Source organism: Musca vetustissima, unplaced genomic scaffold, assembly GCF_032173495.1.
Source record: "Musca vetustissima isolate MV318-11 ecotype Yass unplaced genomic scaffold, APGP_CSIRO_Mvet_v1 utg3409, whole genome shotgun sequence".
Taxonomy (NCBI): domain Eukaryota; kingdom Metazoa; phylum Arthropoda; class Insecta; order Diptera; family Muscidae; genus Musca; species Musca vetustissima.
In genome coordinates, this window is record NW_026875987.1 from 2,302 (window position 1) to 74,390 (window position 72,089).

General features: G+C 36.5%; 1 protein-coding gene across 1 annotated transcript; it reads left to right on the forward strand.

Annotated features, from left to right (window-relative positions):
- Positions 1-1,114: 1,114 nt before the first annotated feature.
- LOC133338531 (ceramide synthase 5-like) lies at positions 1,115-41,384 on the forward strand. The gene is made up of 7 exons (XM_061546699.1): positions 1,115-1,134; positions 1,213-1,333; positions 3,750-3,971; positions 6,250-6,471; positions 6,525-6,640; positions 41,050-41,194; positions 41,259-41,384. Exons 1-7 carry the CDS (start codon positions 1,115-1,117, stop codon positions 41,382-41,384), a joined length of 972 nt encoding a protein of 323 aa, XP_061402683.1.
- The last annotated feature ends 30,705 nt before the right edge of the window (positions 41,385-72,089 follow it).

Consider the following 72,089-nt stretch of genomic DNA (forward strand, 5'->3'; position numbering starts at 1 on the left):
CATATCTCCATTGCTGCAAGCATTAAATATAGGTCTTTTTTTTTGCAAGAATACACGTTCTTAGCGCTTGCTGCTGTCCGCTTATTGTTTTGGATTTGGGAGGCGGAAATAGAGTTTCCCCATTCCATAACACAAATCACTCTTATTCATCCTCAAATATTGCTCTCCCGCAGAATCGGTAGCGAACTTCGCGACAACACCGCCGTTCCTTTCAAATGAGGCGAGGATTCTCCACCTCCTCATCTGAAGGCCGTCATTCTGCTTTTCCAATAACCTTAGTGTGTTCTCCAGCCCGTTAAAAAGTGGTGGGATCCATACAGAGGTTACCATACCACTTGGTATCTCTTGGACCGCTACAGCTGCCAGTCTGCTACCTTCCCAAAGAGGGTCCAGGTTGTTAATTGCCTTCTTAAGAAAGTCCGCAGTCTCCTTAGTGTGACAACAACCTTGACCCCTTTGTATAAGGAGGTCTGGCCAAACCGTAGGCTCTGTCGATCAACCTCATCGGATAGGAAGAGGTCCTTCAAATGGCTGTCGACCAGCAACCATTTATCCTCTCTGATGATCCCGTCAGGGTCAGCTCGGTCCATAATTACTACTCGCAGATCTTTCGGAACCTCTTTTGGAGCAGCAGAGTCGCTGAGCGTCGTTGTAGGTTTATGGGCTACCTGCTTCGAGACAGCGTGTTTGGCTTCCACCATACAATCACCGCTCTTGGCAGGATTCTCCTTCGACGCAAACGAAGCAGAGCTTTGTACAGTCGACGACTGCGTGGGTCTCTTTGCAGCAGGACCTCATTCCCTTGACAGCCGCCAGCTCGCTTTTCATTAACGAAAATGTTCACACAAAATGTCATCACATTCTCGCTGTAGGGTAACATGTTTGAAGAAATTTTAGCAGGTAAATCTGTAACTTTACGGTGTTTTTTATTTTAGAGCTATCATTTTAAACACTGCATATGTTATTCAGTTCTGAAATTACTAAAAATGCGTGGAGTGAAAGTTTTTGATTTTGTAAGTAACCCAGATAGTGTGCACGTTTATGTAAATAATTAAAAAAAAAGAATTTTTTAATATTCTAACACACACTCAAAATATAAACATTACATTACACCATGGGTATTAAGTGTTTAATGTTTTATAAAGTTATAAGCTATTTCGACTGTACGATTTTTTTAGTATATTGCATTTTGTTTAATACAATTTATTGCAGATTCTGGGTATCACCAGTCGGCGTATCTCTCGGCATCAAAAGTACCAGACCAAAAAAGGCAGCAAATATTCCAGCACTGGAGAGTGCATATTCCAAATCAAGTCGACTAGATCATAAAAAGGTGAGTTTCTGTGTTATTTTAATGTGATTTAAATTTGTAATTATATATTATATATGTATATGAAATTAAAATACAGATCGATGATACCGGAAACCTTTTTTCTACAGTACGTAATTAAAAAATGGGAAACGAAATATAATAATATACAAATTGACAGATTGTATCTCATGTTATGAGCGTGAAGATAAATTGGGCTTCAGAATATATATAGTTTATGTCCGAAATAAATTTCGGATATTTTAAATTTTTTTACTTTATTTAAATTCTAAATTTTCTGGTAATTGATATGGTCCATCATTTTGGCCCACTGTCCCGAAATTTCAAAACCTGGGACTAAGCGAATACCCACGATTGAAAGGTCACTTCATGGGCTTTCAGAATATATATATATATATATATGTGGGAAATCAGTTTCAGATATTGACATTTTTTTGACTTTTTGTTAAATTGTAAATTTTTTTGTAGAACAGGTAAAAATTGTATCATTTCATCTTCAGACGATTTATGGTATTTCAGGTGGATGCTATAAATTGGAATAAAATAGAAATATTAAACAAAGTTTAATTTGGTTGTCTCAAACTGAATTAAGTGCAACACGAGTATGATAAATAACAACTAATTACAAATAGTAATATAACTAGTGTTATTTCAAGCTGATACATTTGAAAATATTTGTATACTGTATATGGGCAATATTGCCAATTTTTTAATATTCCTATTTACAAAATCAGCTTTTTTGTTTTTGTGGCACATCAATGATTTTTGGTACACATATAGAGAAAAATGTTCTGACTCCGAAACCGTTCGCGATCAAATTTTTGGTTGATGCGCGTAAAAGTTATCGAGGTTTTAATTTTGGGCATAAGAAAAAAATCTTAAAATTACGCCGTTTATTACATTTCTAAATCACAGCGACAATAAAACAATATATTGAGGAAAAATATTTGTTTTTGGATCGAAAAAATAATGTCATCATATTTATTTTTTTAATTTTTTATACAAGAAAATTCAGAAAAAAATTTTGGGGTTATTCTGCTATTTTACCCGAATTTCGCCGAAAAGTTGGCATATACATATATTAATAATCAATTTTTGTGTGTAAGTATACGCCTTGCGGATTATATCAAGACCCTTCCGATAAATCTTAGAATTCTATAAATAGGAATAAATCTTAAAATAAAATAATATTATGAAATATACATTTTAAATTGCGTGTAAATCGCGTAATTCTCAAAATCATTTGATGCGCATGCGGTTTCCAGGAAGTACTGAAGTTTATCTTCCAATCCATATATATTTTGCAAAATTTCATTTGACGGCTAAGATGTGCTACACGTTACATCGAAGTACCCAAAAAATCGTAAAACGCGAATAATTTCCGAAAACTCCATATGCCATTAACGCGCATCCGATTTCGGTGTGCACCCTAAAAAAATACATCGATCTATACCGATTTCAATGTGGTCCATTAAGAACCATGGATGTGCCAGCACAATCTATTTTTGAGATAAATTGCGTACATCTCTCTTTCGGCTGAAGGTTTTAAAGTTCTCTTTTCGAAAAAGATCAAAATCCGTATGAGGTCATTTATTGAACAGAAAACGCAAATAAATCTGCGATATTTTCAAAAACATTTTTTTGCCAAATTTCGTGTTTTTGGTAGGTCAGTTCCCGCCGTTCTAGTAGATGGATTTTCACGAAAAAGATTTTATATCATCCGAAACGTAGAAAACCTTATTGATCGCGGGTACCCATATCATTCAGTTGACAGATCTAAAAATTTGCCCCGAAAAATAGGTTTTTTTAGAAATTTGATCGCACAAAATTCGCACCTTCGGATGAGTATTACTCTGAAGCTGTGCATACTACATACACATAATACATATCAAATTACGCAGATTCGCGACTACAATAATCGTATAATCGATTTTTATAAATTCCTGTTGGCGTATTAAAGATAGAAGTAAAATTAAAAAAACACTCAAAATCGAGCTTCAAAATGTCAGCATCATTTAAAGGTAGATGCAGTTAAAATTTTGAAAAATGATACAAAGGGGGTGTAGTCCCCATTTTGTTGGCTTCTAGTTTTATTTTGACACTAAGGCCGTGCAATGAGTGGCTTAGTCACAAATCAATAGAGAACATAAAAAAACTGGTTTGCCTCAACCTGTTTTTACACATTTTTTACATTAAAGTAGACACAGCTTCCACCAAAATAAGGTTTGGAGGTCAATATCATGAACAGTTTGCAACGACAGATCAATTAACCCAAAACTATTCACTTTTTTTCATATACTTAAGTAGTTTCCGAGTTATAAAGGGGTGAACCTCCGCTTCAGCTATGTTAAAAAATTGGCAATATTGCCCATATATACTTTTTTGTGCTTATATTAATAATTTATTTTTATTTTTTCAGATTTTATCATTAGCAAAGCACATAGACATGACTGAGCGTCAGATCGAACGTTGGTGGCGTTTAAGACGAGCGCAAGACAAGCCATCTACATTGACAAAATTTTGTGAAAATACTTGGAGATGTATATATTATACATATAGCTTTATATTTGGAATCATAGTTTTATGGGATAAGCCCTGGTTTTGGGATGTTAAGAACTGTTGGTATGGATATCCACATCAGGTATGTTCTACGTAATTTTAATATATCGTCCAATTTTTACACACCAAAATATAACCGATGCTGCAAAGCGTTCAACAACTGAAATTTAACGAAATCCTTTTTTACGAACGTTCTCATCCTTACCGATCGTGGGGGCTTCCTTCCTTTTACTTAGTATGCGTGAATGCCAGCTACAGTATTATATATTTCATCAGCAGTGTTATGATTTATTTGTCATTAAATTACTCCCAGCAAGCATTTTCTATCCAAAACATATCCAAAAAGTTACTACCAGGCAACCTTAAATATTATCGCCTTAGTTACTTTCAACTTTCACTAAGAAGATACGTTTAAGATGTGACGAATGCGTGTTTCATTTCTTAAATAACCATATTACCCATATAGCCTGGTAGTGAGTTTTTGATATCCAAAGTAAAATACTTGTATGAATAATGAGTAATTGCAATAACAGTAATGAATAACCTATATTTTGCAAAAAATGTCAACATTTAACGCCAAACAAACATAATATTGATGTTAAGGTTAATACTAAGTAAAACTAAAAACATTATTTAGTTAAATTATAATAATAGTTAAATTTTCAACAATTTTATTGATTTACAGTCTTCGGTTGTTTTTTTGTGTATTCTATCCCGAGCGTGTAAAATATGTTGTTGACAAACTTTGTTTAGGCCCAACCACAACGTCTGGAGAAATTTAAGATGGTACATATCTGTAAAAATTAATGTTTTAATTTCAAATTAACACAAAAGTAAGTCAGCTTACTTTTGTCTTATTATACTATATTTAGTAAATCACTGAAAACTGGGTTTTTGCATAGTTCCACGCCATGTCATTTCAATTGCTATTTGATCACTTATAACAACTTATTATTACCAATTGTTCCCGAACTTCACATTCTATTAGAAGTTTGGGATCAAAATTTTTAAAATCGTCGAAAACATAAAATGGTAGCGATGACAACAATTGCAATTCTTTTTCTAAGGAAGTGGGCATTTTGACAGTCTTTTAACCCATAATGAGGATATGATCCCCCTAAAATACTATGAATGTATACTTCGTTTGGAGTTCCTTTTAATGTCCTGCAGTTTTTAGATACATTGATTCCTTCTTCTCTTAACATGACCAAGAGCTTATTATGCGTTACGATTTACAAAATTTTGGACTGCCCATTCCGATAATTTTTTCGAAAATGATTAATTTTTTTTTAAGTTGTGCATTCAGTTTTTCTTCGCCATCATATTCACTTTCACTATTTTCACATTAAAATCATCAAGTTCAAAAATATAAGTTCAAAAACATCATTGCCTTTTGATGTTCTAATTTGCTCAATACGCATTACCTTTTGTGGTGGATGTTGCATTCTGTTGACTTTGGGAAAAAGGTTGAAAATAATCCAGATGCCTCCCTCTTGCTTCTCAATTCAATTATATTTTTCCGCGCATATTTATATTATTTGATACAGCAATGAAAAAGGTTTCAGGGCGAAGATTTTTTATAATGAAAATGTAGTATTATCCACAAATTTTTATTCGATGACAAATATTTATAGAACGACAGTTAAATTATTTTCCATCTACTTTCATTTAACTAAGTAGTTACTACAGACGATCGAAATTGGATAACAATTCATTTGTTATTGTAAAATTACGAAGTATCACCCTTTTACAAAAAATAAGTGTCGAAGTAGATAATTATTTGAAGATGGAGTTAGAAACTCACTTCCAAATCCTTCGCAGGGAGCTATGTCAAATACCCTCACGAGCTTTTTTATTGGCGCCCAACGCTTGCTTCAACACCATTTTGTAAAATGTGTGACATTTATTTTTGCTATTTTTCCAAATCTGCAGATGTTTTTATTTTCAACGCAAGTTTTAGCGTTTTCGATTCGATTACCTACATTAAAAAGTAGACAAGTTTGTGATTATTAAAAATATTAAATAGTAATACATCCTCGGATTTCCATATTGCGTCTATTAGAGGTAGTAGATATTATTAATTGTTTTATAAAGGTTTTTACAAATTATTCAGTGGATGAATTTCTTACTAAAATATGTAATAATTTTAGTTGTTTTTGAATATAGATTTCACAACTGATTTTCTATTCCATCTCAAAACTCACCATGATGTGGATCATGGAAGAATATCACTCCGACGAATATTTCAAGGTGTTGCGAATGGAAAAACTAATTTAATAGCAATGGACCTTATTAATTTTATGTTATTTATATTCTATGCTTATATTGAATATACATTTAATTGATTTTAAATGTTTAAGTCTGTTTCAGGTGATATCTGGTGGTATTACATGATTTCAATGGCTTTCTATTGGTCCTTAACGGTGACTCAATTTTTCGACGTAAAGCGAAAAGACTTTTGGCAAATGTTCGTTCATCACATGGTAACATTACTTTTGATGTCCTTAAGCTGGATTTGCAATTTGCACCGAGTTGGATCTTTGGTTCTAGTTATTCATGACTGTGCTGACATTTTCCTAGAAGTATGGCTATATTTATTAATTATAAGATACGTATTAAATGATTTCTATTCTAGGCTGCTAAATTGACGAAGTATGCAAATTATCAAAAAATATGTGATATAATTTTTGCAATTTTTACCGTTGTGTGGATAGTGACACGACTGGGCTTCTACCCTCGCATAATTTACAGGTAACATATTTATAGGACATTGGCCGTTTTTATTATTATATTATATTATTTTTCTCTTATTAACAATAATATTTTTAGTATGTATTCTAATTATAATATATTTCCAAATTTTATGAAATTACTATAAATTATACATAACATGAACCTATGAAAATATATATGTGGTCCACATTGGCTCGTATGTGGTGTGTTAAGGTTGGGTTTGTGGAATTTATCAATCAGTATTGGTGTGTGGAATTAGGGTTCCTGATGGATTGTGATGGAGAAGTACGAAAGGGTTTGTGGAATATCGTCCTAGAAAATATACTAAACCGTATTATTTGGCATTTTTTGGTATTGGGTGAACGAATAAAGCTAGAATCTTGAAATTTGGTATGAGGTTTACTAGATATTCGTACTAAATGCTACCAAAATTCGTACTCTGAAAATAAGTACTAAAGATATTATATACTCTTTAGTACTTATTTTCAGAGACTTTTTAAAAGCAAACGAATACTTATAAATGGTACCAATATTAGTAAATATTGGTAGAACTTTAAATCTTGGTGTGCGGTTCTTTATAGGTCTTATGATTGAGTTATAAGTGAGACAGGTATAAATGTAAACTGGAGGTGCTAAAAAATCTTATCCTTGCAACGCATTAAATTATGTAAGGGAGTAACATGTCAATTTAAAAAGATTTGGCACATGTATGGAATTGTATGGACTTATAACATATTTAAGCCATTTGGATTATTAAATGAAAACGCAGTAAATTATATATGCTATATTTAAATTTAAACAGTTTTTGCAATACATGAAAACTTGACCTAGACTCAACTTTGTGTCATTTACAAATGTTCGGAACGTAGGGAGCTTGCTGTGCCATTTGCATAAAATTGGACGATTATTTATATGGGAGGAAATTCTTTCCAAAATTGTATGAAAATTCAAAAATTATATAAAATTTTGTACTATGGTTTTTTGGAATTTTGGTGTAAAGTTGAAACGATTAAAATTTCATATCGGATCACTGTTGACGTAGAAATTTTAAGTCGTTTTTGATAGGTTAGGTTAGGTTTGGGGATGTGCAGTCACATGTGTGACTACAACACTCTGAGACCGGTTAGGTCCGTTGTGATCATCCACAAGAAGAGATACAGCGAAGAGAAGAGACCAAAGACAGATCTGTGGGGGGAGAAGATTAGTAAATTAAAGGAGTGAAGAATGAATGAAGGTCGATGGCCCATGAGTCAGACAGAAAAAGCGTTACGTGCCAAGGTTGTATGCTCCTAACCACTTTATATTTCTAATTATGCTGTAGATTGGAGCAGGTTCGGTTGTTGAGAAGAAGCTGAGATTCGGTAGAAAATGAGAACCCATTAGTCTGTGTCGCTTGTAAGCCAGGGGTGAGCAATGACACAGGAGATGCTCAATTGTCTCCGTCTCCTCCTCGTCAACACAGAGTCTACAGTAATCAGTTGCATCAAGATCCCATTTACTAGTAAAAGCCCTGATGTTGCAGTGACCAGTGATGATTCCCGTCATCACTCTAATTTCAGCTTTGCTCAGGTTCAATAGTGAGTGCGTTCTTTTGGTAGACAGAGTCGGCCAAATTGATCTTGACACGTTGCACCTAGGTTCGTTGTGCCAAAGTTCGCAGGCTGTTTCGTCGAAGAAATATGGGTGGTTTGATTAAGTCATCAGTTTCTAGATCGGTGGATGAGATCCTCGTCTAGCTAATTCGTCCGCTCTTTCATTACCCAAGATGTCACAATGTCCTGGTACCCAACACAGCCGATAGCTCTGGTTAAGTTCTTCCAGAGCTGCTCTACACTTGAGGACGGTTTCGGATTTGATGTGACAAGATTTGATGGCTTTAAGAGCCGCTTGACTATCCACAAAGATAGTCACCGGTTCAACGACCTCAGCATCCAGATTTTTTATCAATTCCGCTGCCTTCCAGATCGCGAAGATTTCATTGGTGATATATAGTCGCTTAGTTTAGCGCGTTGGTCCAATGCTATACCTGGTTCATTAAGAACACTACTATGCCCAAAGGTACAGTTCCGCCATAGTTTTTATTCGTGCAGCCTTAGGGCGCTACGCGCAGTCTGACACTTAATGCTGAGGCCTAAAGGCTTGAAGTACAGCATTGCGTTCAGAGCTGCTTGTGGCGTACTCCCTCTGGCTCCTGTAACTAAAATCGCGGCGGCTCTTTGTACCTTGTCTAATTTACTAGATGTCGACTTGAGGCTCAGACAGTTCCACCAAACAATAGAGCCATAGGACAAGATGGGCTTCACCACAGTGTTATACAACCAGTGTATAGTCGATGGTTTTAGCCCCCAGCTTTCCCCAATGGAGTTCTTGCATGAATAGAGTGCAATCATTACTCTCTTCGCCCGCTCCTCAACGTTCCTTTTCCATCGTAGTTGACAGTCCAGGATTGTGCCGAGGTACTTTGCTTCGGGAGATAGGTGAAGTTGCACTCCATCCAATGTTGGTGGAATAAAAACGCCGAGCTTACGCTTCCTAGTAAACATTACTAGTTCCGTCTTCGTTGGATTTACACCAAGACCATTTGCCCTGGCCCAGCGTGACAGCGTCAGTAAGGCTCTTTGCATAAGCTCAGAGATTGTAGACGGAAATTTTCCGGAGATCAATATCACCACGTCGTCCGCGTAAGCTACAACTTTGATAAAAATTTGAATATTCCATGTTACTCTCAATATAGCCTACCACTTCGTGCAGTGCAGATTCCACAGACTTGCCCTTTATATATGCGTGTTGTGAGTTGCTGAGAGAGGTGGTGTCTATGCGACTCCTTATCTACAGGTCGATCAGTCTTTCGAGAGTCTTGGGGAGAAAGGATGATAGGCTAATGGGTCTATAGTCTTTTGGTGCAGAGTGACTTGGTTTCCCTGCTTTGGGAATATAAGTGACCTTTACCTCGTTCCATAGATCCGGAACACACGAGAGAGTCAAACACGCAGTATAAATCCTCTCAAGGATCGGATAAATACTTGGCGAGGCAAATTGAAGCATCGCCGGTAGAATACCATCCGGTCCTGGCGATTTATACGGCTTGAAAGTGTTGACCGCCCATATTATCTTATTTCTGTTAACCACCCTGCTAATGAGATCCAGATCCGGAGTGGCAAAAGGCCAAGTGTCATCACGATCACCGTCGATGGTACCCATGTCTTTGCAACCCGGAAAATGAGTCTCGGCTAGGAGATTTAGAGTCTCAGAACCTGAGTCCGTCCACGCTCCATCCGGCTTCTTAATACTACCGATGGACTTCGGGTCTTTGGATAGTAGTTTTCGAAACCTAGCAGCGTCGTTGACTCCTTCTATCGACTCACAAAAAATTACCCATGATTTTTTCTTCGCGCGTTTTATCTCTCTCTTGTATTTATTGAAACTAACTCTATAGGAGTTCCAATCAGTGTCGAGTTTAGACTTATGCGCCCTGTTATACAGTCGTCTGGTCGATTTCCTGATCTCACCAAGTTCCTTGTTCCACCACACTGGCCGAGATTTCTTCCCAGGATGTGTGAGCGGACAGGATTCCTTATGGCAACCTAAGAGAACCTCTGTTAGATTTTTCACGGCCCCGTTGAGTTCCACATTTTTCCTAAGTTTGTGTTAAGAGTCAGCTGGGAGTTCGTTAGCTCCGTGAATTTCTCCCAGTTTGTTCTGCTTGGATTCCGATAAGGCTGTTGTCTATCTCCGTCAAAAGAGTACTCGAAGAGAATTTTTAAATGATCCGAGAAGGAACATTCATCAGATACCCTCCAATTCCTGATGACGGACACGTCTAGATTAGAGAGGGTTAAGTCAATGACCTCCTCTCTACCCCTATTACATATACGTAAATTATAGGATAAAATGAAATCAGAAAAGGACTCACCTCGTTTGTTTGTGTCCTTGCTACCCCATTAAAAATGGTGAGCATTTGCGTCGCATCCCAAGATAACGTTGCAGGTGCTCGTCATTTCATCGAGCATCTTCCGTACACATGTGCCTGGTGGATCCATCTCCTCAAAGGGCATATAGACTGAGGAGAGCAGGGTGGCCTTCCCCGTCTTGTGCTCCAGCCTAACAGTGCACATGTCACCATTGCTGTAATTAGATAGAAAGATTAAATTTAATCTCTTCTTACCTACTATACATGTTCTCACCTTGTCTCCTTGGATTCCGATAAGGCTGTTGTCTATCTCCGTCAAAAGAGTACTCGAAGAGATTTTTTAAATGATCCGAGAAGGAACATTCATCAGATACCCTCCAATTCCTGATGACGGACTCGTCTAGATTAGAGAGGGTTAAGTCAATGACCACCTCTCTACCCCTAACTTTAAAAGTCGGACATATACGTAAATTATAGGATCAAATGAAATCAAAAACGGACTCACCTCGTTTGTTTGTGTCCTTGCTACCCCGTTGAAAATGGTGAGCATTTGCGTCGCATCCCAAGATAACGTTGCAGGTGCTCGTCATTTCATCGAGCATCTTCCGTACACATGTGCCTGGTGGATCCATCTCCTCAAAGGGCATATAGACTGAGGAGAGCACATGTCACAATTGCTGTAATTAGATAGAAAGATTAAATTTAAGCTCTTCTTACCTACTATACATGTTCTCACCTTGTCCCCCAATGGACTCGGCGAAGATATCAAAGTTGGCATTCCTTAGTCCAGAAACCATATTTTTATAAATATATGGCTCCTGAACTAAGGCAATGTCCACTTCCGAGTTCGTGAGGGACAGGAGTAGTTCGGCGGCTGCGGCCTTGCAATGATGTAGATTGATCTGCATTATGTGCAGCCTACGCCGCTTCCCCACTCCTACTGAGTTTCGGTGGATGTGTTGAGTCGAAACCGAACCCATCCTGAACCGAAGTTCAGTTTCCCCTCATGCTCCCTGAGATACTTCTCCCCTGATGGGTCAACCGCCACTCTCGCCACCATACCACCATCCTCGTTACAGGGAGTTAGACTGACCACAATTCAACTCGATGTAGTGAGGCTGGGGTTTTGCAGCGCCAGCATCTTCAGCAGGAGCTCCTTATCCACAGAAGGTGGGGGAACCCAGCCCGAAAGGACCCGTCTTGTTGGGATTTCTGCAAGGGATACCGCTGCAAGGTTAGCTCCTTCCCAGAGCGCGCCAAAGCCATTAACGGTTTCCACAAGGAAATCCTTGGATTTCTTGTTTAGACAGTTAATGACTTTGGCACCCTTCTGCATGAAGGCACTACCAAACTGTCGGTCCCCTTGGTCTGTCCCACAGACGATAGCCGACCGAATGGCTCCTTCAAATAGCAACCAATGACTCTCACTGATTCTACCCTGAGGATCAGCTTTGTCTATGATTACCACAAGAAGGTCTTCTTCGGTGGCTACCTTAGTTGATCTGTCATACGGCTTACGCTGTCGTTGACTACGAGCCTTGGAGGTCGCCTTCCCAGAGGAGGTTGAAGCCTTCCCCGTATTTGGTCGTTTCTCCGCAGTTTGTTGTCCAACGCAAGCCGTATAAGAGGTAGAAGGATCTACCAGACGAGAAGTCATCGTCTTCTTGGGTGAGGGTTGCGGACCTTTTGTAGAGCGGATACGCTTCACAGTTTTACTCTGTGGGGCGACATCTGCTCTCCCAGGAGACGATGGTTCCTTTCCTGACTTCCCCTTCTTCCTGCTTCGACAACTTTTGGATCCACCCAGAGCTTTTGCCTCCCCCTTGTCGTTAGGCGCAGAATCGGGCTTTGAGATAGAGCCCTCAGCAGGTTGATCACCCTTATGGGTGACATTCTGATTTGGGATACTCTCAGTTACCTTTTCCTGTGCATTCTTACACGGGTTCGGCTTGGAACTGGGCTTCAGATCAGAAGTCGGCTTAGCACCATTGTCAGAGACAGTGGGCTTCGCCGATTCTACTACTTTTGTGCGAGCAGTGAGATTCGGGAGGAAGATCTTGTCCATCTCGAGTTCGCGATGGAGAGCGTGAGGATAAATTCTCTCGAATTTCCTCACATATCTCATCTTACCCTTAATGAGGTGAACCTCTTTCTCCGAAATCAAATTCGCGTCGCGCCCCACGAATTTGCGAAGATACGAAACAGCACATTTGTAATGTTTCGCATCGGTAACTTCTCGGGCCTTCCCAACCTTCGAGCCACTGTCCGTTTCCGGAGGATCAACAGATTCCCCATCGTCGGACATCACCTCTGTTGCAGACTGCCTCCGAAGTTTGTCGGCTGGTGCCGACACAGGACCTGTTGAGGACGGACTGGAAGTCGGTCGGACAATAGGGTCCACACTTCTTTCGTTACTGCTATGGCAATCCCCCTGTGTAGACTTGGCTGGGATCACCGTGGTGTCCAGCTCATCATCAGTTAGGGTAAGATTTAATAGCAGTTCCTCCGGAAGCGTTTCCCGCATTGCTCTTCCGGTACCAGTCTGTCTAGCTGGTCGAAGAGTTCCTTGCTTTGTTCCTCTACACTATCACGGATAGCGCGTAGAGTCCCACGTAGGTCGTCCCCTCCCAGAACTACAGTCCTGTCAGCCAAAGACTGATTTTTATCGGTCTTGACATTTTCATTTGTCATAGGAATATCCGGTTCGTCAACATTTTGGTTTGGAATTGATGCACTTGTAGCAGGTACGGCTGTAGGTGCCAAGGCATCCACACCTAGAACAGCCGGATCACAATCGCTTGATCTCGACGACACGTGGCTTGTGACCTCACCAACGATTGCCGCCGGTACTGGGTTATTAACTCCCTGCACCGTAACTTTATTCTTTTTGCTTATTTTTCCCATCGTAGTTAATTTATTTAAGGGGACTACCCCGATCCATGTTGGTCCACGGGGGATCCGAAGATCCCCAAGGTATGCATGAAGTGCAGAGAAAAGTTGATCTAGGAGGCCTAGGTCAGTTTTCCTCTGCACATCATGGAGACCCCCTTCCCATCCGCCACCCCAGAAGACGCGCCACCCGGGAAGACGCGCAACTCCCCTACAACTCCTTTTTGATAAACAGCGCAATAACAATACCAATTCTTAAACTATAATATTAGTATAAATGGGAAATCTCACGCTTTTTAAACAAAAATCGAAAACGATGGTGCGGGCACCGTATAAATAAAGCACGGGCTGCATTTCGAAACGACATGGTGGTTTAATTAAAGAATTTAATAATGCATTATCGTCGATTCACACTTCTCATTCTCGTAATTGATACAAAATTTCCGCGGTCCGAAAGAACGAAAAAGCTTTATAAAATATAACACCGTTGGCAAAATGATCTTAGGCTCATTTTTCAACGCTCTGGAAACAGGTCTAGCAGTGATCAATCATCAAACTCATCAAAAATCAAACTTTTGAAAGTATTGTCATCGCATTCTCTAGCATATCTAATACATAATAAGTCTTTCACTACACATATAAAATAGCGCATCACTTCCAGAATTGTTATACGTCAAACTTCAGACATAGAGTTATATGACATCCAGTTGATGTTTTATGTTCAAAGATTCTAAATTGCTTGGATTTCCTCAGTTTACTAACTCATTTGACACCAGCTTTAACACATTAACCAACACATCATTGCAAGTTCCAAGTTTAATTCGCAAAATCAACAGCAAAAAGTCAAATGGGATGGATGATATATCTAACTGTATTATAAGGAATTTTCCAGATTCAACCGCAGAATTCTTCGCGTTTTTGTTCAATCAGAGCATCAATAACGGCTCTTCCCCTCGGATTGGAAAGTGGCGAAGATAATGCCGATGTAAAACAATCCAAAAAGCGTTTCGGATTTCCGCCCTATATCCTTCTTGTCCAATATTGGCAAAATATATCAAATGATATTGAAAGAAAAAATAGGAACAGAAGTAATCAGTGAGCCAATATCTGTTTTCCAATTTCCTTTAAAAAAATCCATTCAACGCAGCGTACACTTTTAAATTTATATATATATATATATATATATGGGCAATATTGCCAATTTTTTAAAATAGCTGAAGCAGAGGTTCACCACTTTATAACTCGGAATTACTTAAGTATATGAAAAAAAGTGAATAGTTTTGGGTTAATTGACCTGTCGTTTCAAACTGTTCATGAAATTGATCTCCAAACTTTATTTTGGTGGAAGCTGTGTCTACTATAATGTAAAAAATGTGTAAAAGCAGGTTGAGGGGAACCAGTTTTTTATGTTCTCTATTGATTTGTGATTAAGCCACTCATTTCACGGTCTTCGTGTCAAAGTAAAACTAGAAGCCAGCAATGAGCCTTTAATGATGCTGACATTTTGAAGCTAGGTTTTGAGTGTTTTTTTAATTTTACTTCTAGCTTTACTACGCAAACAGGAATTTCTAATGTAATTTGATATGTATTTTGTGTATGTAGTATGCACAGCTTCAGAGTGAAAATGGTGAAAATTTTGTGCGATCAAATTTCTAAAAAACCTATTTTTCAGGCAACATTTTTAGATCTGTCAACTGAATGATATGGGTATCCGCGATCAATAAGGTTTTTTACGTTTCGGATGATATAAAATCTTCTTCGTGAAATTCCATCTACGGAACTGGCCTTCCAAAAACACGGCGTATACACATTTTTATATATGTCAATTTTTCGTCGAAATTCGGGTAATATAGCAGAATAACCCTAACCCTTTTATCTGAAATTTCTTGTATAAAATTAAAAAAATAAATATGATGACATTATTTTTTCGAACCAAAAACAAATATTTTTCCTCAATATCTTGTTTTGTTGTTAATTTTTAGGTGTGTGTATGTCATTAATATAATGAAAATATTGATGTAATCTGCTATATTTTTTATTATTCTCATATTTCGCGAAGATGTGCAACTTTATCGCGATTATTATAATATATTCATATTCTTATTTTACGGAGAAAGATCTATATCAACGTTTTTTGTCAATATAATAAACGGCGTAATTTTAAGATTTTTTTCTTATGCCCAAAATTAAAAAAAAAAAAATGTGTAGAAACAGGATGAGACGAATCAGTTTTTTTATGTTGAATTTTGCTTCTAGTTTTAATGCGAAAAACAGGAATTTCTACAAATCGATTATAATATTATTGTAGTCGCAAATCTGAGTAATTTGATACATATTTTGTGTATGTATTATGCACAGCTTCAAAGCTATACTCATCCGAAGGTGGAAATTTTGTGCGATCAAATTTCTAAAAAACCTATTTTTCGGGCTAAATTTTTAGATCTGTCAACTGATCGATATGGGTACCCGCGATCAGTAAGGTTTTTTACTTTTCGGATGATATAAAATCTTCTTCGTGAAAATCCATCTACTAGAACGGCGCGAAGAGAGAACATTAAAATCTTCAGCCGAAAGAGAGATGGAACCAATTTATCTCAAAAATAGATTGTGCTGGGTCATCCATGGTTCTTAATGGACCGCGTTGAAATCGGTATAGATCGATGTATTTTTTTAGGGCGCACACCGAAATCGGATGCGCGTTAATGGCATATGGAGTATGCGCATGCGCATCAAATGATTTTGAGAATTACGCGATTTAGACGCAATTTAAAATATATATTTCATAATATCGTTTTATATTAAGATTTATTCCTACTTATAGAACCTACGTATAGAATCCTCAAGGTGTATACTTATACACAAGAAGTGATTATTTTTATATATGTCAAATTTTCGGCGAAATTCGGGTAAAATAGAAGAATAACCCCGACATTTTTTCCTGAAATTTCTTGTATAAAATTAAAAAAAATAAATAAATATGATGACATTATTTTTAGGAACCAAAAAAATATTTTTCCTCAATATATTGTTTTGTTGTCGCTGTAATTTACAAACCGCTACACGGACTTGTGTGATTTTGATATCATTTGATTCATCATGGTGTTTAGATTATGTATGTAGATATTTTTAAAATAATTTTTATGTGTGTGTATGTCATTAATATAATGAAAATATTGACGTAATATCCTATATTTTTATTATTTTTCTCATATTTCGCGAAGATGTGCAACTTTTTCGCGATTATTATAATATATTCATATTCTTATTTTACGGAGGAAGATATATTTCAACGTTTTTTTGTCAATATAATAAACGGCGTAATTTTAAGACTTTTTCTTATGCAAAAAATTAAAACCTCGATAACTTTTGCGCGCATCAAGCAAAAATTTGATCGCAAACGGTTTCGGAGTCAGAAATTGGAATATTAAAAAATTGACAATATTGTCCATATATATCTTAATGTAATGGGTCGATTATGGATAGCAACCAAACTCCAGTTGCGATTTCAACTGGCAACGCCACTGAAATAAAACATAACATTATGAATATCAACTTTACTCAGTTGCTGTCGACAATACTGTTTTGACACTTCTGCAACTAGAAATATTGTAAACAAACAAAAAATTGAATAGAATATTTCAGAAAAAGTAATAGCTCATTGGAACTATTTTTTGATGATGAAAATGATGTGCAAGGCGTATCATCTATTAGAAGGCATTTGAGAGATAAATCCAATCCATTAAACTGCTGTGAGTCAATAGCAATTCCTCTTCATGGCTCAATCCACAATGTCGGTAGTTTTGACCGAAGTTGTCCGGCTAATAGAGGAAAAACTGTGTAAAATTTGGATTGTTTCCAAATTAAAAGAGGAGAAAAAGGGGAAGAATATTTTTTTTTATTCGAAAACAAAGTTCCCGGGTGTTGTCGGATGTATAGATGGCATACACGTACATATCATGGTCCCAACAGAAGATGTTCGCCATTTTGTAGTAATTTTAAACATTATTCCAACCATATTTCAGTTCTTATTGCTGAACACGACTAAACAGCAACCAGAAATAAATGGTTGCCGAAAAATTCTATTTGAAGCAACTGAAGTTGACAACAGTTGCCATCCATAATTCAAATTTGGCAACGCCACTAAAGTTTGGTTACCATCCGTAATCGACCCATAAATATATCGGCCTTCTGTATTCAAAGAAAAGTTGCCTTAACCCTAGCAAAACGATCAAATTTGTTTGAAATTGTTTCCAGAGTAGGTAGGCCTTTTTACCCTAATTATGGGGATATATTTTTTCTTGATGTTCCCGTTCTACGGGTCAGATTAATGGATATCATTTCAAGGCTTATGAAAATACCTTTCCATTAAGCGGTGATATAAATCTCAAACCGTTTGGGAGATACTATAAAAAATCCAGGTTTTAAACCCCGATTTTATTTTATATATATATTTTTTTTTTAACAACCCATTTCCACAACAAAACAATTTAAAGTTACTTCTCACGCGGAAGTAACTTCTCGAAGTTACGGAGAAGTAATTCTTCGAAGTGAAGCGGACGTGGTTTATTCTTCCCGAAGGAGGTGACTTCCGCGATAAGAAAGCGATTGTTTTTCGCAACTGTTTCTATCACCTAGGCGTTACTTCGACTTTACTTCCGTCTTACTTACAAGAGCAATTTGGTCATTCAAATATGTTATAACAACAAGCAAATTATATCCAATTTTTTATTATTTCACATATACACAACATTAATATTGTTTTATTAATATGATTTCAACAAATCAATTTCAACCATTATATTTCAATTTCAATTCAATTTCAATTTATTTCATAAACGAGAATCTAGCCCAAAGGGCTAAAAGCGATTCAAAAAACAACAAAACATAAACTACTCCAAAAGCTTAAAACTAACAATGTATTAGCTTAATGATATCTTAACGTCTATTCAGTTGGAGGGGTTCAGAACTATTGTAATTCAAAAACATTTTTATTATTATAATTAGATTATTTGGTGTAGAAACCTAGCACATAGGGCCAAGGACTACAATATTATATCTACTATCAATCATTAATTTCAATTTACCGGTTTAAATATCTTATTATATCACAATTATCAATATACAATATATAATTAATTATAGTTATATTTATATAAATGTTGAAATCAGTTATGCAATAAAAACACAAACAAATAAGCAAAACCCATGAATTTAAGATGAATTGAGGTTGAAATAATCGTATAAATGAGTTCGATAACATTTTAAGGAAGAGTTAAATGATTTAAGAGAAGGCGGTAAGGTGTTAAAAATTCTAGAAATTCGTACAAAAAAAGCTTTTTCCAATAAAGGACACAAACGCGGAACAAGTATTTGTATGTTTCTAACAGATCTAGAAAACATAAACAAATCAACTACAGAGGAAGGAGTCTGCAACTTAAATACCTTATAGAACAACAACATTGACGTTAAACTCACCAAATTTTCAAAGGTACAACCGAGGAACTCTTTAACGTAAGGAGAAATGTGATCACGACGTTTAACACAATATACATATCGCATAACCCTATGGAACAAGAGTTTAATTTTACGTAAAACATATCCACAACAACCCCCAAAAATCTCAATACAATACAAAAAATTTGGCATAATCAATGCATGGGCCAATTGAATTCTAATGCTCTTAGGTGGAGCCATATCCAAAGAGTACAACTTTCTTAAAATAAAGTTTACCTTGGACACCAAAGAATTAACATGCACATCAAACACCAAACTACTATCAAGAAACAAACCAAGACATTTCATAGAGCTTTCAACATTTATAGAATTATTATAAATGGAATTTACTGAATTCTCTTGCAAGTTCCCAAAAACATAACTTTACTCTTTCGTGTATTAATTGAGAGTCCGTTTGCAGATAACCACGTTACTAACACATTGATATTAAAATGTATAGAGGACTGCAAAACATCTAAAAACACAAATCTGCAAGTCATCAGCAAATGCAAATGACATGCAGCTCCTACTACTAATACAACTTAGCAAATCATTAACATACATAACAAACAATAGAGGCCCAAGTACAGACCCCTGGGGTACACCACTACTCACAGGGAGCATTCCAGAAACAACATTCCTACAACAAACATACTGATTCCTTCCAAACAAATACGACAAGATAAGCTTACAAGCTGAGGACGAAAAATTGAACAAACGATGCAATTTTCTGATTAAATTGGCATGATTAATTTTGTCAAAGGCTTTCTCTAAGTCTACTGACAACAACACACAACAACCTCCCGCACCAACAGTCTTCCTTATATTGTCAGTCAATCCAACAAGAAGAGATGCAGTGCCGCCATTACATCTAAATCCATACTGGCTCTCATGTAATAGAGAATTTTCGCCAATATAAACTATCTTTCATGACATACTCAACCATTTTAGAAAGAATCGGCATTATAGATATAGGCCTATATTCACTAGAATCGCCATTCTTTTTTTGAATAGGCACTATTTTTGCAATTTTCGACATCTCTGGAAACACAGACATTGTTAACATAGAATTGACAACGTGCAACAAGAATTGACCAACAAGGGGAAACACAAGCTTTAGAAACTTTAGCTGAAATCCATCATATCCAACTGCCGTGGACTTGATTTTATTGAAAGCATCAACAATCTCAGCATAATTAATTGCACGAAAGGAAAAACCATCAAAAGCATCAACAGGAATACAAGAAACATTAAAAAAATCTACATCTAAAACATCCCACTAGATCCTACTATCAAAACATTTTTGGTGACCCCGACGCAAAAATGTTTTGATAGTAGGATCTAGTGGGATTCAATTCAAACACATAAATTTGAACTGACACTTAGTATCCAAATTAATTTCCTTGCAAGCACATGAACTTGAAGGAAGCCGCCTAAATAGTAATTAAAACACTTAGTTTAGTCACTACAAAAGACGACTGAATTTTCTTTATTTCTGGCTTTCTTTATATACATAATTTCTTAACATTATTAATTACAAAATGCTATTGATAAATGCTGATACTAATTAATAGTAATGTAGGTCGACTACTAGTAAACATTAAATGCTATGTAAGCAAAATAAATAAATGTGTTAAAGAAACTTTAAAACTTTGCAAAAAGTGAATGAACCAATGGCCAATGAACTAAAATAAAGAAAATTAACTGTAACAATAAAATAGTCCAAATATGTGATATAATAATGCTGTAAAAGCAGTTTAAAACTTATAAATATGTAGGTGTGCTTGATTTTTGTATTTATTCTTTGTTTTGGTAATTAAATCTAAAGTATGTTTATAGAACAATAAAAAAAATATATATATTTATGTATGTTTTAACATTCTCCGCCGCGTTGACATTGTTCAAGTAATGAGTGCGCCTGGGTTGGATGCATGTGGGGATGACTCCATTGTAACATCGATTGTTGATTGATGAGATCTTATAGCTGGTGTAGGTATGAATTGAGATGGCTTCTTAAATTTTGTGTGGATCCTCCAACTCAGCAGGCCAAGTAAAATAAGAATGCAGCAAGCTAAAGATGCGTAGCTAACTGCATGATGATGTTGATTTGATGAGTGTATTAATTGTGGTAGGTGTTTTAGAGTTGATTCATGCAACTGTTTTTGTATATTATCCAATTCTTCTCGATGAATCTTGTAAGAGGTGGTATTGGTATTTGTTGAAACCTTTTCAATTTCCTCTTGTCGACTTATATATTGAATGCCTTTCAATCTTACATAGGATGTATGTAAACTACTGGAAGCTGCAAAATGTCCATGTATCGTAACAAATTTGTTTTTTATTACGCAGTTAGGACCAATTTCCATTATTCCGGAATTTTTAATGATGATGAGGTTGAGTTCAGATCCGCATACCATTGAAGATTCAATATCGGCTGTAGTAGCAAAGATCCATTTATTTTGATGATGTAATTGACTCCAAACTGCGGTTCCAGTAATTTTGTGAAGACGGCAATTGCTAGTTGATTGGTTATTGAAGATACTGATCTCGCAAGGGTTAACAAGTGCATTTTTCTTGAGCTTTGACTGCTGATTTCTGCAAATATATTCATCATCGTTTGGTTTGAGGCAGCTTGAAATATCCTCTGATTTGAAAAGAATGTATTCTTCTCTATGTGCATCGGTAGATATGTATTCCGTTTCAGGTAGAATGGCGATTAAGGTGTCATTTTGTATTGTTGGAACTGCAACTATTTTGAACAACTCAAAAAACTGTTGGTTAACTAAGGGTATCTTCACTTCAAAAATTATTTCATATTTTGTAACAGCCCCCTTGACACTCATAAGCTTATAAAGTTGAATCAAATTGTCACCTGCTGTTGGCAAAGCATGTGAAATTGGAAGATTAGCCTTGATGACACTAATTTCTTCTTTCAATTGATGAGGAGCCAATAACAGGGGACTGATTTTTCCATGATGAGTATCGGTAAGTACATTAATGATTTCGGCCTGTGTTCTCTGTAGGTTTATTGCGGATAACATCAAATGCGTTGATAGAAGTCCAAACAGTTGAGAATTGTTGAATTGGGCGGATTCTTCAGCTATATCGTTATTCTGTTTGTCAACCATTTTCAAAATCTCCCGTATTTTTTGGTGAGTGTTAATCTCATCCTGTTTTATAACATTAATAGTTGAATCAATTATTGAAGTCTGATTTTTCAATAGACTGATTATGTGGTCCTGTTCGCCTTTTGCCTGGTTGATGGTCTTTGACATTTCTTCTGCATAGTCCGCATCAAGAACGCCAAAAAGTGAGTGCGCAATATTGCCAATTATGTTGAATGGAGATCTTTTTACACGTTTATTGATGAATAATTCCTTGTCTTGTAGTAATTCATTTTTCGTCTGCTTCAGATTGTATACAAAAATGTTGCACATCTCATACTGATGCATTACAGGGCACATTTGCTGCAACGTTTGTAAGCTGGATGCCAATGACTCTATTTCCGAAACAAAGGGCTTCAAGTCATAATATACTAACATCTTCCATTCTGCCGTATTCAGTTTCACTGTTCCTAATCCTTCAAAATATAATCCCGGATCATTGTGAAATTGTGTAACTTTCAAATTGTTGCACAGGACCGTAGGTATTAGGAACAATGTTAATAATACTGATAGTATTATAGGACTGTTTGCAATTCTCACTCTTTTTGCCGGAATGGCATCTCTTCCATGTTCATCTGTTACCGGCTTTTTCTTGTGGGAAATTGTGCTTTCTTTTTCCATTTTGTACTACCGGGCCCCCCCGAAATGAAATCCTGAGTACGTTGCTGCTTCCGACCATCTTTTCCAGAATTGGTGCTTAATATGCGAAATTAACTTCCAGTGTGTTATACTGGATGTTTTCGAAGTTTCTGCTCTACTATCTACCTGTGAAGTTAGAGCTTCGCCGATTAGAAAATGTCCCGGCGTCAATGCTTCAAGGCAATCTGGATCGTTTGAAAGAGGTGTGAGCGGACGCGAATTTAAAATAGCTTCGATTTCTACTATTATTGTCTCTAATTCTTCATGAGTAAGTGTTTCCGTTGAAACACTACGGACCAAGAGACGTTTTGCGGACTTCACTGCAGCTTCCCATAAGCCTCCGAAATGCGGAGCTCTTGGTGGAATGAAATGGAACTGTATGCCCTTGGAACTTGCAGCTGATAAAAGTAGCTCTTGCGCCTTGTCCGAATATAAGGTTTCAGATAATTCCTCTAAACTATTTTTGGCTCCAACAAAGTTTGTAGCGTTATCGCAATATATATTTTGGCAGTGATCTCGGCGAGCTATAAATCGTTTAAGAGCGCCAATGAATGATTCAGTTGATAGGTCCGATACGAGCTCTAAATGAACAGCCGTTGTTGCAAAGCAGCAGAATACAGCGACATAAGCCTTTGTTGGTCGTTTGCCCCTGACCTTGTAATGTATCCAAAATGGTCCACAGTAGTCGACTCCAGAGTTGATAAATGGTCGAGCAGGAACTACCCTTGTTGCTGGCAAATTTCCCATTATTTGTTGATATAGCTGTGGTCGCGCTCTATTACATTTTATGCATTTTTGAACGGTAGCCCTTGCTGTTATCTTGCCTTTTATTGGCCAGAATCGCTGTCTTATTGTGTTTAACAGGGCTTGAGCTCCACAATGTTTGTTTTCTTCGTGAACTGTCTTAAATAGCAATTTCACCAATGGATCATTATAAGGCAATATCATTTGGTGTTTCGCATCCATTTGTAGCATAGCATGTTCCAATCTTCCTCCAACGCGAAGAATGCCTTCATCATCCAAAAACGGTGATAAACTGCATAACGAGCTATGCTTATTAATCTGCTTTTCAGCCTTCAATGCGTTGATATCAGCTGCAAATTCGGATGATTGTACGGCTTGAATTATTAGACGAAGGGAGTCGTCTAATTCGTTGGAAGACACTGCTATATGTTGAGGCCGGTGTGCCTTTTGCATACGTACATTCCTGGTGAATCTAAGCACGTATGCCAAAATTCTTTGTAACTTCCTGAATGAATTTTTGTGCTCTATCATATGTATTAGATGCATGTCAGAAGCTACTATTGACGTCGTAGCTGCAGTCTTTAACTCCATGCTATTTGTTATATCCTCTTGCGGAGAGAATTTGGTCGGCCATAGTTCTTCTTTTCCATGAAGAAAAACTGGACCATGAAACCATAATCGGCATTTAGAAAGATGAGCTGGCGAGAGTCCTCGAGATAAAATGTCGGCAGGGTTTTCTTTTGACTTAACGTGGTTCCATTGTTCTGGCAATGTTAAGTTTTGTATGGTGGATACCCTATTAGCCACAAAAGTCTTATATACGTTGGACCTTGATTTTATCCAGGCGAGTACTATCTCAGAATCAGTCCATAAAAACATCGGATTATTCTAAAGCCTTAGGTCATTTTTCACCCTGGTAGCCAGTTGAGCTGCTACCACTGCGGCACATAGCTCTAATCGTGGTAGAGTTTGTTTTTTCAAAGGAGCTACCCTGGATTTAGCACAGATCAGACGTACAACTACTTGTCCATCTTTTCCAATAAAACGAATATAAATAGCCGCGCCAAAAGCTCTTTCCGATGCATCGGCAAACACATGCAACTGAATTTTCGTCGGGATCTCCCCACAGAATACATGTCGCGGTATCTTAAAGTTGTTGAGACCTTCCAATTCCCTTCGAAATGTTTTCCAAGTGGCACAAAGTTTTTCGGGTAATGCTTCGTCCCAATCTAATGTATGTTGCACAGCTGCTGAATAAATATTTTTGCCTTCACCACAATCAGTGCAAGTAGGCCAAGCGGATCAAACAATTTTGCTAGTTCAGACGTAACTACTCGTTTTGATTATGATCAATGTTTGTTTTTACACAAAATTGATCTGCTTGCGGCATCCAATATAATCCCAACGTCTTTATTGTTTGAGATTCGTTGAGATCCAGGTTCACTTCTCGATCGCTATGTGGTATGTCCTTCAGCAATCTTGGTGTATTGGATGACCATTTCCTTAGAATGAAGCCGTGTTGTTTCAAGATTGTTACTAACTCCTTTTGGATTTCAATAGCTGTACTTAGGCTATCTGCACCGCCGAGACCGTCATCCATATAAAAATTATCTTTCAGCATTTGTGAGCCTAATGGATAACGCTCCATGTTCTCGTTTGCAATCTTTTGTAAGCATTTTGTAGCCAGATACGGTGCTGAACGTGTCCCATATGTGACCGTATTAAGTTTGTAATAACTGACTGGATGGGATGGATCCTCTCTCCAGATAATTAGCTGATACCTTTGATCGTCGGGATGCATTAAAATCTGCCTGTACATCTTTTCAATAGAAGACGAATTTTGGCAATCGAAACCTCAGCAAAATAGAAAACAATTCACTTTGTACGATTGGTCCTGTATACATTAGATCATTTAACGATTGACCTGATGAAGTTTTCGCTGATGCGTCAAATACAACCCTAAGTTTTGTTGTTGTACTATCGGGCTTAAGAACACAATGATGCGGAATAAAATATTTAGGATTTGATACGGTACACACGTCAATCTTTTGCATGTGTCCTAATTGTTCATATTCTCGCATAAATTTAATGTACTGGCTTCGGATATCTTCCTTCTGTAGAAGTCGGCGTTAAAGGCTCATAAATCGGTTATAAGCCATTGCATGTGATTTCCCCAACGCTGTTGAAGATTCTTGAAACGGAAGACTGACGATGAAACGACCATTCTGATCCGTCTTAACATGTTGATTGAAGTGAGATTCGCAAAGGGTTTCCAATGGAGACATCACCTTTTCAGTTGATTCCACTTCCTCAAGTTTCCAGATAGCTTGTTTCAGTGATGTTTCACTAAAAATTGCGCATGTTAGCGCTGCTGATGTGTCGTCCGTTGACGATTGTTGAATTAAACCACCTACAATCCAGCCAAGCGCAGTATTTTGGAGTATGGGTTGATGACCATTTAGTTTTGTTGTGCCTGGTTGCATTAAACTGAAGTAAAACTCAGCTCCGAGTAAAATGTCAATTTTTCCTTGAACGTTAAAATTAGGGTCTGCTAATCTAATATTCTTGGGAATTTGCCAGTTTTGTATATCCAAATCATGATTTGGTTGTGCAGGTATAATTGTGGGCAAAACAAATGCTTCCAAATTTGTGGAAAATTCAGAATTGCTTGATAACATTTGTATGTTTACCCGATGATAAGCCTTCTTCTGAATCCTTCCTACTCCGGAAATAGATAAAGAGGCATCTGCTGTTCTAAGTGACAATTTTTGTATGAGTCTTTCCGTCACAATGTTCACTTGCGAACCCGAGTCTAACACCGCTCTAAATTCGCCTGACATACCGTTAGCCGCTTTGATGATGACTCTAGTCGTTGCTAGTATTACATTTTTCTGATCTTCTGCTGATGCCGAAGATTACTGCAGTAATGTTGATTGGTGCGGTATCGCTTTTTGTTGGTGTCGTTTGATTTGAGACCTTCGGTGACGGTTGAGACCTTTTTGGCAAATGTAGCAATGTATTGTGCTTATTACTACATATTTTGCAGTTGCCAGAAAAACAAGTTTTTGCTGCATGGTCCGATTTGAAACAATTTACACACAATTTATGTTGCTGTATGCATTTCAATCGCTCACCTTCTGTCATTGCCAAGAACTTCTTACAATGATAAATTGGATGGGAGTCGTTCTTGCATAGTTTACAACTCCTGTGATCCTCCACTGATGTTACGGACGAAACAGTTTTGATTGAACCCTTGTGGTTAGATGCCGCTTTTCCAATCGATTCCATTGACTCAAATTGTAGTTCCAAAAATGCAAACAGCTCTTTCATAGCAGGAACTTCTTTCGGATTGGTCAGTGATTGCATGAATCGTATGTACAGCGCGTGATCCAATTTCTTTGTGATCAATTGAATCAATAGAGCATCCCAAGACGTAGTGTCGATTTGAAGATTGTTGAGGGCTAGCATGCATTCCTTTGTAGTGTCATGCAGAGCTTTGATGGAAGCCGTTGATGAAGTTCCATTTGGTTGACTCAGAATCCGATCTACTAGAGTGGAAACAAGAACCCGTTTATTGTTATAACGTTCTTGCAGCAACATCCATGCCGTTTTGTAATTATCCTCTGTCAAGGATAGATGGCTGATTAGTTTGCCAGCCTCGCCAGATAAATTGGTTTTGAGATAACACATTTTTTGAACACTTGGAAGAGGCTGTTTGTCTACCATCTCCAAGAAAAGTTCATAAAACTGACGCCACTTCAAACAATCCCCATTGAATTGAGGAATTGTTACCTTTGGTAGTGGGAGTGAACTGTGTGCTATAATTTTACTCCCCAATTGAGGTGCAATGGTCACGGTTTCGCTGCATTTGTCTTTCAAGACTGCTAGTTTTATTAGGTTGTCTTGTACAGCATCTTCCAGCATATCGTAGTTTTCTTGACTCAATCCAATTTTCGATGGATCTTCAATCAGCTGTAACATTTCATCGTAGAGTTCCGTTATTTTATTCCACAGCTTTTTTATTGTATCTTCTTTGATGTTATAAAATTGCTTCGGCTGTTCCGCTTTGATTGTGCCCAAGCCTTGCAAGTGACGACTAAGGGCACTCATTCGAGCATTGATCATTCTGGCAAGTCCATCAACACGGGAAGGTATATTGTCTCCTGCGACAACTTCAGTCGATTTCTCTTTCAAGGTGGGAACTGGCTTACTTTTGGCAGACATCAGTTTCTTTTCTAGTTTCCGCGTCTATATATTCCATTGTTGAACTGAACTTCTCTCCAATCGTTCTATATAGATTCCGAGCAATATACGGATCATCCTCTGACAAAGATGGATCATCGCGAATTCTGTTTTCTGCCTTCTCGAAACTCTGCCATAACAGCCTTAGTTCATCAAGTTTGCCCTTGTAGAACTCTTCCGTTCTCTTTTCAAGCGGTGCCTTCTTTATAGTAGAGACGAATTTTTCGAAATTACTGCCCCTTTCTTCTTGCTGAGAAATAAGCTCTTGGACGTTTGCCATTATTGTTTGTTGCTTTATTAGCGAGTAGCAGCAGTTGTTGTATGATGGTTAGTTACAGGCAATTTCCTCCTGTTTTTCCTTCAGAGCTCCAAAAAGGGGGTTTTGAAATTGGTACGCGTACGTTACGTCCTCACACCTTGTGAATAACGTCACCAAAAAATGTTTCGGTTTAGTTACCGTCAGGATCACGTCGGGGTCACCAAAAATGTTTTGATAGTAGGATCTAGTGGGATTCAATTCAAACACATAAATTTGAACTGACACTTATCCAAATTAATTTCCTTGCAAGCACATGAACTTGAAGGAAGCCGCCTAAATAGTAATTAAAACTCTTAGTTTACTCACTACAAAAGACGACTGAATTTTCTTTATTTCTGGCTTTCTTTATATACATAATTTCTTAACATTATTAATTACAAAATGCTATTGATAAATGCTGATACAAATTAATAGTAATGTAGGTCGACTACTAGTAAACATTAAATGTTATGTAAGCAAAAAAAATAAATGTGTTAAAAAAACTTTAAAACATTGCAAAAAGTGAATGAACCAATCGCCAATGAACTAAAATAAAGAAAATTAACTGTAACAATAAAATAGTCCAAATATGTGATATAATAATGCTGTAAAAGCATTTTAAAACTTATAAATATGTAGGTGTGCTTGATTTTTGATATTTATGTATGTTTTAACAAACACTTTTGTCCCGAAGATAGGACCTATAAGAAATGTCACGAAGAGACAAGTGATACCGGATTTCAGCAGATTTAAACCAGTCATCTTTATTAATTTTACAAAATCTCCTTTTAACAGGAACTACACTATACAAGTGCCGAAGACCACGGTTCAACATATCATGCTTGGCATCAACATCTGCCACAGAATAAAGCCCACAAAAGGCGCTGGAAAGCTCCACAGGATCAACAGAACTGAAATCTGCATATTCATAAAAACTCTGCACACAAAAACTGGGAACATTAATTGATAGAAAGATGAACGAATGATCAGAAATACTAGGGCACAAAAACTGATTTGAACATACTACCAAACTCAGACACGATACAAAAAAATAATCCAACAAAGAAGTAGAGGTATGTGCATCGACGTGTGTGGGCAATGAGTTGTAGACAACAGATACATTTAATCTGCTACAAATTTCCCTTACAACTAAACTTCGCTGCAGATCAAACATATTATTATTGAAATCTCCCATAATAATAACATTTGAGTACCTAACAATAAGATCAGAAATTTCATTTTCAAAAGCCACAATATCGCCATGTGGCAAATAAACCACAACAACAAGAAACACACAATTGTTTACAATTTCCTCGCAGAAAACATATTCAACAACTCCATAAGAACTTCCTCTACACACAAATTTATGTTTAATGTTCTGAGAAACATACATTACAACACCACCTCCTCTATTACAAGGACGATCACTCCTATAACAAAAATAACTTGGTATTTGTATAGCTTCTGTGGAAACAATAGGCTTTAACCAAGTTTCTGTCTCGCCAAAAATGCCAAGATTATTACCCTCTAAAATATTTCTCAATTCATGGATTTTAAAAGTATTTTTACTCAAATTATAACTTCTGAGATTTACATGACCTACATTAAGATTGTTTTTAAAATTGCATAACTGACTACTAAGAAAACTATTATCGCTAACAATATTACCTAAACTAGTTGAAAAATTCATTATTTGACCGTATAATTCAAATGACAGTAATAAAAAAAAATAAATCCGGGAAAAAGAATAAAATTAATAAATAATAAATAATAATTAAACTACTCACACAACCTTCACTTATGAACTACCACCAATACAACCTGCACTTGACCGTGAAACAGCTAATGAATCCAAACCGCATGAGGCAGCACTAGCAACATCAGCTACACCAGCAGAGACATCATCACCATTATCAATCAACATACTAGTGCATTGATTTATATCAAGCTCACCCTCTCTTCCATCGCGGAAGACAACCAACGCTTTAGGGTTATCCTCACTCTTCAGCTTGAACTTTTTAATTTTATTATTTCTCCACAACTTGCGACAGAGATACATTAATTTTGAAGCTGTACGATTATGATGGTCATTAAGGTACACTCTACTTCTTACAGCCACACCAGTGATATCACCAAGCATTAGAGGATTACGTCGCTTTTGGTAACTAGCCATTAAACTGTCTCTAACAAGAATGGAATTAAACTTAACCAGCACGGATTTACCCTTTGAGATGTAGCAGCAATGGTTTAATGTTTGACCTATTGAGACGCCTAGTTAGTATATCGGCTTCAATTACAGACTCTTGCTTAGTCTGCTCGAAAATCTTAATTGCAGCCTGGCAACTCCGCACTGATTCCTCCATTTGTTGAAACCTACTGTCAACCTCTGATCGTATCGTCTTGACCACATCCTTAATTTTCAGCATAAAGCTTTCAAATTGATTCTCCAAACATAGCTTATATAATTCAAATTCTTGCCTCAGTGTTTCATAAACATCTCCAGTACCGCTTTGTGTATCAGTACCTGCATGACTAGAAGCAGTAGCATCAGCGCTATTATCAGTCTACTTCTTAACACAGGTTGGGCATTTGAATAAAAACATCATCGTTTTTCTGTTCCTGTATAAGAAACTGTGTTGTTCTTTAGTCACATTAACACAGTTAATGTGAAAAAACATTCCACAGATACAACATCCAACACTATTCTGGTTGTTCTTGACAACACTACTACAAGTTGGGCACGTATATGTTTTTGTTGTAGTTGGCATGGTTTCAAGATAGGATTCAGATAACGTTCCAGATATATTGTCGAACACAGATGACAACCGCAACGACATCAGCAGCAACACAACAACAAAGCAATTGAAACGATAAACCACTACAGCAGTCACCAACTACTCCATTTGCTTGTAAACAAATTTACACCAACGCAAAGAGTACACAGCTCTATTTATTTAATATCAATCAGTATAAATACAGCATTTGTTCCAGAAACACTGCGCGGCAATTTGATGTTATTCTTCTTCCAATCAGCTATTTGTTTTATTTCATTTACAATTTGGTATTGTAAATCACTCCTCCAACACACAATTGATGTCGCAATAAAATCAATTTATTAACGCAAAAAACAACTTAATTTGCACTGCTATGCAAAAATGATTTATTAAATTTTATAATTTCCCGGGAGCAAAAATATTTACTGACACATCTTATAGGGCTCGCAAAATCGTATCGTATCATAGCATTAAATATTTTTTTAATTATTTAAATAACACATTATTGAATAAATGAAAACTTTTTTCTTTGCACATACCAATTATATTGAAAATATTACATTTACTGAGTTCATTAAAATGTTTTACAAAGAAATGAGAGACAATTTTGAAACAGAGCAAATTGTTCTTGTAACATTTGATCAATCTCAGATGTAACGCTACAACGATATAATGTAGACAACAATAATTTTGTTGTTGTAAATATACCAACTGTCACCTTTTCTGAGAAAAGAAGTGACTTCTTAGGCGAGGGAGTCAGAAACTCACTTCCAAATGCTTGCAGGGTATATATATATTCATGCTAATGCAGTGTTAAAACGTCTGATTTCATTAAATAAATATTGAAATAGGTGCGAGAAAGTGTTGCTGTGTATAACTATCAAGCAATCAATCATAAGGTTTTGTGTAAGGGTTGTCATATGGTGAATTATATTCCAATGAATGTCCTTTTAAATTGGTGCTGTAGCACTCCTGCATGGTGTTAGATATGGTAACGTTCTTATCATGGGAGATTTCAAGAAATAGGTTCGATATTTCTGACAGTGCACTAGTTTAGGTAGTTATTGTAAATAGGAAAATATTACATTTTGTCATTAAAATGTTTTACAAAGTGAGAGACAATTTGTTAAACAGTGCAAATCTGATGTAAGCTACAACGATATAATGTAGACAACAATAATTTTGTTGTTGTCACCTTTTTGAGAAAAGAAGTGACTCTCTAGGCGAGGGATTGTTCACAGCTCAGGGTATATATATGACAAAATGTTCCTTGTACAATGTGCATAAGGTTTTGTTAATCTTATGTGAATTATATTCCAATGAATGTCCTTTTAAATTGGTGCTGTAGCACTCCTGCATGGTGTTAGATAACGTTCTTATCATGAGATTTCAAGTCTAGTGCACTAGTTAGGTATTTGTCTAGTAACATGAATCTGAGCGTTGTACATAATTCAATTCCTACGCATAATGATGTAGTCCAAAATTCTGCGTCTTTGTAGTAATACTTCTTATTGTCGTCTCCCAATTTGTTAAACTTCAGTGATCAATTTTATTGCCAAAGAGTATCACATCCTGTTTTCGTCTTTAGCTCTCTTATTGTTCACAGCTCATGTGACAAAATGTTGTTTTATCGACTAGTATGCACTTGACAATGTGCATGTACCGGATGTTAATCTTGATGTTGGGGAGGGATTTAGTTTTCTATATGTTTGTTATTTAGAGGCTGGAAGATTGCTAAGGTTGAAAAGCTTCTCGAGGTCTTTAAATTTCCTTCATCTGTGTGTAGCCTTAGACTTTATCAAGTATATTACTAATTTGTTAAGTCCTGTTAGCAGCAAAACTTGTTTTCCTTTATCCTGATGATATCCAGCTGATATGTTTAGAATATTTGGTACGTAATGTTATCGTCAACAAGATTAATTACATAATTAATTGTTATGTGAACTTTACGTTGAGAAAGTTATACTCGTCGCCCCTGCCGACCGAGGGGGCGATCTCCCCTTTCGTAGGGATCCCGTACACGCCATAATCCGCATTATGATGGAATATGAGAAGGGATAGAAAACCAGCTACAGAAATCTACTTCAACAGCCAGTTTGTTATTAAGTTGTATTATTCATTTAAAAATATAATTATATTAGATTTTAAGTTCTATATTCATGCAAAAGTCTACGTTAGAATACACAGAATTGAAATCAATACACATTTTATAGAATATAAAAATTTGTGCGATGAAAATCTACGTATAATGGTTGATAATATCTACTTAATCGAAAAGGAACATTTATTCTAATGGATGAAATTAGGAAGTCTGAGGGTATATTACCTACCGTTTAGTATTTTAATTACCATCATAGTGTTCAATATAATACGTCTACTTTTTAATGTAGGCAATCGAATTAATTTTAACCTGCTAGTGTAAGAAGGCAACACAAAGTCACTATTCCAATGTAAACCTCTCAGTGCAAAAATTAGAAATTGTTTCGGCACTGATTCAATTTTATCGGAATATATATACAACAGAGCCATATTCTAATATGGCACAAGAGATGTATAAAGTTGTTTTGTAATGTAGGGATCAAAGAATTCGTTAGCCCATTGTTTTATAAATCCTAAGACACCGTGGGCTTTGTTTACCATAGAAATGACATGATTATTAAAATATAATTTTGGATCCATTAAAATACCAAGATCAACAAATGAATCTACAGTTGATAAAACTGTACCATTAATATTGTATTGCCTTGTTAAAGTAGAAGATCTGGAAAACACATATGCTTACATTTGTTTAGGTTTAAATCCATACAGTTTAATTCGCACCATTGAAAAAGGCTATTTACATCATTTTGAAGTAAGTCAGCTTGCTTTGTTTACCATAGAAATTACATGATTATTAAAATATAATTTTGGATCCATTAAAATACCAAGATCAACAAATGAATCTACAGTTGATAAAACTGTACCATTAATATTGTATTGCCTTGTTAAAGTAGAAGATCTGGAAAAACACGTATGCTTACATTTGTTTAGATTTAAATCCATACAGTTTAATTCGCACCATTGAAAAAGGCTATTTAAATCATTTTGAAGTAAGTTAGCTTGCTTCATGGAATTATTGCTGATAAACAACTTGACAACATGACATTAGCAATTTGGAATGGATTATTGCATTTGGTAAATCATTTATAAATAGAAGAAAGAGGAGTGGACCTACATGACTTCCTTGGGGAACACGGGAAGGAACATTAATGGATTTGGAGAGACAATCATCAAACAAAACTACCTGTGATCTCAAACCCCCCACGGCCGGTTCTATGCACCGGATTGACTCGGAGGAATCAACTTCCGACCAAGGGCTGTCAACCCAGCAAATACTACGTGTATTTTTTCAACATGGGAGCATCATTACCCGGAATGCTTGCTCCGTATTCTTTTGGTCCATGCCGGGATTGAGACAAACCCCGGACCATGGTTCTGCTCAGTTTGTCACAACAGCATCCACCACAGTTCTATCTCGGTGAGATGCAACGGATGCAGAGAATGGGTACATTTCAGGAGTTGTTCCGGCCTTAGCCGGATACAGGAGTATAGCGAAAGGGACTACGTTGCTTCTTGCTGCGCCAATGCAGTCCCCAGCGAGTCGTCGTCGTCACCGTGGTCCACGTCATCATCGTCGTCGTCTTCGGATTACGTGACTCCCACGCAATCTCCGCAGCAGCAACCTGCGCCGCAGCCGCTAACACCGCACATTGCTGTCGCAACTCCTGATAATGTATCCTTTCTTCAATTCAACTGCGATGGACTTCGAGGGAAAATCAACGAGATAGTGGATTTTATGAGTCGAAGAAGTATTATGGTCGCTGCGATCCAAGAAACGAAGCTGAACAACACCTGTAGTCTTCAGAGTTGTGATGGATACAACGTTATTAGAAAGGATCGTACAAGAGGTGGAGGATTAGCACTCCTATTGCACCATTCTGTCCAGTACAGACCTATCTCGCTTGAGCTAGACTCTAATGACCTATACATGGAATGTATGGGGGTAGCGGTCAAATGTGGTACCGCCGAGGTAGAGGTGCTTAACGTTTACATTCCGCCGTTAAATAGCTGTGCCCCGCGTTATTTGCCCGACATTAGTCATCTTTTGGAAGGCAATAACCGTCTGGTGCTAGGGGATTTCAATGCACATCATGAGTTATGGCATTCCGTCCTAGGTAATGACCAGAGGGGCATGGCGCTGGCCGAGCAAATTGATAGCTCAACGTTTTGCACGGTGAACGAGGACATACCCACCAGGATGAGGGGAGACTGCCAAAGCTCACCGGACATATCCATCGTGTCTCCGGGTCTGACGAATGACGTGGCTTGGCATCATTGGGGTGAGACCACCTCCCTATCATCATATCCATCAACAGACCACCCCACCAGAAATTTCACCAATCGTCGCTTCAGAGAACTGCCCATCCCTTCTGACGCTCGGGTAGCAGAAAGGAATTTCCGGGACATCATCACTGCTGCAGCCGCTCGCTATATACCTGCGGGTCGTATACCCGAACTAAGACCGAACTTCCCAGCAGAGGCAGCGGGACTAGCGAATGAGCGTGACGAGCTTCGCCGTTCTAACCCTACTAACCCCAGAGTCAGAGAACTGACGTTGGAAGTGAACAGGTTAGTCGGCGAGCATAAGCGGAAAAAGTGGCTAGAGCATCTGAAGTGTTGCAACATCAGTGAGTGAGTAAATTGTGGGCAACGGTTAAGTCGCTCTCGAACCCTGGAAAGAAGGAGGATCGGACTTCTGTCTCATTTAACGGCGTTGAGGTGACAGATCCGAAGAGGTGCGCGTGTTATTTCAACCGGGAGTTTATAGTGCACCCCGAGAGTGACCGGGCGAAGAGAAGAGTGTTGCGCCGTATACGCTCTCTTCAGGTGGAGGAGGAACCACCACAATTTACGTTGGAGAATGTTGCAAATGTCATCAGGAACGCGAAATCATCCAAAGCGCTTGGTCCAGATGGAATCTCAATGGTGATGTTGAAGCAGCTTGATGAGCCAGGAGTAGATTATCTCACCAAAGCCCTCAACTTGTCGTATCAACCCAAGTAGTTCCCGACGCCTGGAAAATGGTCAGGGTGGTCCCGCTACTGAAGCCGGGCAAGGATGCCAGCAAAGGTGAGTCATACAGGCCGATCTCACTTTTGTCGCCAGTAGCCAAGACACTTGAGGCTTTACTACTCCCCAGCATTCGTGAATGCTACTCCGTTGCTGATCATCAGCATGGATTCCGGAAACAGCATAGCACAACAACAGCTTTGCACGCCATTTCCGCACACATAGCAGAAGGACTCAACCAGAACAGGCCGTGTAACAGGACAGTCATGGTGGCGCTAGACCTATCAAAGGCATTTGATACCGTCAGTCACGCCAAGCTGTTCGAGGACATCGAGAGAACAACCCTCCGGCCAAGTTTGAAACGTTGGATCGTGAACTATATGTGTGGACGCCAGTCGTACGTGGAATTCAGAGACAGGAAATCGAAAGCCCGTAGAGTTAAACAGGGAGTTCCCCAAGGAGGGGTGATATCTCCGGAACTGTTTAACCTCTACCTCTCTGGAATTCCACGCCCACCGGACGGCATAAAGATCGTGACATATGCGGATGATTGCACGATTATGGCGTCAGGACCAAAAATTGATGACATTTGCGAGAGGCTGAATCACTATCTCGTAGATATCGCAGATTTTTTCCGATCGAGGAATATGAAAATATCCGCCACTAAATCAACGGCCACACTGTTTACCACATGGACAGCGGAAATGAGGCTATCTTTGAATGTGCAGGTCGAGGGGTCTACAATTCCGACCACTAATTACCCCAAGGTTCTAGGGGTCACATTCGATAGCCTATACAAGTCGTCCGCGCATGCCACAGCTATTTGCGACAAAGTCAGGAGCAGAAACAAGGTTCACAAGTCGCTAGCCGGCAGCACTTGGGGAGCTGACAAGGAAACCTTGTTAACGACTTATAAGGCAATAGGCCGGTCTGTGGTAAACTATGCGGCGCCAGTGTGATCCGCTAACGTTAGTGCAACGCAGTGGAAAAATCTTCAATCCTGCCAAAATGCCGCCCTGAGGACTGCAACAGGGTGTCTCCTCATGACTCCAATAGACCACTTGCATGAGGAGACGAAGATCCTTCCTGTGCGTCAACACAACAAGATGTTGTCGATGCAATACTTGCTTGGGTGTTATAGGAGCAGCCATCCGAACCGCTACCTAATGGATAGGCACCCACCACCCAGGCATGTCAGGAAGGATCTCCATGATCTGGAGAGAGGTCCAGAGATACAAAAGGAAGCCTCTAGATCAACAGGCCTATCAAGCAGGATTGAACAGTATTCACACGGACGCAGTTGAGGAAGCAGTTCAAGAATATCGTGTGAATACCATCCTCGATGACCATCCGCCTGAGATAGCCGCAGAAGAGCAGCAGCTACCTCGACAAACTAGAGTGGTCTTGGCACAGCTGAGATCTGGATGGTGTAGCCGCCTCAATTCGTATTGGGCACGGATTGATGGAGAGGTCGACAATGTCTGCCCGGCATGTGGTAACGGTCCACATGATACGCTACATCTATTTAATTGCCCAGCCAAGCCCACTCTCCTAACCCCATCTTCTCTCTGGACTCAACCTGTACAGGTCGCAGCCTTTCTGAATTTGGAGTTAGAGGCAGAACCAAATTAAGACAAATTGGAAATACACAGCAGTACTAGCTGCTACAACAACAACCTGTGATCTATTTCGCAAATAAGATGATATCCATTTAACTAAATTTATACTGAAACCAATTTGATTTAATTTATATATTAAAAGTTCATGGTTAACCCTGTCAAAAGCTTTACTGAAGTCAGTGTAAATTGTATCTGTTTGATTACGCTGAATAAAACCTTTTATGACGGTTGAGGAAAATTGAATAAGATTGGTAATGGTTGAGAGGTCACTACGAAAACCATGTTGATATGGACTTAAGATTGGCTGAACTTTATGAAAAATTACATTAATTCGAGACATTAGTTAAGCTACCCGATTTGTGTAAAGGAACTATATAGGATTTCTTAACGAAGGTAGGAAAATGACTATACTTCAGGGAATAATTAAACATCAGCGTTAATGGGATAGCTAATGTATCTGAACAGTACTTTAGAATTATGCTAGGAATGCCATCCGGACCTGGACTTTTAATTGATCTTAAATTACGTAGATTTTTAGAAACATATTGACTTTGTAAAAAAGGCATAGATATTTGATCTATTGTCGATAATTTATAGCTATATGTGTCTTTATTTGGACAGGGTGAATATGAATATGTTGTAGCGAAAAAATTTGCAAAGCACTCTGAAATTTCAGAGTTTTTCTCAAATGTCTGATTATTGAATTTCAAAATTGTGGGTTTTGACGTAGCTTTTCTTTTTATATTAACAAAGTCATAAAAAGATTTAGAATTGGATTTGAAATTATGTTTAATCTTGTTTAAATAAAGATTGTAAATTTTTCGGGACTCTGTCGTATATTTAGACCTTGCGACAGCATAATTAGCATAATCTATAGAGGAGCCTGATTTTTTATATTTTTTAAAAAGTTTATTTTTATAATTTTTAATACTTGAAAGCCCAGATGTGACCCATGGATATCGTTCCGAGTTTCTAAATCTAACAATGGAAACACATTCTAGACTAAATTTATTTAGGATATCATAAAATTTATATACTGATAATTCTAGTTCACTATGACTCTTACAAATAAATAATGAGCTCCAATTTACGGTTGAGATAAGTGCGTTTAGCTTTCGGAAGTCAGTTTTATTATAATTAGGAACAGATTTAAATGACATTGAAGAATATTTGGTAGCTAAATTATTATGCATCATGGATATGCATACTGTAGGATGGTAGTTATCTTCGGGAGTACATACTGAATGTATTTTAATTATTTCAAAATATTGTGTATAATTCACAAATGCTAGATCTAGAATTCGATCATAACAATTTGATACGCTATTTATTTAAAAAGATTTATGTCGCTAAATCGATTTACAATTCCAAAGGTATATTAGCATCAACTGCAATAAGGACGCCACCACCTTTTTTTACAACTCTATCTTTTCTAAATATTTGATATCTAGAACACAAAATTTCACTATTTAACACGGATGCTTTTAACCAAGCTTCAGAAAATACTATAACATCATAAATTAAACCAAGGCTATCAGAGAATAATTGAGTTAATTTTGTGTTTAACCCTCTTACATTCTGATAGCAAACATTGAGAAACATATTTAGTTTTTTGGCAATATTTCAGCCCTCTGAGGCAAATGAGCCAAATTTTCAGATCTTTCCAGAAATTCCTTTACAAATGCATTAGCAGGCCAAAATTCTCTCGAAATTAGTCGATGAAACATACTTTCTTTTACAAGATGATCTACTTTCTGAGAAAGCTGACCGGAGCTTATAACAACGTAGAAAGAAATTTCCATCGATTTTTGATTTTATATAATAATTTATATCCCCAGCCGAGGTATCTGGTGCAAACGTAGATACAAATACCATTTTCCTGGTGGGAGCCATAGATAATGGTCTTTGACCTGGTTGGAGGGAGTTGCTAGTGACAGCTACGGAAGACGCATTAGATGCTTGAACTGATGTTTCCCGATTTCCGTGAGGTTTTGAAGTCTTCCAGACTCGCACTACTTATACTCAAAGATTTTGGATTAATCACTTTACATCCTTAACGATTTCCGAGGTCGAATGTGACGCAACACTAGCATATGTCTGGACACAATCAGTTTCCGTTGTATCTGTGATATTGACGGAAGGTGATTGTGGCACTGTATTCCCAACAGAAACTGTGGGTTTGCGACTAGGCACGACTTTATTGGGAGCCTTTTTCGCAGACCTTTTACGTTTCTACCCAGACACAGATGGCGATGATACAAATTCATCCAGCACTTGGTACTTTTCGAACAAATTGGAAAAATTCTCAAAACGTTTAGATAACGATGTAAATTCCAAGCTCCGACTGCAAGTCTGAGAGTTTTCGACAATGAACACAGCACCAACGGACACCAACATTATCCCCAATTGTGTCCACTGCTTTTGCATTAATTCGAGCACATTTAACGTGCCATTGATTAAGGCAAAACCAGCAAGAAATTCAAGGGAATTTCTATCCCTTGAATTTCTTATAAAACACAAAATTTGGCGACTCTGTTCTGAGATGTCAAAATAACAAAACAAAATAAAAGAAATGTTACAACAACAATATAAGCTAATATAACAAAGGAACAAATTGGGAATTTAAACAAAATGCTAATTAGAATTTAAATGATTAATTAATATTAGCAAAAATATGTTAAATTTCACAATTCCAATTAGATCAAAATGCACAAAAATTATTTCACAACACTTTTAAACACTGTTACCACAAAAACACTGATTATATTGTTAGAAATTAAATTTTTTTTAAACGAGCACAGAGCACCACAAAATTAGTGAACATTCACGACCCCCGTATCTTGCCCCGTATACAAAATGCGTGTGGTACATTCGTTGATAATGCCAATATTTCTTTATGGTCTTAAAGTATTTAGTGGTAGTTGTGGATATGTTTTGCGTAAATTACGTTTTTTGTTCAATCGGGTTATGTATGCGTTGTCATCGGAATATATAAATTTATATTTTGAGACTTTCCATGGTTGAAGTTTAAAAATGTTGTGTATATTAGAAATATTTGTTGTTTATAAAAGATTCTGGAACTCCATATTCTTACACCATTGTAATTCTGTTTTCGTTTGGGGGATCTACTAGCAAAGAAATTTTATCGCGTATGACTTCACTTTTGTAAAGATAATTTGTAGTGAGACTTGCACGTCTGTTAAAAACTTTAATCAAATCTTTGCACCATTTTAAGAGCAAGCTCTTCTTGCAAGCACATGAAAATAATTTAAATTATTGTTTTTATTAATAATAATAAAAATGTTATATTTTGATTTTTACCTTATTTATTTTTTATTGTTTTTTTTAGCAGATTATGTATGTGTATTCATAATTATTTTAAATTATATTTTATTAGTTTAGTTTATTACAGGAGTTTAACTAATTTTTGCATTGTGTAATTAGCAAAGGTCTTTTTTGGTTTTGTTGCAAAAAAGTAAAATAAATTAAATTAAGTATATTTCATACGAAATAACATAAAATGTTCATTATTGTTTACAATTTTAGTTCTTCGATTGAGGCGCCGAGGATTCTCCCCATGTTCCCAGCCTATTATATTTTCAATAGTTTGCTGATTATGTTGCTTGTACTTCATATTGTTTGGACATATATGATACTTAAAATTGTAATAGATTCATTGCAGAAAGGATTGGTAAGCATTAAAAAATAAAAGTATTTTGAAATGTCGTTGACAATATTTCACATTTATATTGTAGATGTCTGGTGACATAAGGTCCAGTGACAGCGAAGTCTCTGAAAGTTCGGAAAGCCAAAAATCAATCAACAATGGTGATGTGAAAAATGTTAATAATGCAAAGAAGAAAGCTCCAACCAAAAATTAATAACCAAATACTGCATCAAATTCGGATTTTTTATTTGTATGCTATGTACAAACTATATACTAGTTAATACATATATAAATGCTTTTTAATGTCAGAAATTATACAAGAAGTACATTTATTTTGTAATATTATTGGATGTAAAATAATAAATGTTTTATTTTATTGTTGTCTAAATATGTGTTAGTGAGGGTAAAATATTTGTTAATACTTTTAAAGTATGTGCGACTTTCGGACCAATACACCCAAATCCAAATCTTTTCAAGCTAAGGTTAGCTCTGTGGTACAACCAAATTAGTGTTGCGTTGCTAGTTGTCTCTTTGAATAGCAATTGGAATCACTTGCCCTTAACTATAGTATCGCTAACTATGTATGAAACGTATTTTTCAGAATTTTCTCCCTCTCTCTTTTTGGTGTATTCTGAACAATATTTCAGAATTAATTCTTTCACATTCTCACTTTTGTCTGACCAACACTCGTTCTCGATGGTAACATACATATTCAGCCTTATTCTGGCAGCCTTATTCTGGATGTCAATTTCATGTGAATTTACTCGCTCTTTCCCTTCGCCTTATTCTGAACAACATTTTCCAGTGAATTTTTTCGCATTCTCGCTTTCGCCTTATTCTGAATGAAGTTCGAAAGCGAAAAAATCCGCTTTGGGGAAAAATTAGGTATTCTGAATTACAGGGAGTAGGAAATTTTGTGCGAAATTTTTCGCTAATTTTAAGGGGAGTTGACTACAAAAACATAAGTAATAACTATTTTTATGAAAAATATTTACACAATACTTATTCTATGACGATTTAGAATATTATAAATGATAGTAAGCAAATTTTTAACTGGAAAACAACCAATAAAATGCCATTGGAAAACCTATTGATAACGATGTATGCTGAAAAGTATTGCCAAGGGATGTATGAAGGTAATAAGTAATATTTAAGTCGAGTTTGATGCATTTTGGAGGCGAAATACAGACATTTTGGGTGAGGATATGTCTCTCAAGAATAAAATTTTGAAAATTATGGAAAACCCAAATTTGCCTGATGAGCCGCTTAACAGTGAAAAACTTAAATAAAAATTATGAAAGAACAAAAAATATTTTTTTTCAAAATTATGGTGTGCATGATTTGAAGGAAGAAATAAAGGAGTAGGAGCAAATCATAACATAACAGGCCACTTTATGAATTTGGGAGATAAAATATCGGAATTAAATAAAAAGGCACACAATTATGTAGTGAAATAATAAACTGTGAATTAATTAATTAAGTCGCAGATTTCTTCCTATTATTCGTTGTGTTTTGCCATCATAAAAAAATGTTCTTTTATTTGTAATCTATTGTAGTTGTTGCAACACATTGCATCAAAACATTGAACAGCTGTTTCACATGCCATATTGTAGGTTGCCATATTTTCAAACTTTAATTTATTTTCTTTTAATTACAAAGCATTTATACAGCGGATTCTTGATATTTCAAATTTGTATTGCTATAAAGTTTAAATAACAATAAAAAGTAACATTTTTTAATAACAAAAATCAATAAATAATATATTGAAAAATGTTACACAATTAAATTACAATGGGGCAACACACATTGCAACTTAAATTACAATATGGCCACACACATTGCAACTTAATTTACGACATGGCAACACGAATCTTTTTTTCAACCACCATTTTCGAAAACTCGAATCAGCATCTCGCATTTTTTGCATCTCCCTATTCATTCAGAATAAGGCGAGAATGTGAAAACGAAAATTTTCTACATGCGAGATATCTCCCTAGCAAATATCCAGAATAAGGCTGTGGATGTCAATTCCACGTGAAATTACTCGCTCTTCCCCTTCGACTTATTCTGAACAACATTTTCCTGTGCATTTTTTCGCATTCCCGCTTTCGCCTTATTCTGAATGAAGTTCGAAAGCGAAAAAATCCGCTTTGGGGAAAAATTAGGTATTCTGGATTACAGGGAGTAGGAGAATGAGATGAAATTTTGTGCGAATTTTTTCGCTAAGAAATTCAAAGGGAGCTGACTACAAAAACATAAGTAATATCTTTTTTTCTGAAAAAAATTTACACCATACTTATTCTCTGACGATTTAGAATATTATAAATGATAGTAAGCAAATTTTTAACTGGAAAACAACCAATAAAATGCCAAGTATTGCCAAGGAATGTATGAAGGTTTGATGCATTTTGGAGGCAAAATATAGACATTTTGGGTGAGGATCTGTCTCTCAAGAAAAAAAATTTTAAAAATTAAGGAAAACCCAAATTTGTCTGATGAGCCGTTTAACAGTGAAAAACTTTAATTACAATTACAAAGTGTGCATGATTTGAAGGAACAAATAAAGGAGTAGGAGCAAATCATAACATAACAGGCCAGTTTAAGAATTTGGGGACATAAAATATCGGAATTAAATAAAAAGACACACAATTATGTAGTGAAATGATAAACTGTGAATTAATTAATTCAATCGCAGATTTCTTCCTATTCTGTGTTTTTTTTTTCATCATAAAAAATGTTCTTTTATTTGTAATCTATTGTAGTTTCACCAAATTGCATCAAAACAATGCACAGATGTTGCACATGCCATATTGTAGGTTGCCATATTTTCAAACTTTAATTTATTTTCTTTTAATTACAAAGCATGTATACAGCGGATTCTTGATATTTCACATTTGTATTGCTATAAAGTTGAAATAACAATAAAAAGTAACAATTTTTAATAACAAAAATCAATAAATAATATATTGAAAAATGTTACACAATTAAATTACAATGGGGCAACACACATTGCAACATAAATTACAATATGGCCACACACACTGCAACTTAATTTACGATATGGCAACACGAATCTTTTTTTCAACCACCATTTTCGAAAACTCGATTCCGCATCTCGCATTTTTTGCATCTCCCTATTCATTAGAATAAGGCGAGAATGTGAAAGCGAAAAAATTTTACATGCGAGATATCTCGCTAGCAAATATCCAGAATAAGGCTGAATACTTATTCTATGATGATTTAGAATATTATAAATGATAGTAAGCAAATTTTTAACTGGAAAACAACAAATAAAATGACATTGGAAATCCTATGCATGCTGAACCAAATATTGCCAAGGAATGTATAAAGGTAATAAGGAATATATAAGTAGAGTTTGATGCATTTTGGAGGCGAAATACAGACATTTTGGTTGAGGATCTGTCTCTCAAGAAAAAAAATTGAAAAATTATGGAAAAACGAAATTTGCCTGATGAGCCGCTAAACAGTGAAAAACTTAAATAAAAATTATGAAAGAACAAAATTAAAGCTACAAAAAAAATATATATATTTTTTTTCAAAATTATCGTGTACATGATTTGAAGGAAGAAATAAAGGAGTAGGAGCAAATCATAACACTTTAAGAATTTGGGGAGATAAAATATCGAAATAGATTAAATAACAATAAAAAGTAACAATTTTTAATCATAAAATCAATAAATAAAATATTACACAATTAAATTACAATGGGGCAACACACATTGCAACTTAAATTACAATATGGCAACACACATTACAACTTAAATTGCAATATGGCAACACAAATCTTTTTTTCAACCACTATTTTCGAAAACTCGAATCCGCATCTCGCATTTTTTGCATCTCCCTATTCATTCAGAATAAGGCAAGAATGTGAAAGCGAAAATTTTTTACATGCGAGATATCTCCCTAGCAAATATCCAGAATAAGTCTGTAGATGAATTTTTTTTGCCAAATTTTTCGCTAATAAATTCAAAGGGAGCTGACTACAAAAACATAAGTAATAATTTTTTTTATGAAAAATACTTACACACTACTTATTCTATGACGATTTAGAATATTATAAATTATTGTATGCAAATTTTTAACTGGAAAACAACAAATAAACAGCCTTATTCTGAATGTCAATTCCATGTGAATTAATTAACCGGCAATTCATAGAGCATCCCGAGAGTGACAGGGCGAAAAGGAGTGTGCTACGTCGCATAAGGTTGACCGTACCTCCTCTTTCTTAGAGGACAATCATCTATTTTAAATGGCTGCCATCTATAAAATTTATGTCCTCTATCTGTCATCGTTGTCATCTATATTTTTAAAATTTTGATCAATATTTTTGTAAAATAAAACAAATTAATAAATTTTCTTTGAAATATTTAGAACAGGTAATTTCGGTATTTTCAAGAATTTTCAGCCTTATTCTGGGGGGTTACTCTGTATTGCGTTGCGAAAGCAAGTGCGATGCGAAAGCTAAATGCGTTAAAAGTACAATTTGGTACTCTGTAACGCTCGCGCACACGCATTCGCAAACTAAATCGAAAATAGGGCAACACTGTCGCCACAAAGTAAACAACAACGAAGAATGACAAAAGGAAACGTCAAAAAAATTTAAATAAAAACATATTTTTTGTGTGGTACGAGTATTTTTTGAAACAAAAATGATGAACGAATTAAAAACAAAAAAAGAATTTTATGAGATCGATCAAATAATCTCCCTAAGTGACCACGGGTATTAAAATTGAAGTACGAATTATGTGACAAACGTTTTCAAATATTTAATTTTTATAGATTTATACAACATGTTCGTCTCAATAAAGATTCGTTTATGTATTTATTAAACGCTCGTCTTTCCAAATAGATCCACAACAATTCCAACTCCAATAAAAGAGGCCGCTGCTTTGAAATTGCTTGGACAAGGTGGTTATCAACACCAACCTGTAAATATGCACACATAGTTTCACATATTATATAAAAATATAATACATTACTTTTTCCAACCACCGACATCTTTTACAGGAGGTCAATTTGAATTGAGATCATCAGACAGTTTTGTCCACAAATTGTTGGCGCGTTGTTTCGAATTTGAACTCTGCAACTGTCCCTTTGCCAAATCACTGTGTTGCCTCATAAAATCTACTGAAGTTAGGAACTGACGTTGCTGAGTCTGCCACTGTGACTTTTTTGCCTTTTACTTAAAATAATTTACAATTTATATATAAATAAAACCTTTAATTGAGCTTACTTATATGTTTCGCTTCCTTTGCGTTTGCTATTTTGTTAACGCAAGATATTTGCGCTTAACGAACGAGTTTGACATGCGTTTTCGTATTACAGAGTGCGGTGATGCCACATTTGCGTAAAGTAGATGCGAAAGGAGATACGAAAACGAATTAGAGAGTACCAATTACGCGATGCGTTACAATTTTTCTCACGCATCGCAATACAGAGTAACCCCCCTGGATGTCAACTCCATATATAATATAATATAATGAATTTACTCGCTCTTCCCCTTCGACTTATTCTGAACAACATTTTCCTGTGAATTTTTTTCGCATTCTCGCTTTCGCCTTATTCTGAATGATGTTCGAAAGCGAAAAAATCCGCTTTAGGGAAAAATTAGGTATTCTGAATTACAGGGAGTAGGAGAATGAGATGAAATTTTGTGGGAAATTTTTCGCTAATAAATTTAAAGGGAGTTGACTACAAAAACATAAGTAATAACTATTTTTATGAAAAATATTTACACAATACTTATTCTATGATGATTTAGAATATTATAAATGATAGTAAGCTAATTTTTAACTGGAAAACAACCAATAAAATGCCATTGGAAATCCTATTGATAACGATGCATGCTGAACCAAGTATTGCCAAGGAATGTATGAAGTTAATAAGGAATATTTAAGTCGAGTTTGATGCATTTTGGAGGCGAAATACAGACATTTTGGGTGAGGATCTTTCTCTCTGTCTCTGAAGAAAACATTTTTAAAAATTATGGAAAAACCAAATTTGCCTGATGAGCTGCTTAACAGTGAAAAACTTAAATAAAAATTATGAAAGAACAAAAAAATATTTATTTTTTTCCAAAATTATCGTGTGCATGATTTCATGGATGAAATAAAGGAGTAGGAGCAAATCATAACATAACAGGCCACTTTAAGAATCTGGGGAAATAAATATCGAAATTAAATAAAAAGGCACACAATTATGTAGTGAAATAATAAACTGAATTAATTAATTTAATCGCAGGTTTTTTCCATTATTGTTGTTGTTGTATTCTCTGTTGTAGTTGTTGCACCATATTGCAACTTAAACTACAATATGGCCACACACGTTACAACTTAAATTACAATATGGCAACACAAATCTTTTTTTCAACTACCATTTTCGAAAACTCGAATCCGCATCTCGCATTTTTTGCGTCTCCCTATGCATTCAGAATAAGGCGAGAGTGTGAAAGCGAACATTTTTTTACATGCGAGATATCTCCAACGAATATTTAGAATAAGGCTGAAAATTTCATTGGAAATTCTATTGATAACGATGCATGCTGAACCAAATATTGCCACGGAAAGTATAAAAGTAATAAGGAATATTTAAGTCGAGTTTGATAAATTTTTGAGGCGAAATACAGACACAAGAATTTTTTTTAAATTATGTGTATGGTCTGTTACCATACTTATGGAAGCCACTGTATGTTGTTTTGCAAAAATTGGCTAGCGGTACCCAAAATTTACAAATAAATATGTACACACATACATTCGCAACCGCTAGCCAATACTCTTTGATACATTTTTGAGGCGAAATACAGACACAAGAATTTTTTTTTTTAAATTATGTGTATGGTCTGGTACCATACTTATGGAAGCCACTGTATGTTGTTTTGCAAAAATTGGCTAGCGGTACCCAAAATTTACAAATAAATATGTACACACATACATTCGCAACCGCTAGCCAATACTCTTTGCTGCCTTCCAATAACATTGGAAAACATAAGTAGGCTTTAACAAGCATAGCGGGCAGCAAAGGAGTTAGTTATCGTTCGGCATTACATGCAACAGCATCCCCCCGTGATCGTGACACTAAACACAAGTTACAAACAGAGCATATACAAAAACAAAGTGGTAACATTTAATTTACAAAATACAAATTGTGAATTTAAACGAAACAAAAGTAACATTGAAACAAATACACAACCTTTTGAATTACAAATCACACCAAGAAAAAACACAAAATTTTGTAACACCATTACACTACGTTTAAAAATACAAAAATTGTTAACTTAAATGAAACATAAACAACATTAAACAAACCAATTGTACAAACACATAAATTACAAAAAATTGGAAACTTATACAAAAAGAATTACACATAAAAAGAATTACACATAAATTAAATAAAAATATGAAAAATTGTTAAATACAAAAAATTGTACATATACACAAATTACAAAATCAAATTTAAAGTACAATAACACACAACACATATACATATATTGAACACAAAGAATTACAATAAAATTATAAAACACAAAAAAAAAACAATTCTTATAAATAAGAAAGGAAAAACTAAAAACGGTTTGTACAATAAACATTATGGAAACCCCAAATTTGCCTGATGAGCCGCTTAACTGTGAAAAACTTATATAAAAATTATGAAAGAACAAAAATAATGCTAGAAAAACTATTTTTTTTTTTTCAAAATTATCGTTTGCATGATTTGAAGGAAAAAATAAAGGAGTAGGAGCAAATCATAACATAACTGCCCACTTTAAGAATTTGGAGAAATAAAATATCGAAATTAAATAAAAAGGTACACAATTATGTAGTGAAATAATAAACTGTAAATTAATTAATTCAATCGCAGATTTCTTCCCATTATTCGCTGTGTATTTGCCATCATAAAAAATGTTCTTTTAATTGTAATCTATTATAGTTGTTGCACCAAATTACATCAAAACAATGAACAGCTGTTTCACACGCCATATTGTAGGTTGCCATATTTTCAAACTTTAATTTATTTTTTTTAATTGCAAAGCATTTATACAGCGAATTATTTATATTTCACATTTGTATTGTTATAAAGTTCAAATAACAATAAAAACTAAAAATTTTTAATAAAAAAATCAATAAATAAAATATTAAAAAATATTACACAATTAAATTACAATGGGGCAACACACATTGCAACTTAAATTACAATATGGCAACACACATTACAACTTAAATTACAATATGGCAACAAATGTTTTTTTCAAACCACCATTTTCGAAAACTCGAATCCGCATCTAGCATTTTTTGCGTCTCCCTATTCATTCAGAATAAGGCGAGAATGTGAAAGCGAACATATTTTTACATGCGAGATATCTCCCAGCGAATAGCATTTTACAACCGAATTATCTGTATTGTAATATTTGAGTTCTAATTGGGTGACAAATTTCCATAAAAAATTACTACTTATTCAATTTTGGTATTGGTAAAGCATTTTTCGGACTTGGTATGTTAGAGATGTTATTGCTTCTAATATTTTTCTCCAAAATACTCCATAAGTTATCTATAGAATTAAAATTCGGTGACTGTGGTGTATGAATCACTTTTGGACAATAATAAAGTATTCATTCTCGATCGATCTGGGACTTGTGTTTGGAGTCATTATCTTGATAAAATTTAATCTTTAAATCTACTACATTTCAAATTATGATATTTCCTACTATATTAATAGTATTTAGTGTTAAATAATTTTTAATGAGTGCCGAGTAATTATTATTTTTGAGAAGTAATATTTTAAAGAACTTGTGCATAAAGAAAAAAACATCGTGTTCGTCTGTCTGTTAGCATCAAATATACAAACAACATTACATATAGTTGGCATACTTAATAATCATTACAAGTTACCTACTGTTAAGTATTTGATGAAGCTTCTGTTAAATGTTTCTATTATTAGATTTATGATCAATGTTAACAACAGGGCAAGTGGGAGGAATTTCGCTGTTGCATATGCAAAATCTCTGTCCATGAACCGAAGATATTAAACACTTGAATAATGCTGGGCAAGCATGGGAACTGGTGCCCGTATTAAATGTATCAATGAACTCGTTCTCTGCGTTCTCTTTTTGTAAGACATTTCACATGGCGGTTTCTCCTTTACTCTCCTCTCTTTTGCACACCTCTACACTAGATACAAATTCCAACCGATAACTTCACTCATGACATTATGTCAATCTCATCTTTATATACTAAATGATCATCTGCCTACAGCTCTTATACATACATATCATATTATTAAATCTTAAGCAGAACTGCCTACTCACCGAAAGTACTTTAGACGAGGGATTACATCAGCGTACAATGAAAGTTGATGAAATGTTATTTTGTTCTTTTTATTTACATATTTATATTGAAAAGTAGAAGAAAATGTTAACCAACATTAAAACATTATTATTTTTTCTTTATACATTAATGATAATATATAAAAAATTGTTGATAGTTGATATTGCAGTGATATAGTTTTGTGAGATGATTTTACATATTGTTTGCGTTGATGCAAAATATGGAAATAAAAACACAATTGTTTAGAATTGTTTAAACGTAAATTTGGTTGTTTCATTGATGGAACAATATATAAAATTACCTTTTCTACATGGTGTAGGGGTTGATGCTTTTTGGTCGTGAACCAAAGAACGAGTCTAAATGTAAAAAGCTAAGATGTCACAAAGCGGCGCTTTGACAAAGTTACTTGTTGGATTTTGCTACTACCTATTGTCTTTAGTACGAAATACTCAAAGACGTATTTAAAGGTAGTGAACAAGATCCAACGATGGGGTACAATTTAAATTAATTAAAATGGGATTATCTTTCAAATTAATCATTGCCGCCCGCGTTGCAACATCTTGCTATGTTGCAAAATTAATGTAGGTAATGTTTGGTAAATTCTTTTTTTTATACTTTTTTCAATAAACATCTTAATGCTAAATGTTTTGCTCGACAAGCAGGATCGTCAATGTCTCGTCAAGATCGGATCGTTGACTTTTTTATAATCAAAAGACTCGCAGAGTCTTGTGGCTAGACAATTGAAGATTGCCCATCGGGTGATGATTAAATACTACATGGAAAACCAGGGCTAGAATAAGTTGTGTGGCTTCATTCATTGTTTTAAACCTCAAAGTCTAGTATCATGCTGACCGTCGCAGCTTCGTTGAACTGAGAATCGGACAGGTGCAAGCCAGCATGATATTCTTTAAGCCGTACGGACATGGACTCCGAAGGAGCAATGATATGTCCAAACCAATGACTCTCGCTGAGAGTATTTACGTAACTTTGTAGGAACTTGGAGCCGAAGGCAATGCTAAATGAACGGACGGACGTTTAGAGGCTGTATTTTATGCACGCTCTTTTCGAACCCTGCTTCTTTCGACAGTGTGCCGAAAGAGGTGGCGACACCACCGTTTCTCCTGAAGGAACTTCAGAGACCGTCGACGACGGATTTTAAATTATTTTTCCTCCGATGGAGAAGCATCTTCATGGGACCAAAAGGGCGTAGACTCGTCGGAGATGGGGACACCTGTGAGGTTGAAGTCCCTTTCCTCATCGGACATGAGGACGTCGTCTTCAATATCGTGGGTACCGCAACCGTCGTACCTAAATTTTCCATCTTCTGTGAAAATAGAGAGGATGTGATAACCAAACGATGAGGATTATAATTATTATATGTATGGCCAGAATGGCCAGTAAAAACCGTAGGTCATTTTTTAATTAACGTAGTCCCATAACGCGTGGCTCTATCGCGACCATCAATAGTCATTTTTCATTACGCGAAAAAGTAAAGAGGTGACAAAAGACTCGAGATATGGACTATGATAATTATTTGCGCAACATCTTTAATATAGTACGGTTTTCCGTATGAAAATCCCGAGTGCGCCTATGCTATTCTACGTTATTTCCATGATGTGGAAGTAGTTGTAATTATGAAAGATGCGTAACACCAATATATTATATTTGATTTCACAAATATGTCTAGAAAAGGATTATGGGATTTAGAATAAATGTAAGAGGCCGTAAACCCGTAGAAAAATTTTGAGGCATTTGCGTGACAAATGAATAGAACAACCTGAAAGTGACCGGAAGTTTAATTTTAAATGTATGACTCTGGGAGAGTGGTGGACTGTATTTTAAGTTTATTGAACATTGCTCGTAAAGCTTGTAAATTTTGTATTAGAAACGATTAATATTTCAAAGTATTACTAGTCAACTGGGACGAAGTCCTGGAATGTAGATCGTAGAATCTACATTTGCATAGGATGTATGTAGGGTATAATGTAGGCGATGTTATCTTTAAGTTTTCCGTGAGAAAACTGACCTAGCACAATTATTTTAGTTACTAACGACACCTTTATGGATAAAAGGGAGCATAATTTGCTCAAAGTCCCCCAGTCGTATATCCCTAAATAGAAGGATGTATGTAGGAAGTGGACATTGGACTAGTAATGATCCAACCGAAAACCGTACTTTGAGCTATTAGGGAGCCTAGTACGTTGGTACGTGTACCCTGTAGCATGATCTTCGGATAAAGATATGCACCAGTAATATATCGACAGGACGGGAAGAGAAGGGATCGGGGTCGCCCAAACGTAGATTTGGCAAATTTGATCGAATGTTGGATTGTGCAGTGAAGGAGGTCAGATTTTCTGCGATGGTTGGGAGGACAAGAACTTTAGTTTCCATTGATTGCGTAGCATCAATGGGAGAACTAATACGCACTTCACATTGCTTATTTGAAGTGGTTGAAACAGATCCACTGACTCCAGAAATAGTGGAAATGTTTGAAGTTATGGGTATGCCTGTTCAGCAGGGTCAATAAGAGCTCTGGCTAAACCTAATACCTTTATGGACTATATGAACATTTGCCGTTCCCAACAAGATTTTCCTATTCTGGGTGGTATGAAATACCTGTCTATTTGAAGATCATGGGGTAGCACCTCTCGTTGTAGAGGGCTGATTGGGAGAAATTACGTTCGGAACTTGTGGTGTTGTGGCCGTCGTGTTGTGGCAAAAGTGTGTGGCGTCTTTTATTACACACCCTACAATTATATGGGCTACTGAAATGGTTGACCTGATGTTTAGAGGACAGACAATTTACACAGCAATTATGTCGCCTATTAGTGTTACATCTTTCAGGAACTGAAAGTTGTAAAAAGCGTTGACATGCTCTTAGGTGATGCAGTTACTTTCAGAAAAGAGTTTACGTTGAAAACTATATGTGTGACACAAATAGTATAAATTGTTTGAAAAACTATGTTACATGCGCTGTAGTAGGGGGGTCATGTCCATATGGGCTCCGACTAGCTTGGTCGCCTCTCTGGGTGTGGTCCCAACCCGTCACCCCTACTCCTGACATGCAGCAATTAAAATGAAGACACAACACTGAATACTACATTAACACAACGATGCATCACCTCCTATACTGAACCCCCCAACCGATGACCAATATTCTGCCCACCCAACCATGATCAGTACCTCCTCTTCTTTACCTTACTGACCCCACAAACCGCCCACATCCATCACTTACCTCGTCCTTAATTCCTCTTCAGATAACTCAACACATCATCATTATTATCTTGACCAACATTCAAATCATATTTATTATTATTTAAAACAATTACTAATTCTAACAAAAAGGTCGTTTAACATAATAAAAAAAAACTTACAACAATAATACAATAAATATTTATATGAAAAAAATTATGAAACAAAAATTTAAATATTGTTTTATTTCCGCTAAACGGTTATTAAGAATTTTTAAATTTTAACGGCTATTCGCCAAATTAAATAACGAACGGTCTTTTGACCATAATTTTTTTTTACCTCAAGACAAGGTTTATTTCATGTCTAATTTCATGAACATTGACAAGCACAAAAATTTACACTCGCAAAGCGATTTTTTTCGACTCCACAATGAACGTGGTTTTTAACTATATACTTTTAACACTTCAAACCCACCCTAATAACCTCGACAAAAGAGCTCTGTTGCGAAGAAATTTAATGGGGAACAAAAATAAAAAAAAACTATATTGAAACAAAGCTTTGAGAATGCTGGAAAAAAAATTTAGACATGTAATAAACAATTAAACATAAATAATAATACTAATACAATAAGTCAATACAAAGAAATAAGCTTAAATAGGAATCAAAATATTAGATTGTAAATATAAAAAAATTAATAAAAGGTCAATATTGTTAAAAATAAAATTCTTGATAATAATAGTGACGCCGGCTTCTTATTCGTTAATTTTTACTCTTTGCATCACATAGAATTTTGTTTCCAGGCTTTTCTCTTTTTTGCACCAATCTTGGTAATGGGCATAAATTTTCCACCTTGGAAACACTGTAAAATTAGGACAATTTGTCGAAATATGTGTGGATCCTATTGTGTCTTGGATCATTAGCAAGTCAAATTTCTTCTTTATAGAAATAAAGTGGTGCTGAACCGAGATCACGTGGAATGCTTGTATAGCCACTGTCCCGTAGATGGCGGTGGGACAGATATACTGGTGTTATAAAAAGTTGGGAAATTATATTTTCCTACCTTATGCAATACCGGGATAATGTCTGTGATCGGTTTGGTCGTCACCCAAGAGATAGCGCTATTTTTTGTTGTTGCGCTGTCGTGTGTAAACGTGGCTGGCCTATCCAAGAAATAATGATTTTAATATTTGGCTTAAAAGAATTTAGCCACTTTAATAATTACCTCAATGGCTTTCGCCTCACACTTATTAATTACTTTATCCACTGGGTTCACAGTAAAGACCAAGAAAATCACACAATCCGCCAAGCAAACCTAATTTTAAAGAATTGGTAATGATTTTTTTCCATTTTTCACTAATTTTCACATAATTATCACCTTTTATTTTAATTTTATTTAAATTTGTCGTTCTTATTTCAATTTAATATCTTAATAATCATGAATATTTTTCTCTGAACTTCAATTTTTCACATGAACGTTTTTTCTCGTTCAGCACCAATTTTCTAACTATTAACCTCTCTTCATAGGCTACTCTCTTTTATAACCTTTTCAGTGCGCAGTTGTAGCTTTCCACTGATCGACATTTTGTTCATTAGACACCAGTTATCCTTATCTAAATTAAATAAATGGTCCCTTTCTAGTGAAACTTTCATACTCATATTCGCCCAAAAAATTTAAGAGTCACAATTTTTCTCGCGACTGCTATCTAAGAGTATTTATCTCCATATCGGCAACACCACTCTACTTTGCTTAGTTCCCTTATGATACCAGTTTCATTTGGGATATCACTTCGTAGTGAATGTCATTCATAGCCATCTGACAACTTTCATTGTTTTTGGCATTCGTATTTGGCGGTGGTAGTATAAGCTTGCGTCGTTCCAATTTATTTTGTTTTATTTCTAAAATTAAACCATTTGATATTTAATAATTGTCTTTTTTTCTTTTCAGCGGTTTTTTCTGGTGGCGGAGTGTCTGAGCTGGCCGTATTTCTCGTGAACACACATCACTTTCCAAGGAAGGTAATATGAGCTCACTGCAAGAATTTTGGCTGCCCCGACACTCTCCCACCGGTAATGTATTTGCCGAAATATTAGTCCTGGCCACCATTCCCAGGCAATACGAAACAACACATCGATCACCCAAAAATAATCCTATGTGGCCTCAGATATTTTGCCAGCCACCAACCAACATAACAGGCATTTTATTGCCAGCATAACCAAAACAATTCTATCATTACTAACAAGGCATGGCTAACAGTGAGAAGTTACCCGCAGCAAGTGCCTACCAAAACCTAAAATATTAACCCCCTTACTAACATCTAGACCATCCTAGCTTCCCCATCTTTAACGGCACATCGGAAGCTAGGAATAATTTAATTCACCCGTGGTTTTGAGACCGCCACGAAGGCAAAAATGGTCTCCCCTAAAAAACCCTCCACGCAAAATTTTTTTTGGGTGTCCAGGTGCGGACTTTGGCATCTCGAGGGCCTCGCAACAAAACTCCATCACTGGCAAAAACTGCCGCCAGAGATGGTGTGCTGAGGACCTATGGATTTGTGGCTACATTTGTTTGGATCAAGTCCAACGTGGGGAATTCTCACGCCCTGAGATAAGCCGGGCAATATGATTAGGGAAGTATTAATAGATATTTGTAATTCAATGTTCCGATACTTGGTGACAGGTTTGTTTCTTTCCAGGGCTGGATTTTCGGATATCACTTCGGGGCCTATCATTTGGAAACCTACAAGAACTAGGTTTGGATTTGTACGGACCATGGGTGAGTTCGATATATATGGCATTATTCATGCTACTATATGGGTGTATAATTACGATAGGGATATTAGACTAGAGGTATAAATAGAGGTGTATAATTCGGGGAAGTGTATAATTAGGTGTATATGGGAAACATTCACGAACATATTCAGGTACTGGTTTATCACAGGTATTATTAAATCACTATATTGCACTATTAAATTGAACCTAAAACTATTTGGACAACACAAACATACATGCTTAGTCCTAAAAGTATCACAGGTTCAGTTAATATTGCACATTATGATTTAATATCCTTTACATGATAAACGCCAATAGGCTGTCCTTGAAGATTCTCCAACTCGTACATATTTCCTCCTATAGGCTTGACAATCCGACATTTCAGGAATTTCTTGCAAAATTTTGCATTGACATTCCTGGAAAAATCGGATTGGACAATATTCCGCCTATATACCTCTTGGCCTGGTCTAAATTTTACGACTCGAGCCCTCCTATTATATCGCTCGGAGCTTCTCTCATAAGCTTTGTGGAGATTTTGTTTGACCTTTTCACGAATTAGGCCTAATTTTTCATGTCTCTGTAAATCAGACAACTCATGCTCTGTCATAGACATCAATTTCCGAGCCAGGCTATAATCTTGGCCACTGGAAAACATATGGAACCCGTATATCGCGAAGAATGGCGTAACTCCTGTAGCCGAATGTATCGAGTTCCGCAATGCACATTCGATTTCATTCAGATACAGGTCCCAGTCTCGGTGATCTTCTTCTAGATAGGTTCTTATAGCCGTGATTACAGACTGGTTAACCCGCTCAGAAGCGTTGGACTGAGGGGCATAATAGGCGGTCTTTAGATGTTTGATTTTATAAGAGTCCATCATAGCTTGAAAAGTTTTAGAGACAAATTGCGCCCCGTTGTCACTATGGATCACTTCGGGGACCCCAAATTTATGAAATATTTCCTCCACCAAAAATTCTACAACATTTGCGGCAGTGGCTTCTTTCATAGCCTTTAAAAAAGTAAATTTCGAGAAGTGGTCAACAACAATAAAAATATATGCATTCCCTTTTTTAGATCTTGGATACTTTCCTAAGAAGTCGATGTATAATTTTTGGAAGGGTCGTTCAGTAACCACTTCTCTTTCTATATCTGGCATTAGATGTTGATTGCTAGATTTTGATTCTTGGCATTTTTGGCAATTCTTTATATATTGTCTGACCTGACTAGCCATGTTTGGCCAATAGAAAAATCTTTTAATTTTTTCAAGAGTTTTCGTTATACCTCCATGACATGGGTAATTCCCGTTGGTAGCCACAGCTTCCATTGCAATTCATCCTCTATTAATGGATCTGGAAGACTTTTCTTATAGACCATCCCATCGTCCACCTTCAGATCCGGCAATCGTTGGCTATTTTCATTAATTGTTTTTATAAGATCAAGATACTCTTCGCTTTCGAATTCTGTTGTTTCGAAGTCTAGAAATTCTTCCATATTCAGTTCGTCGACCTCCTTATCTACCGGAGCTCGAGACAACATTTCGGCCACAACATTTTCTGATCCCTTCCTGTGCTCGATCTCAAAGTCGTATGCCTGTAATTGAAGTGACCACCGTGCTAATCGACCACTCAAGTCCTTTAAGGACATTAGCCACTTTAAGGATGCGTGGTCGGTTATCACGGTGAAAGGCATCATTTCCACATAGGGCCTAAATTTTCGAATCGCCATCACCGCAGCCAAACACTCTTTCTCGGTCACGCTATAGTTTCTTTGACACGAGTTAAGCTTCTGCGAGTAGAAGGCTATAGGGTGTTCTTCCTTATCATTGTTTAATTGGAATAAAACGGCCCCTATGCCATAGTCTGAAGCGTCGCATTGTATGTAGAAGTGTTTAGCAAAGTCGGGATGGCGTAGTACGGGAGCTGAAGTGAGGGCCTTTTTCAGATTTTCGAATGCCTTTATCCCTTCATTGCTAATTTCGAACTTTTTCGACTTCTTAAGACTATCGGTCAAAGGTGCAGATATTGTTGCAAAATCCTTTATGAACCTGCGGTACCAGCCCGCGGTTCCGAGGAAGCTCCTAACTTCGCGTGGGTTTCTGGGTATTTTTATATTTTTAATGGCCTTAATCTTATCCGGATCTGTCCTCAATCTTCCTTGGCCAATAATGAAACCTAAATATTTGAGTTCCTGAAAACAAAATTGGGATTTTTTCATTCCTATTGTTAGGTTGGCTTTTTTCAGGCACATTGCCACTTCGTTTAATAGTTGTAGGTGTTCTTCAAATCCACTCGAGATAACTAAGAGGTCATCAAGATAGATGAAAACGTGATCTTTTAAACGCTGAGGTATGACTTTGTCCATAAGTCTGCATAAGCGCTGCGCTGCGTTACAGAGCCCAAAAGGCATTACCCTAAATTGGTATAATGGCTACTACTTATGAAGTACGTTTCATCTATCCTGCTCAATATCCCATCAATATTTTGAAGTGGGTATGCATCTTTCACTGTCAATTTATTTAGTTTGCGTGCGTCGAGACAGAACCTGTTTTTCCCCGGCTTCCGGACTACAGTGGTACGGTTACTCCATGGGCTCTCGCTCTCTTCTATCACGTTGAGACGGAGCATGTTATCGATTTCCTCGTACAATATAGCTTGGACAGCTGGAGATAGCGGATAATGACGATCTTTAACAGGTTCTGCTCCTTCTACTAACTTAATGCTATGTTTTTCGAGAGTGGTTTTACCTAACCCCTTGTTTTCAAAGGTGTCAAAGTTCTGTATGACTTCATCTAATTGTTGCTGTTGTTGGGGAGATAATTTATGGGGATTCAGCTTATAGGCTTCATCATCCACTATATCTCTTTGAATCTTCTCAACATCTATTTCATTAGCCTCCATAATCTTGGGTACTAAATTATATTCTTTCCAAAAATCTATTCCCAGATACAATTCTTGTTCCAGGTCGGGACATAGATACAACTCCAGCTCTCTCACTATATCATTATATTTTAAATCCAACTTTACTTTTCCCACTATTCTGTGTTGGTGGCCAGAGGCAGTCTTTACATTAGTAAAAATTGGCCTTATGGTGACGTCGAGAGGTTCCAAAAATTCTCTACACCCTCTACCCAGGATGCTGACTGAAGCCCCGGTGTCTAACAGACCCCTAATTTTTGTCCCCTGGACCTCTACTTCGGCAAATAATCTTGGATCAGATCTACCACCATATTTTTCAACTGATGCTACCACTAAATTCATCTCCTTACGCTTATTTCTAAATTTTTGGCGGATTTTTTTAATTTTGGAATTATCGCCCTGTTGGACCTCGCTATCACCCATAATTCGTGCTCGAACCTTCTCATAATTTTTCTCATATAAATATTTATTGTATTATTGTTGTAAGTTTTTTTTTATTATGTTTAAACGACCTTTTTGTTAGAATTAGTAATTGTTTTAAATAATAATAAATATGATTTGAATGTTGGTCAAGATAATAATGATGATGTGTTGAGTTAGCTGAATAGGAATTAAGGACGAGGTAAGTGATGGATGTGGGCGGTTTGTGGGGTCAGTAAGGTAAAGAAGAGGAGGTACTGATCATGGTTGGGTGGGCAGAATATTGGTCATCGGTTGGGGGGTTCAGTATAGGAGGTGATGCATCGTTGTGTTAATGTAGTATTCAGTGTTGTGTCTTCATTTTAATTGCTGCATGTCAGGAGTAGGGGTGACGGGTTGGGACCACACCCAGAGAGGCGACCAAGCTAGTCGGAGCCCATATGGACATGACCCCCCTACTACAGCGCATGTAACAGTATGGCGCCCAATCTAGAATGTAATTCGGATGCAAATCCGAATGTTGTAAAGAAGTGTAGGTCAGCAAAACACTTGGTAATAGTCCAATAAATTTTTTTGAAATAGCCCAACATTTCTCCTCTCACGTTTCGGTATCCCAAAGTGTTTTCGCTCCATAGCCAGTCTGGACATGAGCCAGAGTGTTGTATGGAGTGATGCATTTTGGAATACTGAGGTAAAAGAGGTGAAATGACATATTCAAAACTGGAAAGGATTTGGCCTACAGTGCAGGAGTTTGCAAAAGGTAGTTGCAAATCGTTTCCAGGATAAATGTTAACTTGTAGTGTTAGGTTTTAATTTGTTCCGTGAGCCTGTTTAAACGTAAGGTATCCGTCCTAGTAAATTACTAGGATCTGTTGTATCTGTCTATGTTGAACAGTAAATAGGTGTTCGTATCACGGTGCATCATGTCACAAAGCAAATTTGTATTTTTTTTTGTTAATATTGTGTTTTAAGTTGTTCTATGCATCACCACCTAAACATACCTTTTTGGAAGACCAATTGCAACCGCACACATCACATCTCGTCCGAAATTCCTCCTATATTAAGAAAAAAATTGATATTAAAAAAACACTAATTAGATTAATATATATTAAATAGGTTATAGTATACCATATATAGTTTGTATCGTCACAGCATCATTGGGAATGAATATAGCCACACGGTCCAAAACTAAAGAAAAGAACAGAAAGAGAGATAGACCTGGGTTATTTGATTTAAATAGATCGATAGCAATTGAGAATAAGAAAAAGAAAGAAGATACTAACTCTGACATGGCTGAGGGAAATACCAATGATCAGGGTCAATTTAGGGATATGTCCCAAACCATTAATGTAAGCTCTCCAGTAACAAATTCCCTGGGTCCAGTGTATCTGCAAGGGGCTGTGGGAGGTGACATCCAGGCCAATGCAGTGCCTGCTCTTGGAAATCTTGGAGTGAATAGAATACTGGAAAATAAGATCCAAAACCTAGCAAATGAAAACTATTGCAAATTTATAAACTTGCACGTAATTGCCGAAGAAGAATTAAAATTTAGAATAATTTGCACGAAATGCGATTATCTGGCAACATCATGCCTGAGTAGACGTGTGTTTTTCATCGCAGCTGATCGTAATTTCTATTGACACTACTAAAACAGAAGTCGAAACAAGTTTTTACTTGACGCTTATTATCATCCTTTTAAGAAAATAAACAAAAAACGCATGAAATTTAATTAAAATAAGTTTATATTTCAACTTTGGCTGAAGTTAAGCTGTTGCATAACTGTTTGGTCTCTTATTCCTGTTCGCGTTACTGTTATAGCCGTTGTTGTTGCTGCATATTTATTCAATTGCTGTTGTCTACTTTTTCTTTACAAAAACGACATGTCTAAAGCTATTAAATGTGGGGTTTGTAATGACTCCATAACGAAGACGCAAGGAAGTGTTATGTGCAGAATATGTATGAAATGGATTCATGCTACATGTGCCAATGTCAGCGACAAGGATTTGACTGCTTTGCGAACAATGAAGACTATTTACTTATTTGCTCGCCATGCGAAAATAGTCTTCAGAATAATAATAATAACAATAACAACAGTGGAGTAGCAGAAGAGATTCGTAACCTAAATGCAAAATTTGATGGTTTTATTTTGATCAACCAATCTGAACAAAATTCCATAAAATCGGCTCTGGATGATATCAAGAAGGAAATGTGTGCCTGTTTATCAGAACTGAAGTCTGATATAAATCACTGCAACGATAGAGTAAAAGAATTGGAAATTAATACCAATTCGAAAATATCACAACTTGAGATGGAAATGAATGTACTACATCGCAGATTAAACAGATCCAACTTCCTTATTGGTGGCTTACCCTCAGGGCTCAGAGACCTATATGCCCCAGTTTTATCACTAGCTAAATTTTTCAAAGTACCACTTTCTGACCAGGACATTAATTATGTTGGTTACATAAGCAAGAAAACACAAATTTTAGTTAAATTGAATAATGTGTCTGCGCGCGATGCCATCATGAGAGAATACTTCAGAATCAGAACCCTCAGAACCTGTGATATTTTAGATGGTGAAGGTTAAAATGAACATTTTTATCCAGCAGCTGCAGAACCCAATTCTATTTGTAAAAGACTCTGCGACAAAATATAATTTCCAAGTTTAGAGTTTTGAATTCTGACAAACTGCAGGCTAAATTAGTTCTGAGCAATGGTAACGAAATATATGCAGATGCTACAAAATGTACCGCTTTACTGGATGGAGCTAGTGTTACCCAAATTTAAATTGTTATGCTCGTAAAAGATTTTTAATTTTTTCTTCGTTTTTACTATATATTTGGCATAAACCTATGTCCATATCCGTAATTGATCTCATTTTTTATATTGAACGATTAGCTGCATGAATGTATTATTGATTATTTTATTATGAATTTATTTTTTATATATATTTTATTAAAATTTCTTCATTGGCTCCCACCTATTTTTTTACTTCTGTTTCAATGTCACTTAGTGTGAATCTCGGTCCAGTAGTTAGCAATGATTTGTATTTTAAATATGTTTTGAATACCCATGTTAATGACCTAAAAATTGCTCATTTGAATCGTAGAAGCATCAAACCTAAGAACAATCTCGATGAATTGCGACATATTTTAAAGGACAGTGTTTTTCATATCTTCGCCGTATCTGAAACGTGGCTCACTGACGATGTATGTAATAAATCAATTTCCATACCAGGATATAAACTCTGCCGAAATGATAGGCAATTTTCAGCAAGAGGTGGCGGCGTAGAAATTTTGTGTGCAATGGACTTACTTACAAAAGTGTATTTAAATGTTCTCTTCCTGGTTGCGAATCGCTGTTTATAGAATTGTGTTTTGGAAATACTAAGCTTCTGTTTGGTGTGGTTTACTTACCAAATGGTAATCTATATGACTTCGAAAGCCAGCACATGAATCTGTTTCCTGACTACCCACACATTGTAATTTTGGGCCATTTTAATTTCAATTTATTTGATGGGTCCAAAGCTAGTACTTTTCGATCCCTTTGCGCTAGGTATAACATGTCTATTGTCCACAACTCTAAACCGTCGCACTTTGATTTGGCTAGAAGATCGACTTCTCTAATAGACTATATGTTGGTAAGTGAAGTTTCTATTGTAAATCATCACGATCAGGTCCAATGTCCGTCCGTCTCAGATCACGCTCTCATATTTGCGACATGTTGTTTCAACTATAATCAGGCATCAGAATTTATTGAATACCGGGACTATCAAAATTTAAATTGGGAACGCTTCTTCTTCTTAAATGATTTTGACATGGAAGTCTTATTGGGTGAGTCTGATATTAATTTAAAATATTCTTATATAAATATCTTACTTCAAAATTTATATTCTTGTGTACCCATTGTAAGGAAGTTAATTAAACCTCGGGTAGATGATTGGATTGAGGCCAGGGAAGTTGTCTTTGCGAGATCGCTTAGGGATCTAGCTTTTTCTGCATTCCAAACTGATCGCTGTGACAGAAATTGGTTAACGTATTGTAAATATCGAAATAGGGCCAGAACTGTTATTCGTAAGGCTAAAAGGAAACACTATGCAACTTTATTTGGCAAGATGAATGCGTCAGGCATTTGGAAGTTATTGAAAAATTCAGGATGCATCAAATGTGACAGTGCTGATTTTAATATTGATGTAAACGATATTAATAATGCTTTTGTTAGTTGCGATTCGGGGTCTGAAGAGGAAATTGACTTTAGCCGACATATTGACTCTAACTCTTGTTTTTATTTTCAGTCTGTTACAAATGTTTTAGTTTTTGAGGCTCTAAATCAAGCGAAGTCTAGGTCTGTTGGAGTTGACGAAATACCTATCGATTTTATAAAACTTATATATTCCTACATTTCTGATATTTTGTTGCATATTGTGAATTATGTCCTTATGAGTTCCACATTCCCTCAGTTTTGGAAAAAAGCTCGAATTGTTCCAATTCCAAAAACACAAAATGTTACATGCCCCGATGATCTTCGCCCGATTTCGATACTTCCAGCCGTATCTAAAATTGTGGAAATATTGATGAAAATACCAGATTTTGGAACATACATCTAGACTGATATGTGATACCCAATTTGCATTTCGCCGCGGATATAGCACCACACACTTGCTTTTAAAAGCGACAGATTGTATACGTAAGAATACCAATGATGGAGAACTGAGTGTTTTTATATCTCTTGATCTATCAAAGGCTTTTAATTCTATTAATCATGTCCATATGATTAAAAAATTCTCTAATCAATTCAAGTTTTCATTGACGGCCTGCAAGCTTATTTATTCATACCTTTGTGGCAGATCGCAGTTTGTGTCTGTAAACGGTTGTGAGTTAGGTAATATTACGCTTCACAGTGGCATACCGCAGGGCAGTGTATTAGGGCCACTTTTATTCATCCTATATGTAAATGATTTAGAAAACTATACCAGCTCGGAATTGTGTGAGACCTTTCAGTTCGCTGATGACATTTTCTTGGTTTTTAGTGGACCCAGCGAATTTCATTGTTGCTCGAAAGTCGCATCAATATGTGTCTCCAACGTTTTTCATCTTGGGCATCCGCTAACTTTCTTACCATCAATACTTCCAAGACCAAAGCCATGATATTCGGAAATTTCAGGAACACATATCCTTCTTTAAATATTACCTTGCAGAATGACACATTAGGATTTGTTACTCACCACAGATGTTTGGGTGTGGAAATTGATAATGAACTATCCTTTAAGTCCCATATTTATTTATTTAATTCATAATGTAACATCAGAGCCTTATGAGGCCATACAAATGTATTACATAAACAATAAACTGCCTAAATTCTAACATAATTCATATATAATAAAATAAATCAAAAATTTTTAATTATCAAACTAAGATAACTATAACTGGTTCCCCAGCCAACAAAAAATGTAAGAAATATATATATATATATATATAATTAAAAAAAAAAAAACCGTCCAATTAGTAACACATATAGATAAATCGAAATAACAAGGCATTATTCAAAAAAATCATTGATCGGATCTAAGATTGCAAATAAAAATCTGCAATTTTTCTTCAAAAAACATTGTTATTGATATTGTATCTGGAAAGATTTGGTCTACACTACGGAGAATATATGCATCAAATATGTATTGTTACGAATATAACTTTAGATTTAAGTTAATTTAGATGAATTCCGTTAATTTAAGAATTTGAATTGTAACGTAAATTTCTACTACGCAGTTTATTCGAATAACTTCACAACAACAACTACTGTATAGATTTTTCTACCTCCTTCCATTTCCTCTTTCATTTTCTATTTTGTTATTGACGTACAATTCTTGTTAAACGTCATCATTGATGATCGCTTAATTCCTGTTACCAGATCGTCTAGAAACTTCTGTAGCGACAGGCAAGGCTCATATAAATAGGGGAAATGGCAAGGCAGTTAGTCAGTTGTGAATCAGATCGCGAATTGAAACCGTCAAGTAAAGTAAAGTGCAAAGTAAAGTTGTAATACTCGTAATCAGAAAGAACCAGCGTTTTATTTAGTACGAACTGTATTGGGAAATAAAACAACGTCTACACGGGATTAAGTAAAATCCAAGAACGTAACAATTGGTGTCGGAAGTTAGATTACGATAATACTACGATGAAGTTTAAGGATCTACGAGTGGAAGACTTGAAGAAGGACCTCAATAAATTGGAATTGTCCTCTACTGGCAACAAGGCTGAACTACTAAAACGTCTGTTGGATGAGTTCGAGCGCCGTGGTATGAACATCGATACATATGAGTTTGACAGTAAGGATGAAGTGGATTTATCGGAAATGGGCGAATCCAACGGTGGGGAAGTCTCGTCAGTAGCTGCCAGGGGTGACGATTTAAGAGAAATGCTGGCTAAAATGTTCGAAGAGAATTCCAGAAAGTTAGATGAACTCAAGTCAGAGAATTGTAGAATGAACGATAAACTCGAGTACATTACAGAAGTTATTGGAAGGAGAGTGGAAACCGTGGAGGTCCAAGTTAAGGAGTTGGATAAGAAAGTGCAGTCGGTTGACGAGAAATTTCTGGCCCACGACCACAGGTTTACGAATCTGGAGAAGAAAATTTCGGAACTGGAAATCAAAGGTGGTAGGGTGCGAGTTCCTGATAACACACTAAAAATCAAACCTCCTGCATTCGACGGCTCTACGTCATTCAATGTTTTCAAGTTACAGTTCGAGACAGTGGCTTCTAGAAATTCGTGGAACGACAGCGACAAAGCGGTTGCACTACTTCTGGCATTGAAGGGCAGTGCTGCTGATGTTATGCAGAGTATTCCTGTCGCTTCTAGAAACAACTATGAAGATGTTATGGCTGCACTGGAACGTAAGTACGGTGGCGAACATAAACGAAACTTCTACCTTATGGAATTAAGGGGAAGAGTACAGAGGGCAAACGAGACGTTGCAAGACTTTGCAGCGGAGGTGGAACGTTTGGTGCTAATGACGTATCCAGGGGAGAATCACCCATTGGTGGAGCGTATTAAAATCGAAACCTTTGTGAATGGCATACGTGACCCTGAGATTAAATGTGCTACATATGCGTCACCAAAAGCGTCATTTGCCGAAACCGTATCGTTTGCCCTTGCCCAAGAGACGGCAAGAATAATTGTTAAGCCCCAGACCCACAAGATTCGCCAACTGGAGACCGAATGTTGCGAACCCAAATCTCTCGTTAACTCGATCGAGGACGCCATGAGGCGGGTAATAGAAGAAACAAAGTTAGTAGGGATGACTAAGCCCAGGGTTAGATGCTACAACTGCGATAAAGCAGGTCATATTGCGCGCGAATGCAGAGCTAAGCGCAAACGATCCAGGTCATCGTCACCACCTCCAACGAAAGATGGTAGAAGAATGGCTCAACAGTCCACCAATGAGTCACCGTTAAACTAAATCGAGGCAGTCCAGCGGGGCATGAACTGGCTCCCATCGACGATGGCCCCACAATCTCCATAGCAATAGTACAATAGAAAAGTCACAACCTAACAACAACTGGGTACATCAATGGTGATAAGCGAGTTCTGACGTTAGATACTGGCGCATCAAAGTCCATCATAAGATCAGATCTGGTAAAGGGAAAAGTAACGCAAATTAATGGAGTCAGACTGCGCACAGCAACGGGGGAGACCGCGGTAGTACACGGCAAGATTACCCTGAGACTAACTATTGCCAATAAATCGGAGAATTACGAGTTTATAGTTGCCGATATCATAGACAAAGTGATAATAGGCGTAGATTTTATGATTGCTTTTGGTATCAATCTGGATATGAAAGAGCGTGTGATGACCTGGTCTAACGTCGAAATTCCGTTAAACGTGGGCTACGATGAAAGTACACTCATTAGACGTCTGACTACGGACCATCCAGAGATAATACCGCCCTGTGCCGAAGCAATAATATGGGTACCAATGAATGGAGATTGTGGAGCCGAGAAGTTGTGGGTGGTGGAACCAGCAGAAAACAGATACAGTAACATCCTAATAGCGAATGCCCTGGTGAAAAGCAACGAGGACGATTGCGATTGATTCCTGTTAGAGTTTTGAACCTGTCAAAGAAGCAAGAGCAAATTTGCCAATTTTCCGATGTTGGACAATGCACACCAGCTGAAGCTGTAATTAATTTGGAAACTAACACCGAAAAGTCAGCAGCCATGGAGAAGAAGCACCTCGACGGTTACAAAAAAGATGGACACACCAATTATCACCGTCCGAGAGGAACAAGGCTAAGCAGCTATTATGGAAACATGCCTCTACCTTTGCGTTGACAAAAGAGCACCAAGGAAGAACATCAGTGGTGAAGCATGAAATGCATACGGCAGACGCGAGACCCATTAAACAGCCTCCAAGAAGTGTTCCCCTGGCAAAAAGAGACGAGGTCCAGAAGCTGATAAGCGAAATGGAAAAGAGTGGTGTAATAGAACCATCGTCAAGTCCATGGTGCTCCCCAGTGGTCTTGGTCAAGAAGAAAGACGGAAGCACCCGATTTTGTGTGGACTACCGAGAGTTGAATGATGTCACCAAGAAAGACAGCTATCCGGCTACATTTGAAAGGCTGATGGAGCGTGTGTTAAAAGGGCTGCAGTGGAAGTCGTGCCTCATATACCTGGATGACATCATAGTCATGAGACGCAACTTCGACGAACACATCAAGAACTTAAAGGATGTTCTACAGCAGCTTTCGTCTTCAGGCCTCAAGTTAAACCCAAAGAAGTGCAGTCTCTTCCAACGAGAGGTGAAGTTCCTGGGGCACCACGTGACGCCGGAGGGCATATCGACGGATAAGGAGAAAATTCAAGCCGTCAGAGATTGGCCGCAGCCCCGAAATCTCCATGAGCTGCGAAGCTTTCTGGGTCTCTGCACCTACTACCGTCTACCTACAAAGCTTGACGCAAAAAGGCCAGAAGTTTCAGTGGGGCAACGACCAAGAAGAGGCATTCAGAAAGCTCAAAGACATGCTATGGTATGGTATGCCAAAATGGGGGCTCTACACATTTTGGCATACCCTATACCTGGTGGCAAGACAGGACAACGGACATTGTCGAAGCCTGAGAGGAATTACTCTGTGACGAGGAGAGAGCTGCTTGCTGTCCTTGAGAGCGTTAAACACTACCACAAATACCTATATGGCCAGCATTTTCTGCTGAGGACCGACCACGCTGCTCTCCAATGGTTGCTGCAGTTTAAGAATCCGGAAGGTCAACTAGACGGTTAGATTGAGAGGCTCCAGAGTTCAGTGTTTTTCATATCTTCGCCGTATCTGAAACGTGGCTCACTGACGATGTATGTAATAAATCAATTTCCATACCAGGATATAAACTCTGCCGAAATGATAGGCAATTTTCAGCAAGAGGTGGCGGCGTAGAAATTTTTGTGTGCAATGGACTTACTTACAAAAGTGTATTTAAATGTTCTCTTCCTGGTTGCGAATCGCTGTTTATAGAATTGTGTTTTGGAAATACTAAGCTTCTGTTTGGTGTGGTTTACTTACCAAATGGTAATCTATATGACTTCGAAAGCCAGCACATGAATCTGTTTCCTGACTACCCACACATTGTAATTTTGGGCCATTTTAATTTCAATTTATTTGATGGGTCCAAAGCTAGTACTTTTCGATCCCTTTGCGCTAGGTATAACATGTCTATTGTCCACAACTCTAAACCGTCGCACTTTGATTTGGCTAGAAGATCGACTTCTCTAATAGACTATATGTTGGTAAGTGAAGTTTCTATTGTAAATCATCACGATCAGGTCCAATGTCCGTCCGTCTCAGATCACGCTCTCATATTTGCGACATGTTGTTTCAACTATAATCAGGCATCAGAATTTATTGAATACCGGGACTATCAAAATTTAAATTGGGAACGCTTCTTCTTCTTAAATGATTTTGACATGGAAGTCTTATTGGGTGAGTCTGATATTAATTTAAAATATTCTTATATAAATATCTTACTTCAAAATTTATATTCTTGTGTACCCATTGTAAGGAAGTTAATTAAACCTCGGGTAGATGATTGGATTGAGGCCAGGGAAGTTGTCTTTGCGAGATCGCTTAGGGATCTAGCTTTTTCTGCATTCCAAACTGATCGCTGTGACAGAAATTGGTTAACGTATTGTAAATATCGAAATAGGGCCAGAACTGTTATTCGTAAGGCTAAAAGGAAACACTATGCAACTTTATTTGGCAAGATGAATGCGTCAGGCATTTGGAAGTTATTGAAAAATTCAGGATGCATCAAATGTGACAGTGCTGATTTTAATATTGATGTAAACGATATTAATAATGCTTTTGTTAGTTGCGACTCGGGGTCTGAAGAGGAAATTGACTTTAGCCGACATATTGACTCTAACTCTTGTTTTTATTTTCAGTCTGTTACAAATGTTTTAGTTTTTGAGGCTCTAAATCAAGCGAAGTCTAGGTCTGTTGGAGTTGACGAAATACCTATCGATTTTATAAAACTTATCTATTCCTACATTTCTGATATTTTGTTGCATATTGTGAATTATGTCCTTATGAGTTCCACATTCCCTCAGTTTTGGAAAAAAGCTCGAATTGTTCCAATTCCAAAAACACAAAATGTTACATGCCCCGATGATCTTCGCCCGATTTCGATACTTCCAGCCGTATCTAAAATTGTGGAAATATTGATGAAAATAACAGATTTTGGAACATACATCTAGACTGATATGTGATACCCAATTTGCATTTCGCCGCGGATATAGCACCACACACTTGCTTTTAAAAGCGACAGATTGTATACGTAAGAATACCAATGATGGAGAACTGAGTGTTTTTATATCTCTTGATCTATCAAAGGCTTTTAATTCTATTAATCATGTCCATATGATTAAAAAATTCTCTAATCAATTCAAGTTTTCATTGACGGCCTGCAAGCTTATTTATTCATACCTTTGTGGCAGATCGCAGTTTGTGTCTGTAAACGGTTGTGAGTTAGGTAATATTACGCTTCACAGTGGCATACCGCAGGGCAGTGTATTAGGGCCACTTTTATTCATCCTATATGTAAATGATTTAGAAAACTATACCAGCTCGGAATTGTGTGAGACCTTTCAGTTCGCTGATGACATTTTCTTGGTTTTTAGTGGACCCAGCGAATTTCATTGTTGCTCGAAAGTCGCATCAATATGTGTCTCCAACGTTTTTCATCTTGGGCATCCGCTAACTTTCTTACCATCAATACTTCCAAGACCAAAGCCATGATATTCGGAAATTTCAGGAACACATATCCTTCTTTAAATATTACCTTGCAGAATGACACATTAGAATTTGTTACTCACCACAGATGTTTGGGTGTGGAAATTGATAATGAACTATCCTTTAAGTCCCACATTTATTTATTTATTTAATTCATAATGTAACATCAGAGCCTTATGAGGCCATACAAATGTATTACATAAACAATAAACTGCCTAAATTCTAACATAATTCATATATAATAAAATAAATCAAAAATTTTTAATTATCAAACTAAGATAACTATAACTGGTTCCCCAGCCAACAAAAAATGTAAGAAATATATATATATATATATAATTAAAAAAAACAACGGTCCAATTAGGAACACATATGGATAAATCGAAATAACAAGGCATTATTCAAAAAAATCATTGATCGGATCTAAGATTGCAAATAAAAATCTGCAATTTTTCTTCAAAAAACATTGTTATTGATATTGTATCTGGAAAGATTTGGTCTACACTACGGAGAATATATGCATCATTTATGTATTGTTACGAATATAACTTTAGATTTAAGTTAATTTAGATGAATTCCGTTAATTTAAGAATTTGAATTGTAACGTAAATTTCTACTACGCAGTTTATTCGAATAACTTCACAACAACAACTACTGTATAGATTTTTCTACCTCCTTCCATTTCCTCTTTCATTTTCTATTTTGTTATTGACGTACAATTCTTGTTAAACGTCATCATTGATGATCGCTTAATTCCTGTTACCAGATCGTCTAGAAACTTCTGTAGCGACAGGCAAGGCTCATATAAATAGGGGAAATGGCAAGGCAGTTAGTCAGTTGTGAATCAGATCGCGAATTGAAACCGTCAAGTAAAGTAAAGTGCAAAGTAAAGTTGTAATACTCGTAATCAGAAAGAACCAGCGTTTTATTTAGTACGAACTGTATTGGGAAATAAAACAACGTCTACACGGGATTAAGTAAAATCCAAGAACGTAACAATTG

Coding starts and splice junctions, on each gene's coding strand:
- LOC133338531 (XM_061546699.1), top strand. CDS start 1,115: ATGGGTATTAAGTGTTTAAT. Junction 1,135..1,212: donor ATGGGTATTAAGTGTTTAAT/GTTTTATAAAGT, acceptor AATTTATTGCAG/ATTCTGGGTATCACCAGTCG. Junction 1,334..3,749: donor GTCGACTAGATCATAAAAAG/GTGAGTTTCTGT, acceptor TTATTTTTTCAG/ATTTTATCATTAGCAAAGCA.